Source organism: Rhipicephalus sanguineus, chromosome 2, assembly GCF_013339695.2.
Source record: "Rhipicephalus sanguineus isolate Rsan-2018 chromosome 2, BIME_Rsan_1.4, whole genome shotgun sequence".
Lineage (NCBI taxonomy): Eukaryota > Metazoa > Arthropoda > Arachnida > Ixodida > Ixodidae > Rhipicephalus > Rhipicephalus sanguineus.
Window position 1 is genome coordinate 8550294 of NC_051177.1, and position 72089 is coordinate 8622382.

Consider the following 72089-nt stretch of genomic DNA (forward strand, 5'->3'; position numbering starts at 1 on the left):
TTCAAGAGATGTTGCTTACTTCTTGCATTGATGCTTTACCTCCAACTTCGACTACAGATTCAGAAATCGGTCTAGTTGTGGTTTCCTCTATGTCTTTTGTTTCTTCTTGTTCTAAAGTGTCGTATTTGTTTTCTAGGGAAATTCTAAAGTATTCTGTTTTTTCCTTAGCTATACCTGGGTTGGCCTCTGCATTAGTGGTTATTTTTTTGTGTGTGTTCTTCAAACTGGGGGCAAGGATTGCACTCACTAGCCTATGATCGCTGCATTTTACATATCTATACCCTGTAGCTATCAGATGGTGAGATCACTAAGACATTTAAACACTTTTTTTTCAACGATCAAGTGACTGGGACAAACTACCACCAGTCCACAAAGAGAATGAGAACTACGAATCTTGAACTGTAATACACCTGTATGGTTCCATGTCGTACATTTGTTTATGATGTTGGTGCATGTGAATGATATGTTTTTATTGATAATTGTTTATTCTTATTGTGTATTCGTTAGCCTTGTGCTTCATGTGGTTATTAAACCAACTATTTTTTTTCTATGTTCATTACTTATTTACACACACACACAACACACATCCACATATACCTAACAGAATGGTTGATTGGGTGAGTTGGTAATTCATGATAATTGAAATATGAGGGCGTTACTAAGTATCATATATAACTACTTCTGTTCATTTGCCCTGCTGTTCTGGGCTCAAGGCCGGCAGTATCCTGCTAACAGATAAAACAACTCCATTTTGTGATGTATTTATATCTGCTTACCTATTGTGAAGCAAGTTTTTACGAACTCACTGGAAAGGTAAAGAGCATGCTTGATACTGGCTGTTGGGTGTGTGCCCAATTCTTGCAGATTTATATGTTGCGTTCCCCAAAGCAACTCTGCCTACGCAAAGCCCCAAACCTTGCTTGTGCTTGTCTGTAATGTCGTTTAGGTTTTTCAGTACTCCCTGCAAGTCTGCATGGGCAACTTTTACGTTATACTAATATAAAAAATATAAAAGTCCTAGTTAGAGCATGTGGTGACAGCATCATGGTGTCAAATAATTTGCAATACAGATGTCACTTGTCCATTAAAATTTGTGCATGCTAATAAATGCATTAAAATGTATGGGATCATGCAGGGTGGTCATATCAACACCTGCGGTAGGGCAAGTGATTTATAACTTTTACGAACCTTTACGAGTCGTGTGTGGCATGCCGCATGACATTCAGAGTTTTTTCGCACTTTTCCTTATTTCATATTTATTCTTATTTTTTTTGCATTGCGCATAAAAAAAAGGGACGAGACAGTAACTTTTCATCCTTCCTGAATCTTTGACCGTAAGCTGCATTAAAATCGAATAATTTGCAGGAAAACTACAGCCCAATGAAACAGATCAGTTCTAAAAGAATGACCATGCACATTTGAATACATGTCTAGCTGGCATGATTTCACTGCCACGGCAATAGCAGCTTTGCTGGATGCATTAGGCAGCCTTTTGAGAATATGACACCGATTTCCTCACTCAGCCTTTTCAGACAAGGGGTGAAAAACATAATACCGGTGTCACACAACCCCTTTCGATCGCAATCGGGCCTGATCCACATCGAATTTCTTGATCATGATTGGGTCTTTTACTCAAGCTGAAGAAGGCGGCCATCGCTGTTCATAAATTTAATACCCATAGGGCTCAAACGCGATGTAAAGGCGGTGTCTAGCGTTACGCCCAGACGTAACGATTAACAGTTGCTAAAGTAACGTCCAGGGTGTCGCTCACGGAGCGCACTTGACTCTCACTTCGCCAGCATACGTGGATTGTCACTCGGGGAGACAGTATCGCCGAGCCCGCACCGCATTCACTGTTAACACGCGTCCCGGACGCAACACGTGCGCTCCGCCTCTTTCAGCTACGCTACTATAAGTACAAATGCGTACCCACATGCAAAAAGTTCGTCGTCTACAAGATCGACATCTTCAGAAATTGCGAGGCCCTTTAACTAATGGTACATTCGACTGGTCGTTTGAGAGCGCTCTGACTGTGTTTGAAACTGTTGAATTCAACAGCTTTAAACCTTTTCAACGAGAACAAGCAGGCATGCAAGTCGTCTTTCTCCTTCCTGATCATGTTTTGACCCGATAATGTTAGTAGCAGTGGTTAGTTGCTATTTTACACACTTTTTTCAGCGCCTGCGGAGCGCTCGAAAACGACCAGCCGAATGTACCATAAAGTAAGGGGCAATCTCGAAGCGTTCGATGGGTGTAAAAACTGGAACGGACGGAAAGTAAACACACCTCGGCCGCAGATCACCATCCGCGCGCGCACAAACTTCGTATTCGTAGACAAGCGCCATCAACAAGCAGCTGAGTGGCTGGGTCTCTTAGGGATAAACAGTTGCCTAGGTAGTACCCAGACGTAGAGGGATTTTCAAGGAGCAAGCGGACGAAAAGTCTCCATCTCTAGTTACCCGGATGGAGTCTGTGAGAAAAGAGACGCTCGTTGAACGGACCGGCGAACGAGCGTCTCTTTTCTCACAGACTTCATCCGGGTAACTTGAGATCTGGAGACTTTTCGTCCGCTTGCTCCTTGAAAATCCCTCTACGTCTGGGTACTACCTAGGCAACTGTTTATCCCTAAGAGACCCAGCCACTCAGCTGCTTGTTGATGGCGCGTGTTAAACTTGTCTACGAATACGAAGTTTGTGCGCGCGCGGATGGTGATCTGCGGCCGAGGTGTGTTTACTTTCCGTCCGTTCCAGTTTTTACACCCATCGAACGCTTCGAGATAGTCCGGGACGCGTGTTCACAGTGAATGCGCAGCGGGCTCAGCGATACTGTCTCCCCGAGTGACAATCCACGTATGCTGGCGAAGTGAGAGTCAAGTGCGCTCCGTGAGCGACACCCTGGACGTTACTTTAGCTACTGTTAATCGTTACGTCTGGGCGTAACGCTAGACACCGCCTTTACATCGCGTTTGAGCCCTATGGGTATTAAATTTATGAACAGCGATGGCCGCCTTCTTCAGCTTGAGTAAAAGACCCAATCATGATCAAGAAATCCGATGTGGATCAGGCCCGATTGTGATTGAAAGGGGTTGTGTGACACCGGTATTATGTTTTTCCCCGCTTGTCTGAAAAGGCTGAGTGAGGAAATCGGTGTCATATTCTCAAAACGCTGCCTAATGCATCCAGCAAAGCTGCTATTGCCGTGGCAGTGAAATCATGCCAGCTAAACATGTATTCAAATGTGCATGGTCATTTTTTTAGAACTGACCTGTTTCATTGCGCTGTAGTTTTCCTGCAAATTATTCGATTTTAATGCAGCTTACGGTCAAAGATTCAGGAAGGATGAAAATTTACTGGCTCGTCCCATTTTTTTATGCGCAATGCAAAAAAAGAATAAATAAGACATAAGGAAAAGTGCGAAAAAACTCTGAATGTCATGCGGCATGCCACACACGACTCGTAAAGGTTTGTAAAAGTTATAAATCACTTGCCCTACCGCAGGTGTTGAAATCACCACCCTGCATGATCACACTTTTTAATGCATTTATTAGCATGCACAAATTTTAATGGACAAGTGGCATCGGTATTGCAAATTATTTGACACCATGATGCTGTCACCACATGCTCTAACTAGGACTTTTATATTTTTCATATTAGTGTAACGTAAAAGTTGCCCATGCAGACTTGCAGGGAGTACTGAAAAACCCAAACAACATTACAGACAAGCACAAGCAAGGTTCGGGGCTTTGCGTAGGCAGAGTTGCTTTGGGGAACGCAACATATAAATCTGCAAGAATTGGGCACACACCCAACAGCCAGTATCAAGCATGCTCTTTACCTTTCCAGTGAGTTCGTAAAAACTTGCTTCACAATAGGTAAGCAGATATAAACACATCACAAAATGGAGTTGTTTTATCTGTTAGCAGGATACTGCCGGCCTTGAGCCCAGAACAGCAGGGCAAATGAACAGAAGTAGTTATATATGATACTTCGTAACGCCCTCATATTTCAAGTATCATGAATTACCAACTCACCCAATCAGCCATTCTGTTAGGTATATGTGGATGTGTGTAAATAAGTAATGAACATAGAACAAAAATAGTTGGTTTAATAAACACATGAAGCACAAGGCTAACGAATACACAATAAGGATAAACAATGATCAATAAAAACGTATCATTCACATGCACCAACATCATAAACAAATGTACGACATGGAACCATACAGGTGTCTTACAGTTCAAGATTCGTAGTTTTCATTCTCTTTGTTGACTGGTGGTAGTTTGTCCCAGTCACTTGATCGTTGAAAAAGAAGTGTTTAAATGTTTTAGTGGTCTCATTCATCTGATAGCTACAGGGCATAGATATGTAAAATGCAGCGATCATAGGCTAGTGAGTGCAATCCTTGCCCCCAGTTTGAAAAACACACACAAAAAAATAACCACTAATGCACAGGCCAACCCAGGTATAGCCAGGAAAAAAAAACAGAATACTTTAGAATTCCCCTACAAAAACAAATACGACACCTTAGAACAAGAAGAAACAAAAGACATAGAGGAAACCACAACTAGACCGATTTCTGAATCTGTAGTCGAAGTGGGAGGTAAAGCATCAATGCAAGAAGTAAGCAACATCTCTTGAACCAAAAGACTGGATAAAGAAACAACAACAGATAAGTGGGCGGGCATAGATAAATAGAATTTGCTTAGCTATTAAAGCTATCAATAAGTATAAGCCCAGTGACATATGGAATTATGATATCAAAGAGCAGTGAAAAAGGTGATGGCATCGAAACAGCTACCAGGCAACTCTATAGGAAAGACCGAAATGCATGCAGTGAAAGATAAGCATGGCAACATTAATGGTAAACTGAATGATGTGGTAAACTGAATGAGTGCATCACTTGTTACACCACTAAAACAAGATAATTTATGAGCTCGTGGCAATTTCTATTCAGGCCACATGGTTTTGAGAACACTGAAGAACTGGTAGTTTTTGGTGCAAAGTTAAAAAGAGCAATTTGTACCATTCTTTTCCCTCTTAATAACATACTGCCATGAAACCAAGGCGAGTAAAAGTCCTTGATTACTTTATCAATAAAAACTGATTCAGTGTTTCAGATTAGCAAGCCTTTAATTTTGATGTAAGGCCCATATTCTGAAATGCTCCTTGCCTCAGCGAGGAGGCCATAACTGCTTCAGGACGCCTTGCCATGTATTCTATAACGCTTCTTACCAAGGTTCCCTCACTGAGGCCTTCCTTTGTGCTCTCTCGAGTTAAGGTAGCACTAGGGCAACCTTCGTGCCTCCTTACCTCGCTCCTCGCACTAAAAGGGTGCTTCTCTGCAGTACTTTGTCAGTGACACTGCGTCCGATCTTTTTTTTTTCTTGTTTTTCGATCGATTCCTTGTACTTCTGCACGAGCTCTGTAATTATATCCTTCCCATTGCCGATCAAAAATTGCTTGTCGGGCATGTTTTTTAATGTGCGGCTGAACAGCGGCCAAAATTTTTCATTAAGGTGGTGCAGCACGAAGAGTACAGGGTACACAGAGACGACGAAGATCAAATGTTTACTGCCAACTCATGCTTTGCACCTCAAAGTGTTAAACATTCTTTAGCGAGACCCGTATTACACCTTTGAATGCGTACCACCCTGTGTTTGTGACATCATATACTACGTCCTACCTTTCCGTGCAGGCAGTCAAAAACAAATGGTGATCCTCCTGCACACAAATCGTTATTGAAGTCACCGCTGTCGGGTTCCCAAAACCTGTCGAAGCTCACTGCAGTGTCAAATGAAAAAGAACCACATGTCCTGCATGGTTTCCTACTTGTCATTCGGGCTGGCTATCACAGGAAAATATTAGTAACTGTCTTAAAACGGGCGAAATTCAGTGAAAAGAGCTCTCGATGGCACAAAATAAACTTCATACCAGTAAGCACACATAAAGTGAGAACAGCTAAGATGCAAGCATTTATGACAAGAGAAATCAACAAGAAAGGAGACATGGTGAGAAAAAAATTTCCACACTCCATTAACATTGGTCCTTGCCTTATTAACTGAAACGTCATGCTTCCTTGTTTAGGGGGTACAGGTATATGTGGCTTTGTTGGTAGGTGGGCAGCTGCAATTTGAAAACAACTACATTTTTCCATTTGTGTGAATGTAAAAAAAATGCTGAAAGTACACGGTAAACCATTCAGGTGTGTCACTTTGTGAACCATTAAAGCAGCATATGCGGAGTCGGCAACAGACAGGCAGGTACACTCTTGCGACAGAGCATTGCAAAAGCAAAGGTCAAGGGATGAAGCAACACAATAGTCAAAGGTCACAGGTTCTCAGTCAGGAAACAAACCAAACAACACAAGTGACATTCCCATTTCTGTTGTTTTGATGTCAAGTACAAGAGCAACACATGAAAAAAAAACTAGTTTCAGTATAACAAAGGAGCAAGCATTTGCAGCTACAAATGTTGGTTGTGTGCATCTGCTCTAGTCTGCAAATGGCAGTTGTAGGTAGAAGAAAGTGCAGTAGCAATTGAAGGGGTGCATTCGTGGAATGGTGAAAGTTACATTGCTGGGCTGAACTTAACCAAATGAAGTATCCCATGCCTATAGAAGTGTGTCACCCATCTAGAAGTTAAATGTACCATCTAATCTAATGATGGTGCATTTAACTTCACATTTTGCATTATGCCAGTTATAAAGACTCATGACCAAAGGAAAACTTGTCCTAAAAAGGTGCACCTTTACCAACCACCAACTGTAGAAACAAAGTTGCAGGTGCATTCACACCACTGATACACCCGTGCGACAACATGAATGAAAGCAGTCATGCTGCTTCTCAAAACATTTCGCTTCTCTTTATCTACTCACCATGTAGACGTATCCTTGTCGTTGTATGTCCAAATATTGAACACTAGCAATGTGATGTAACCAGCAGTTGCAATTATTTCTTATTACCACCTGGCGTCTAAGGATACTGCTCGGCTCCTTTTTTATAGAAGCATGGACACTTTCATTACTTTGAGTGCACGTGCCCTAGATTTTTAGCATCAACTATATTAAAACTCAATCACATGCGCGGGCAGAATAGCTATTGCAAGTAATACCGGTTACACGCAGGCACTTTTGATCGCAGTCAAGGTTGACCCGGACCGGATTTCTTGATCGCGATCATCAATCATTGCTGCTGCTCGGTCCAGACTAATCCGGATCGAGTTTGACGCAGACATCAGTCAAATCGCGATCTGGGAGCCAGATATCGATGCGCAGATCGCTGATCGCAATTAAAAGTGACCGTGTAGGTACACCTGATCCGGATCGAGCCCAATCCCGATCGGTCGTGATCGCGACTAATTGCCCGTGTGACACCGGTATAACGATAATAATAATAATAATAATATCTGGGGTTTAACGTCCCAAAACCACGATATGATTATGACAGACGCCGTAGTGGAGGGCTCCGGAAATTTCGACCACCTGGGGTTCTTTAACGCGCACCTAAATCTAAGTACACGGGCCTCAAACATTTTCGCCTGGATCGACCGGTACAACGATCAGCGAATTGCTTTCGTTCATGTCATTTTCCAAAAACGCACAATATTCTCAGCTACACCGATAATGGCAAAGAAAACACAAGGACGGACGGTAAGTGACAGCGCGACTATGGTGGCTACAATAGCGCGACAGGGCTACATGGGATCATACACACCCGGCGAGCACGGACGCGCCATCCGCCACCAACGTCAACAACACAAACCTCGCGCGCCAACCCGCAAACGACGAGCAGCAAAGCTCTCCTAGGGATAAAAAGAGCATTGCACGTGTTCCTAGGTAGTACCCAGACATAGGGAGATCTTCAAGAAGCAAACGGGGAAAATATCCCCAGATCCAAGTTACCCGGATGGAGTCTGTGAGAAAAGAAACGCTCGTGACCGACGAGCGCCTTTACCGGTTATCGGGGGCTGGTGACCCGAATTGCACACATTGCTCGCAGCCTGAAACGCTGGAACACCTCCTCCTGCAATGCGTGCAATACTCCGACGAGCGTCGCATTCTCGTCGGCAGCTACCGCGGGCAGGGACTCGCCTCCAACAGTGTCGACGAGTTTCTATCCCCGAAGGCACACGGAACTATCGTCAAACGTGCCCTCAGTGCGCTGCTGGAGTTCCTCGAGTCCTGCGCGCTCTCTGAGCGCCTCTAGACAAGAGGAGCTGATGAATACCGACAAGGTCCTGCGGCTTCACCCTGAATTCAACGGACCTTGATTTTTCCTGAGCCGCGGCCACGTGCTGTGGCGAGTGCTTCGCACTCGCGTTGTGTGTGGTGCTTTTTTTTTTTTCTCTCATGGCCCGACAACGGCTGTCCTTGGTGCGGCGCTCCTTCTCCTCCTGGCCTACATGGCGGCATTGACTGTGGGCAGCGGGCACGTTCCGATTACCGCTCCGACAACCTCACACCCACTAAAAAATTTTTTCTTCTCTCTACCTTTCATTCCCATCTCCCCATCCCCCGCACCGATCTGTTGAGGTGTCACCGACTGGGCAGACAGTTACGGACGGTGCTTTTATCTTCACCCCTTTTATTTACTTTAACAACCACTTAGTAGTAGGGCGGCACAAACTTGAAGACGTCAGTAAGCAGGTTCTGACTTGGTCTTTCTTGTAGGATCTTCGAATGCGTACAGTTTCGTCCTGGAGATGCATTTTCGAAACGTAGTCATCACGGTTCATAACAACCGTCGCAATCGCCTTATCTGCAGACAAAATAACAATGGCTTTGTTATTCTCCAGTCTTTTCGTGGCTTGAGGTCCTAGCATTGCGAAGCTTTGAAAGTGCCCCAATAGCGCGGGAACGCGCTTCACTTTGTAGAGCAGACTCGACTTGGCGTACGGCTTCTTCAACTGAACACACCACCTTCCGCATACTCGGCGTGGTATCAGTGTTGAAGCTTAGGCCGCGACTTAGTAGATGAAGCTCGGCAGCATCAAGGTGGTGTGACGACAAGTCGCAAACACCAGCTTGGTTGTCAGGAGGCTGACATTTGTCCAGCAAAGACACAAACTTCTCTTCCTGGCACTTTTCTCGTTCTTGTCGAGTCGCAGTGGAGTACAATCTCGTGGAATTCTGTGGCAACGACGCGCTGAAGCGTGCGTTGGCTAAAGAAAACCTCGTTTTCCAAGCGTTTTATGGTTGCCTTTGTTTCAAGGATGCGTGCTTGTAGAAGAAGCTTCTCGCAACGTGACACAACCTGCTTTCCAAACGGCGTACGGAGCAAGACTGGTAGGCCAAGTGACTTCGGGATGACGCTGTGGGCTTTACAACGCAGATTGAACTTTAGGTGGCATTGAAACGATGCCCGCTTCGAGCTGAGGGAAACAAATTGCCGGACCTTGGTTACGGTGGACTGTCCATGCTTTTCGCGAAGCGTAATGAAGTGTAGGGTTTGACGAAAACTCGTCTGGCGAGAAAAAATCACGGTTGAAGAAAACGTACACTCGCCCACTAAAATAAAACAACAACAGAATTGACGTTTCGGCGCTGTCACTAATCCCGTTAATGGGTATGGCAATCGCCGGGCGGATTCCAAGGGCGGACATATCGGCCCCCCGAAACGCACCACGAAAGCGCGGACAATTTATTCCTTTTAGTGCGCCAGCAAACGCCGGTTGTGGTCTAAAGACCGAGTCAGAGCCGAGAGTCGATAACACAAACGAAATATATTCTCAGTTAAGGCAGTACAACATCACAAACACATGCACACCCGGCTGTACCAGTTACAACTTCACAATCTAACACAGATGGTGTTAACACAACGGGAACTAAACGAACAGATCACGCGCTACAAATGCAATCTCATGCAGTACAACTATTCAAGAACAGTTAAAGAATTCCTTAATATTCAACGGCGTATCCAGTCCACAATTCTTGGACGGTACTTGAATGCTTCTCTTCTAGGAAACACTCACGCCAACTCCAGCGCTGTCTGTCGTTGCTCCTTCCGTCGTCGTAACGTGTCACGGCTCACACGGCGTCGTCGTCCGATTCTTCCAGATCGACGATCGACTGAGCGCACAACATCATAAAAACGTCTTCTTTGGCTGACGGAGCCACACTCAGCATAACTTCACCATCTCCGGACCGACTGACTCCTCCGTCGTCAGTCTGCGCTTTTATCTCCTCTCCCCCGGGTTCCAGAAGCGCCGGGAGGGTTCTTCAGGGTGCAGCACAGCCAAGACTAGGGAAAGTTCGAGATTTCTCTCGCTGGTTCTACTCGCGGCGGCGTCGCTCGGCGTCGCGTCCCGTTTTCCCTCTAGATTATTCCAGGCTTTACCGGGCGTTTGATCTGGTTGTCTGCGGCTCTGCGGCGGCTTCGAGTGGATGAGGAGAAGTGTCGGCGCGCCGGCGTCATTTAATACTTGTTATTTTGTCGGTCGCGCTTCTTGAGCGAGAAGCTGGGGCCGTGCTATCCCGCTGCCGTATGAAAGTGGCCGCGCGCGCGCTTTGTTGACGCGCTCGTTCGTGATACTGCCCCCACTTCAAGAATATTATCACATAATATTCAAACAACACAAATGAGCCCACACATGAACCAAAAATTATTGCACATGCAAAGTCCATAACTCAGCCCCTACTAAATGCGCGTCACATTTACAATAGAAGTATCATAACAATTAACAGGGCATTTCAATGTCACGACACACGAAAGATAACACATGTGCATAAGTACAACACACCTTCACACATTTCATACAAACAATGCGAACGCATAATGCTCTGCATCTACAGCGCTTATACAGTTACATCAATAGCATTGTACACATAATGTTACGCAAGCTACACTTGGGCTTACTAGTCATACACACATGACACAGGATATAATAATAATACACATTCAAACTCAAAATACTTCGAACTTAACTGCAATACCCTATCATGTGTACATAGTGTCGCGCGTGCGCCCCTTCTTACGGTGCTCGCTTGCTCTCTTTTTGTTTCTTTTCTTTTGCTTCCTGCGAGTCGTTTCAAGCGACGCTGTCGCAGGAGGCGTCTCTGCCGCCATCGACACATTCGACACTAGCAAGGCGTTGTCGCATTCGTTCGAACGTTCTCGGTGCTTCGTCAACTTTTGCGCGTCGTGGTATTTTGCCTGTACGACCACCCTTGTCATCTTTTCAGCCACAGATGGTGGGGGCCGCTCAGTTGCAATATCACCTGCTTGGCGCGTTTTCACAGGCGGTACAGCGACCATTGGTGCCTCATTGTTGTCATTCTCTGACACCTCGGCTTCAATTTGAGCTCGGGCGACATCTTTCACGGGATTCTCTTCCGCGGATCCTTCTCTTCGCGGTTCCCGAGCTGACGAGGGCTCCATCTTCGGATCTTCTCCCAAACGTTCAGGATCGTATGGCCCTCGACCTCCGCAATGTTTCCCACGATTAGGTCGAACAAGGGGGTTTTTCATGCACAGGGCAGTAACTCTCCCGCTGAAGTAAGAGGTCTCAACCTCAATCTTGGCTTCAGGAAGCATTCGAATCGAACTATCAAGCAGGCAAGTCGGGTTGGTATTGCCTGTGAACTCACTGTCTCGGACGAATTCTTTTTGCACGATAACAGTGGTGCATCCACTATCTCTTAGTACCGTAACTTCCTTTCCACCAACTTTCCCCTGAAGTGTCGGGATTCCTTTCGTTGTGCCTGTGGGCCATGTTGTCATCACAGCACCAATGAAATGAATCTTCTTCCCACTCTTCTTCAGCTCGGTCAATTCATCATCGATCGCTTCTGCTTCCTCTTTCGGCGGGGCATACAGCAGGCTGCTTGGTGGGCTTTACTCGCATCGTCTGCTTTGTGCCCAGTTTGTCCACATTTAAAACACTTCATCACACTGGGGCATGAGAAGTTGGTCCGACAACTGTTAGTGCGATGACCCACTCGGTTACGCAAAAAACATCGCGGAACACTCTCCGGTGCGTGCTTCTTTTCTTCTGCTGCCGATTTCTTCGACTCTTCGCGATCCCCCCTTTTTTTTTTACTTTGGCCAAACTCGTGCCACCTTGCGCTTCCAAGAATTGATCAGCCCATTGATTCAAGCATATTCTCGAGCGATTTAGCTCTCCTTTCTTTCAGATATAGCGACAGGCTCGGGTGGCAACTGGTGAGAAATTGTTCTCTGATTAGAAGCTTTCGAAGCTCACCGCACTCCTGTGCCGTCTCTGAAAGTTCGATCCACCTGTCAAAATAATGGCTGAGTCGCGAGGAATACTGCGTAGCCGTCTCGCCATCAGCTGGCTTTCCAGTACGGAACCAATCTCGGAAGCCTTCCACGGTGAATCTAAATCGCTTCTGCAAAGCAGTTTTCACTTTTGTGTAATTAGCTGCATCGATAGGCCTCAGCCTACCGTACACACTGAGCACTCATGCAAGTGCTCGAAGCAGCTGTCCATTGCGGCCAATTGTGGCTTCTAGCAATCGTCTCAAACTTGTGCAGGTACGCATCAAGGTCATCCTTCCTCCCATCAAATACCACAGGCAGTTTGCTTCGGTTCAAACGGAAGCTATGATCTTCCCTTCCACTACTCTCGACTCTAGCCTGGACGGGAGTTTCTGTGCGCTGCTGCAAACGGAGCCGTTCGAGTTCTATCTCGTGCTGCCGTTGCCTTTCTCTCTTTCTTCCCTTACCTGTCTCTCTTGCGCCTCTCGCTCTTCTTTCTCCCTCTCAGCTGCCAGCCTCTCTCTCTCTAGCTCTGCTTCTCTCTCCTTGTTGGCCCTCTTAACTACAAACCTCTCTTTTTCCCGGCGTCATGTTTTCCCTCTAGATTATTCCGGGCGTTTGATCTGGTTGTCTACGGCTCTGCGGCGGCTTCGAGTGGGTGAGGAGAAGCGTCGGCGCGCCGGCGCCATTTATGACTTGTTTTTTTTTTTTTTTTTTTTTTTTGTCGTTCGCGCTCCTTGGGCGAGCGGCTGGGGCCGTGCTATCCCGCTGCCGTTTGAAAGTGGCAGTGCGCGCGCGTTGTTGACGCGCTCGTTTGTGACAGGCGCCCAGTACGGGTGCCTTGTTCACAATAAACGAATGCATGGTATCGAAAGCCTACACACACAGGGAAATATCTCCACTTCAATTCGGCCCATCCCATTGGACAAAAACGATCTGTTGCTTCGACACTGTTTAATCGGGCATACCGATTGTGTTGTACTTCTGACGCACGCAGAGCTGAGTTGAAGAGAGTGACGCAGGACTTGATCGGTAATGGCTACCCCAGTAGCTGGTGCCATCTGGAGGGATTGGAGACGTGCTTACACATACCGTTATACGAAGCGCAGGCGCTTATATAATTACTGAGTTACGGACGACCCTGGCGGGTCAAGCGATGAGTCAATTTTTTTCAACCCTTTACACTTCATGGCTGCATCACAAGGTAGGCAAACATTACCATATTGTAGCTATCGCTTGGCCAAGCATATTTTTTATCTAAAGTTGCATAATAATTAACGTTATATTTACAGAGTTGATTAAGCTCATGTGAAAACGACCACTTCCAGAAACGTTCATACCATCCAAACGACATTTTGAAAGTAGCGCCATCTCTCGACAGCGCCCCATAACAATACTGAGTAACTTTCTAGAACTCTTCAATACAGTCCTCAACCGCAGGCTACCGAACCACTGTGAAAAAACCTTAATCTTGTCAGAATCACAAAATGGATTTCGCCCAAACCGACGGACAAGTGACCATATTTTTACCCTAACCCAGGCAGTATAAATGAAAAACAAGGACAAATCTAAACTATATGTGGCATACCTAGATTTACAATAAGCATATGATTCAGTGCCGCATTCACGACTGTGGGAGAAGCTAGAAAAAATTGATATGGAGGAAGACTTCATCAAATTACTAAAAGCACTATATGCAGACTGTACGGCAGTATATGAACTTGGCAAATATAAATCTAGACAGGTGAAACAAGATATTGGGCTATCCCCAGCACTATCCAACATTTACATTAACAGCCTGCTAGAACAGATAAATACAGAAGGACCAGGGCTACGCCTTTCGACCACGTGCCAAGAAGTGTACAAAAAATCTCATGCTTGTAGTATTACTCGCTGAATCCCCAGCGGACCTGCAGCACCTCCTAGACATCTGTTCTCGCGTAGCACAAGAAGATAGCCTCAAATTCAATACTGACAAAACACAATGGATGGGCATGAATATTGATAATAACAGACATAACATTCCCCATTTAAGGTGACACCATCAGGAAAACAGCAACATAAGATACTTAGGAATAACAATATCTAGCCAAAAGAATTACCTAGACAAACACGAAGAAATGTTAGTAAAACAGTCCAACCGCCTAAAAGGCAGCTTGTGGCACTTGTCACGGCGTTCCTACAACTCCTACAGGGTAGTGCGCACACTCCGGAAGACCCTTTCTGCGCCTGCAATAACGCACGCAGGCGACACACTTGCGTACTCCACCCAAACAGTGAGATGTATGGACCGCCACCAAAATGACCTAGGGCACTGGCTACTGGGAGGCAGCTTTTCAATAGCAGCCGTAACAGGGGAGTTGAGCTGGTCAACTTTCGAAGCACGCGAAGCAAGGTCGAAAATTCAGTATGCTGGCAGGCTAAATAAAGTTCCTGCCAGAAACAAACTACAGTCATCGCATATACTTGCGCCTTCGCTGCAGGGGCATAAAAACACAGTGGATGAAACGATTGGCTTCCCTGGAAAATAAATTCAGCCATAACAAGAAACTAGAAGAAGCAATATCTGAACGAGAATGGCGTCAAATAACAAAAAACATGGCTGATCCCTCCGTCATAGGAATCGGTATAACACGTAAGTGAAACGTGTCTTCACAGAAGTAGTGCTTATCGCGTAGTGATATATGAGAGCTTCTACAATGTCTATTGGTCTTTGGCAGCTATAGCACCGTTTGGCGTCCTGATGCACCCATGTTGACGCCTAGTGGCATGTCTTCATCGCGACGACTAACGCCCATGATCATGATTAAACCATTGTGGTAGCTGAAGTTGTGAACATTAATTTGGAATCAGCGAATTGTGAATCGCGCGTAAAGATGACACCAACAAGATCATAATCAACACTGGTAGCCGATATACACTTCTTCAAAACGTCGTCAATTAGAGAGAGAAGCGGCACGGTGTGCGCTTACTAGCAATGGGTTACCCACGCCTGTGTTCATGCGTACACTACCACACTGCGCTTCAGCAACACGGGAGGCAGAGGTTCGTAGCTTGAGCCGCAAACGCGTGCGCCCCGCTGGCCTCTGTCTCGGTCCGTCAAGGCACGACATTCGCCCTTCGAAATCGCGTCCTTTTTGCAACGCGTATTGCAGCAGTTTTGTTAGTCGGTGCTCTCGAAGCAGTCGGCGGCGGAGAAACCCCGTTGGTGCATGTGGAACTTGCACTAATCCGATGAGCCAACGCACGCTAACACGAAGCGAAATTCAAAGAACGTAACTGCGTCTAGGTTACCTCGGCGACGCCAGCGCGGCAAGTGTCCCTCGCGGGTATCGAGACGCTTTAACCATGACTACCATGACCTCCGATATCACGCGCAATCTCGGAGTAAGCGCTAGTAAATGTCGACCATGACGCATTACTTCTTTTTACCTCTCACAGACGGCGGCACCGCCCCGCTCCGCCCCGCCTATACCTACACCGCCAACAGAGAGCACCGTGCGAGAGAGAATGTGTGAAAGATATAAGGCGCGTTCGTGGAGTGCGCGTCATCTGCAAAGTTGGCTTAGTTGGTTGAGCGTCAGGCGCTTACCGTCGCGGCCGCAAAGTCGTGGGTTCGATTCCCAGTGGCGTATCTTTTTAGTCTTTTCTTTCTCACCCGTTGGCGTCCATTTTATCAACGTCATAACCGTGACGGAAGTACTTGGTGGACCACGGCATAAAACACTTTCGTGTTAAAAAAATCACAGCATATCCACGGGGTGAATGATGATGAGTGGGGCGAAGCTACGGAGGGAATCATCTGTAAACCGTGAAACTCTTCCGTGAAATGCGCCCAGTACATAATATAAAGAGTGTGAAACATCGTGTATATATTAAACATCAAACTTTTATTGTACTGTTGGTTTACGTGGTCCCTTCATTATCACTTGTGATCGGTGAAATGCAAGGAAGAAGTCCGCTCCCGAGCGAAAGAGCGCCAAGAGCGACCGCATTCCCCGCTCGCCCTGTGCGAATTAAAGGCAAGGCTAGAGGGAAGACAGGACGCGCGTTCCACGACGCGAGGTCGGTAGCATGCCCAACGAAAGCCAACGGAACGCGATCGTGCAAGTGCTCCGGCTTCGCATCGCCTCATGGTTCCATTTAGCGTCCCAAAACCAAACATATTGCTCAAGGTGTGCCTTGCGTTTTTCGTAGAAATAATTTCTTTATCATGTACATTAAGACGAAAAGTTGAAAGCTCACTAGAGTGTATCGCCCGCAAAGTATGTCTTTTAGTGTGATTTAACTCTCGTACGGCAGGGTCCTCGCGCCGTTGCCGGTCCACCTCGCCCGTTGACGATCGGGGGAGGTGGCTAAATACAACTACTACACTTTAAGAAAAACATCTGGCGTTCTTTCGTTCTGCTTTTACAAAACATCTGGCGTCTTTCGTTGGTTTATTTCATCAATCAACGGCGTTTTGAACAAAATTTTTATTGTTTAATCACGCACAGGAGAAATCTCACCAGGCACTACCTTGGAGGTAAACAATGGCTGCTAATGGCAATGAGAGACAGAAGAAGTCGGCTTTTAGCTAACACTTACACTTCTACTTCTACTAACGTTTCCTACTGGAACATGCCAATGGCTGCTAATGGGGAATGAGAGACAGAAGAATTCGGCTTTTAGTTAACGCGCACGCTGCGAACTTTTTATTGTTCAACAACGCACAGGAGAAATCTCCCACCGGCACCACCTTGGAGGTCAAAGCGTAAGACTTGTTACTCACTACTACGACCACGACGAGGGACGAACGGGTGCCGCCTTAAGGAGCTTCGCCCCTAAAAACACTATCACCGAAGCCAGCACAGAGAGTTGGCGCACGTCGGCGGCAAAGAAACGGAGCCTCTATAGAGGCTCCGTTTCTATAGTTATACGTCCAATATAAGATGGCTCAAGGCTGTGAGCCATATTACAGGGGCGACCGGGAAAGCGCCCTTCTGTACCAAGCCAGGACGGGGTCACTGACCACGCAGCAACGGCGTTGGCAACTGTTCGACGCAGACCCGTCGTGCCGCCTATGCGGGTCCCCGGAGGAAACCGTCCAACACATCATGATGGACTGGCCACGACTCGGAGCAGAGGCGCATCCCACGCTAAGCCTGGCGGAATATTTGGGACACCGGAGTCGAGCACACCGAGAGCGCGAAGCGATGCCTAAAACTCTGGGACAGACTGTGCGGGCTGGTCGACAACACATCGACACAGTCCAGGGACCGTATTCTCAAACTATAGCAAAAGGCGATAGTATCGCCTTTGGTGACGTAGAATCTTATGCATTCAATAACTGAAGAAACACTTGCCTGTGACGTCATTGTTGCACTGGCCGTTGGTGTTACGAATGTCTCACAACACAGGAGTGAGTGTACCGTACGAGCGCAAAGCGACCTGAGTGCGGTGTTTTCGAGCGTATGCTGGCTTCTACGCAGTGGCCAGGCTTGGCTGTGGCTACTTGAAATATAGGACGTGTTGAAAGGGCTTTCGGCGTTTTTTTTTTTTATGCGCGATTGTTTAATGCACAGTATAATATTTAAAGAATGCAACATCGCGTGAAATGTATTTTCGTTGAGAGTTTAACATGGCGTACTCGGAGAGTTCAGCTGTGGTGTGCCGCCGCAGCGATATCGTCTCAACATCTCAGCATGTTGCCGGCTCGCGATAAGCCACGCGAGCAACGCACGGTTCATGTTCCTGGGACGTTCAAACCACGAAAAAACAGGCGCTGGCAAAGAACGAGTACTGATAACACCCCAAGGTAATGCTCGCTGAAACCTTCAGCGCAAAAAATGCTGCGTACATCCACTGAGAATTGAATACTAGAAGCTACCGCCTACGTCACTGAAATGCTAGTCTTCACTAGAGGTGTGCACGGGCTCCGGGTAGCCCGAAAGCCCGACCCGGCCCGCGGGCCGGGCTTGGGCGGGTCGGCGTACTTTTACCTCGTGCCCGGGCCGGGCTCGGGCTACTTGGAGCTTTATCGGGCTGGGCTCGGGCCCGGCGCAAAGCCGACTCAAGCCCGAAATATAGAGCACGAGCGAGAATTCTTTTCCAGCACGCATACAGCGCCTTTTCCGCGACCGCCCTTTACCGCTTTTCCTTTCCATTCGCTACTTTAAACAAAAGGGGAGCAGGTAAAGCACTGCCTCTGTTGCAATCCGACAAACAGAGAAGTTACACCACCTGAGCTAGTGACGGCGCCACGCGACTGTTCGAGTTAGATTAAAGGCCAAATCCCATATGAGTGAAAATGTACGCGACAACGACGAGCGACCCGACGTAGATCGCCTTCGTACAAGCTGACGCTTGCATGGGCATACCTCATACACGTGACGGCTTTGGCGAGCGAACTCCATTGTTGCTGGCATGAGGCCGTCTACTTTCTCGCTGTTTTTGCACGACAATTTGTAATCTGTGTAATAGAGACTGTTCGTCGTGTGTCGTTTGATCATATTTGATATGATCGATAAAATACCAAATTACCGGAAAACGATGTTTTGTTTTGGCAGCGAACCTTCAAAAAGACGGGTCGGGGCGGGCCCGAGATTGTGTTTTCGTACGCCGGGCCGGGACGGGCGGGCTCGCAGCCCTTTGCCGTCGGTCTCGGGCGGGCCTTCAACAAAGTCAGCGGGCCCGGGCCGGGCTCGGGCTCGGAAATACAGCCCGTGCACAGCTCTAGTCTTCACCACCAACCGGTAGTGATAAGGTGTGTTCGTTTATTCCAGGCAATGCAGGAGCGCCGTAGAGCACCGTGACGTCGACGGAAGTACTAGATGGCGCCCTCACCTTTCCTGTTTTGGTCAATAGCCAATCAGCGCGCACCAAAGGCGATACTTTTGCGATTTTCGCCTTTTGAGAATACGGCCCCAGCGCAACGACGGGCCGACAGCACGACGGTAGCCACCCTAGTAGCGGTGACGCCACCGGATAGACTTGGCTTGACTTGGCCTGCGGTACGTTCCCCTGGGGGGTTCGAAACAGCGCGTAAAGTACGAGGTCACAGAAAGAAACAGACAGGACTCAGCGCCTGGTCCTGTCTGTTTCTTTCTGTGTCCTCGTACTTTACGCGCTGTTTCGAACCCATGAAGCCTTACCAACAAGCTCAAGCCCATTCCCCTGGGGGACGCGCCCGGCTACCGCGAGAGGGCGCATTCACTGTGGAATCGGGCGGCGGCGGAGACAGGAGGATGAAACTTCGTGGTTTTTCTGTCCCATGACCGCAGCGATCCTAATGTTTGGGGGCTGTACTACCTACGAGCATAAATGAACGTTGTTGTTCCATATTACATTTATTACCAGGTTACTAATTAACTCCGAAGTTTTTAATACGCAAGTGAACCTAAAGGTTGCAGTTCGAGATTGCGAAAATACGAGCGCCACCCGGAGTGGAAAACGGGAACTGTGCCGTCCTATCTCTCACGGCGACAAAGGGGCGTTTCTTGTGGCGCGCCCATGTATGCTACGGCCTACGGTGTCCCGAAGGCCGTTTTTACCACCGTAAAGTTTGTTTCAGCGAAACCCTTGCAAGCTTCAGCGAAACAGACGCATGAATGGATTCGCGCCGTCATCACAAATCGTGCTGTGCTGAGCGGTGTCGAAATTTTTCCCGCCACACCGGCATAAAATTCCTTCGGATCCCGGCGGACGAAAGGTACGATCTGCATGCTGCTCGTTTTGCTTTTCTACGCTTGCACGGCATATCAGGATGCGACTTTTGTATGCAACTAAAAACGCAAAATATTCAAGTTGTGTTTTTACTGCATGAATGGTACGTTTAGGCAATAAAACATTCAAACAAACTCTGCTCTTTATTCGTGTCTAATTTATGTGTGCACGTAAACAAAAACAAAGTCTTACTTAGAATTACTTAGAAGTGGTCTTACTTAGAAGTGGTGCAAAAATAGGTGGATGGGCAAACCTTCATCAATCAGGACGCAACGATTCTCGTTTTGATCATGTGGCGGGTTGCGCAACAGGAAGAATGCGTTTTAACAAGGTGTGGGTTCGAGGTAGTTGGTACTCCATGATCACCACGTCTTGCGCAAAATTTTCTAAGACGACGGACGAAACTTCTTGCACCCGTCCGTGTCTATTTCGTCCGTCGTCTTAGAAAATTTTGCGCAAGAAGTGGTGATCAAGGAAGAATGTCGCGCGTTCACCATATGAATACCTTCCACTCGCTCAATTTGGCTTGCTGGTGCATCCTGTAGTGTCGGCAACACGGCGCGACTGAGGACAACGAACACACTCAACCCATGCCACACAAGAACTCCTTTATTCCGGTGACAGTCGTATTTATCTATGTCAGAGGTGGCGCCATCTCTTGATGACAGTTGAACATAACTAAAGTCACCTAGTGTCGACCTTCGACGCTACACATCCCAATTGAATTTGGCGCTAAATCGCCCCCCCCCCCCTCGCCACTCGGATCCTCAGTCCTCATCAAGTTGGCGTCCACCAGTGCGTGTCTGCAATGCGCCGCCATGTTTTAGTACCGCCCCCAAACACCAGGCATTCGTCCGGCGCTGCAAGCGAATATCGCGTTCCATGGATGGTGTAGGAAGTTTCACTCCCCTGGCGGAGACCGCGGCAGAAAGCAGAGCGCGCGGGATTCCAGCGTGCGCATGTTTTTTTCTTTTGTTGTTTTTGTTTTTTTCCGCGTACGAGCAAGAATCACCGCCAGAACCTTCTGGCTGCACTGAAGGCAAGTATTTTTTTTCTGTTACTGCATTTATTTTGGTCCAATTTACTAAGAAAAGCATGGCTACTGCTGAATTTTCCTGATATAAATCATTGTAAGGAGGTATCAATTCGTCTGTGGCAGTATTACTTTTTTTTCATTACGGTCCGCGTTGAGCCGTGCACCTCAGGACTTACAATAAAGTTTCGCATCCATCCATCCATCCATTACGGTCCGTTTTGTCTCGGTGCTAAATACCTCGATTTGAGAAATATGAGGCATTCTAGCATTCCTCCTTTCTGGAGACGTGTGTGGGTGAAAACTGGGCTAATTATCGTCGTTGAATCATATTGCCCTCCTATCGTGACACATCGTTTTACAATTTTATCGCGTACGGATATTTATGAGGTGCTCAACCGAAGCACAGTTACGCTCTAGATAACCGAGTGCACTGGTCATGTTACTGAAGTAAGGTGATAAGCAATTTTGCCAGAACATTGTAGAAGGCTTCGATTAGCGGACCTACATTTACTCCCCACGTCTTTCACAGTGAAAGTGCCTGAGTCGTCTCCTTCATCTGCATTTTGATTATGTTTTGGTAGCAATATCAGTATCGTCTTCATTTACTGTACTCTCGACTGCATCCAAATCAAAGGGTCGCACATGCAGCACAACAGCGTCTTTCTGAAGAAAACTAAGTATTCGTCGAGGTCGACTACTGGAGAAAGAAAAAATAAAAAATTGTCACTGCTATGTAACGCGCAATGTTTCATACCAGGTACACCAAACTCTGAACGCTGTTGCGTTCTTCTTGAACAAGCAAGAGATTTGGATGTTCGTTCTTACACTGTCCAACGTATCCACTGAACACCGTAAAACTCAGTGCGAATGGGCGACCATAAGTGACCAAAACGCGCGTGTAACCAGCCCGTGGTCCTCGCAGGACCGGCAACGTTCAGTCTAGACGTAGTCTAGACGTAAGGCGACCGCCTGCATCCTCCTCCCTGTCTCCTGCTTCTTCGGCGAGACAGGAGGTAGGAAACTGGGGAAGCCTCGCGGACGAGTGCGAAGCGTAGTGCCGAGCAGCGTTTTGCTCCTCGTTGAGCAATCCCACTGAACGCGGGACAGCTGTGATTACATCAGCGCGTCTTCAAGAATTCTTGAAACGGCGTTACAATGAAAAGCAGCGCTAGTTCCATGAAAGTAAAGAAACAGGAACCCATTTAATCGAGTATAACCCGCGGGCGTAGAACGCGGCACTCTTCTGACTTCGCTTGCGGATCGGGCTATCATTTTTTTTCTTCCTTCGCCAGTGCCCCTATACTACACAGCCCTCAAACTTCAAAGTATAGTAAGTTTCCAGCACATGCGCATCTCTTATAGAGGCGTCGCAATTATACGTGCTCTAATATGGGCGGCGCAAATATACATCAAAAAAAGTCCATTTGAGAATATACACGCCCCAGCATTGACTTTGCCTCTTGTACACTTTGACCCGACATTTCCAAATGAGCGCGAGGTTATATAAACGCTCAAAACCAGTTTTTTTCTCGCAACATGCAAGCTGAGCCAACAGCGCTGCAGCCTTTTCGGTGGACGGATGCTATGAGCGTCCCCTTTTAACGGGGCGGTTACAAGTGTGCCACCAGGCTCGATTTCAAAAAAATGTTTTCCTTTTCTATTCTTTTTCTTAATGTTGGTCTAATGTCTCAACTTCAATCAAATCTATCATACTACAGGAAATAGAACATGGCTGATCCCTATGTCATAGGAATCGGTATAGCACGAGAGTAAAACGTGTCTTCAGAGACTTGTTAAGCGTATGTTGTGCATTGTTTCGCCCAGAGGGCGAACGAATGAATGCTATTGCAACAAGTTGTAATGTCACGCGAAGAACCGCAAGCACCTCGAAACTTGCAACGTGCTGCTCAAGCAGAAAGGACGCACGGAACGAGCATACACAGGACGAACGCGAACTAACAACTGACACACGAAACGAACGCACAAGTATACACAGGATGAGCGCGAACTGTCACAGTTGTAACTTATTTGTTTGTGGGTAGCGCGCTCCTTTCGCAAAAGCGGCCGCTGCAATAAGCGAAGTGACCTTCCGGCTCTCTGTAACTTCAACGCAATCTTGCGGTGAGAGCGCAATACGTACAAGATAAGCGCGCGCGCACGAGTGACCACGCCCTGGAGAGGCGCACGCTCATCTTAACGCGCGAGGCGACGACCTTTAATGCGCGCCCTTCTTTACGCCCTTCTAAAATCACTATAACGGGAAAAGTACCGCATTCGTTTTCTCTTCGCCGCCGCGCCCTTTCCGCGGCCTCGCCGCATAAATGGTCCAGCTCGCTCGCCTCGCTAGTGTCTCCCGGCCGCGGACGCTTTGGAGGGCGATTGTTTTTAAAGACGATAGTCTTTCTTGGGGAACTTAAACGCAGAAATTTTGGTATCAAAGAGAAGTTTATTCATCGAGTGACACATCATGAGTTACATGGCGTTTCACTAACAATGCAAGACGCTGTACCTTAAAACAAACACGTTTCTCAGACTGGCCTAGTATCGGTGGTGCAGCGGGTGCAGGATTGTCAAACGCTTCGCGTCGGCGGGTACAGAGCGCTGCAAACATAAAGGCCTGTAGCATTATACAATGTTTACATCTCACTTGCAGGTAACTGCGGGTAAGCAGGAGAAAAAACACTTAAAGCAAAAGACATAGCGCAACAAAGGGCCGTGGTCTTTATACAATGTTTACACACAAATACAATTCACAAAGAGCACATGATTTCGCACAATCACTGAATAAAAACAAAAGGATCGCAGGGAGTTACATCCTAGTTCTGTGTATCCCTGGGGGTGGGGGAGAGGGGGTTAATAGGGAGTGATGGGGAGGGATAGCTTCCCGTCCTTAACGAAAAAAAACTTAGTATGCCAGCGGCGGAGAAACTTTTCCTCCCCGCCTGCCTCGAGTTCCTCACTTAGGTGGCTCCAGAGCAGCCGTCTGATACGCGAAACAGCCGGGTAGGCTGCTCTCACTGGTGTTTTCTTTGCCACTGCTAGGCACCGCCATTTCCAGGTGACGAATAGCGTGCAAGCAATCACCAGCCTGGCGAAGGCGCCTCTATTTCGCCCGTGAGCCGGGGGGAGCTGTATGCCAAAGTCCTTGGCTACTAGGCGCCAGACCGGTTTCGCCGCGGTGCACTCGAAGAGCGCGTGCTCGGCCGATTCTTCTGCGCGGCAATTCGGGCAGCGGGGACGATGCCGAATTTGTGCAACCTTTGCTTGGACGGTAGAACTTTCCAGTTATTTTTCCACATAAGGTCGTGTACCTCCCGTCGGAGGCCGCGACTCTGGTTCCCCTTCTTCCGTCTCCAGGTTTTCGTTTTCCTTGATTCATCGGCGGACAGCTGGTTCCTTGTTATTGTTTCTGCGATGCGCACTGGTGGGTCCTTGTCGATGTCGCAGCAGGCAGCTTCCTTGTCCAGCATGCGTTTGTTGTTTGCTGCTGTCTTATAAAAGGGGGAAGGGAATTCCGCCAGCGGCCCAGGCTGCCTGTCAGCATCGAGGTACTTGGTGTTGGTGCTGCTCCTGTACAACAGTAAGCCTTTTCCGTAGAAGTCGCTTGCCTGGTGGAAGAACCTGACTGTTTTCAGCGCTAGCACTCTACTAATGGTCGTGACGTGGGGGAGGCCGAGGCCTCCCTCGCCCTCTGGCAGCTGAAGCAAGTTCCGCTTCACTGGCGCTGGTTTGTCATCCCATAGGAGTGAGCTGATCATCTTGTTCAGCTGGCTTGCTGTTTTTGCTGGTATGACGGCAACCCGGCTAGCGTAGTTAGCGAACGCGCATATGCTTGTCTTCACCGCCAAGGCCTTTTCACGTAGCGTGAGGTCAAGGCGTCGGGTGCGGGCAGTCGCCAAGTGGGCCCTCTCCACCGCCTTCTGCCACGTGGTCCCACTCCCTCGCACGAGAAAAAGATGCCCAGCACCTTTACTGTGGACACCGTCTGGACGTTTCCTATCGCCTCTTTGGGGAATGCGCCGAAGAGTAAAGCCCTGCTCTTTCCCTCGTTTAATTCTGCTCCCGACACTTCGGCGTAGCGGTTGAAAGCGCTCAAGAATTCGCGGAAGCTACGTGCGTCCCTTACAAAGAGGGAGACGTCGTCGGCGTAAGCCAAGGCCTTGATCTCGTCTGCCCCCGTCAGTGGGAAGCCCCTGATGCGCTCGTCGCTGGCCAGACTCGTCAGCAGCGGCTCAATACACATGATAAAGAAGGTTGGTCCAAGCGGGCAACCATGTCTTATGCCCCTCGTGTAGCTGAATCCGGCCGTTGCGGAGCCGTTCACGGCCACGTTGCAGCTCAGGTCCCCGTACAGGAGTTCCACCAGCCTGACGAAGTCTCCTGGGAATCCGAACTCGCGCAGGACTTCTAGCATGTAGCGGTGTTTCACACGGTCAAACGCTTTCGCTTGATCGAGGGAAAAGAAAGCGCCGGAAAGCTTCTTCTGTGCAGCGTACTCGAATACATCTCTGGTGGCTGTTAAATTCGCGAACATTGACCGCCCGGGCACCGCGCACGATTGGTACGGGGAGATGATGCTTGGCAGAAGGAGCTTCAATATGTTATTTAGTATGGTCGCCACGATCTTGTAGTCGACGTTGAGCAACGTGATCGGGCGCCACGACGACGGCTGGTTTGGGGGGGCTCCATCCTTGAGGAGCAGCACGATCCGACCCGCTCCAAAGGAGATGGGCTTCATGTGGTGCTCAAGGATCGCATTCACTAGCGTCAGCAACGCTTCTCCCAGGGTGTCGAGAAAGACGGCGTAGAAGCCGGCCGTGAGACCGTCTGTTCCTGGGGCGGAGTTTGGTGGCATGCTGCGTATGGCGCAATGAAGTTCCTCCATCGTTACTTCTGAGCAAAGGGCTGAAAGCTCCTCCTCGCCGGGGCGCCGGAGGTTCTGGCAAAGTTCGTTTATCTGCCGGGTGGTGGAGTCCACTCCGGTCGGATCGGTTTCTTGAAATTGTTTCAGGAAGTGGTTGCGGAAAATGGCTGCGATTTCCTTTGGGTCTGTAGCGATGGTCCCGTCCGGTCGCTTCGCTTCCGTCATTTGGACAGTGCCATTCCCGCACACTTCGCGTGGGTCAATGTTCGTGGAGTCGTCTGGTGGGTCCTGCGCCTTTGTGGGTCTCCGTGTTTGGAGCCGCAGCAGTCGGGTGTAGGTTATCTCGAGAGAGTCGAGGTAATCTCTTGTGCAGGAGGTGAGCGTCTCGGCCCCCCCCGATGATTCGCATCCTGCGAAGAATCTCGTCCATTTGTGCCGAGAGTCGCCTCTTCCTAGCTCTGCCCTCCTCCTGAAGGAGTCTCTTCCAGCTTTCCTTTAGGGAGTCCCATGCATGCGGGGTTATTTGGGGGGCGTTCCCCAGCGACTCCAGGATGCGGTCTCTGACTCGCTGGACGCACTCTTCGTCCTGCAATAAGGTAGGGTCAAGTCGCCAGCTGATATTGCAGTTGCGTGGGCCGGGGGACCCTCTCACCGTTGTTGCCAACGGGAGGTGGTCCGATTTCCCCACCAAGTCGTTTGGGAGGGCTAGGACTTCGCACGACACCACGGCAGGGAGCAGGTAGTCCGGCAGGTAAGTGCGGTCGATCCTGCTCGCCGTAGTCTTCGAGGTTCTGGTAGGTGCGAAGTGGTCGCCGTGTAAGTGCACCCAAGTATCTGTGAGGTTCAGGTGCCGGAGGGTCTTCACCAACTCCTTGGCTTGATAGGTCGACCCGCCTCGGCCAGGGCCCCTCACATCTCGCTGCGAGTCAACTACGCAGTTGAAGTCTCCGGGCAATACGTGGGGAAGAGGCTCCAACAGAAGTTCGTGCAGTTCTTTGTAGAAGGCGTTTGTGTTCGACCGTGTGACAGGAGCGTATAGGTTCACGAAGCGGACTTTCTTGCCGTCGATGTAAACGTCGAGCATTAACATGCTCCCGCCTGCTGCGAAGGTGCAGAAAGATTTCTGACGAAAGCGACCCGAGACGAAAATCACCCCCACTCCGCAGGCTCTGGAGTTGGTCAGTGAAAAGAAGGCATCCACATGGAAGTCGCGCCGGAACGTGACCACGTCCAGTGGGGACCTAAAGTTTGCCTCCTGGACAAAGAGGATGTCAATATCTTCTGTTTGGGCAAACGATAGAATTTCCCTTTGCTTCGCCTTGTCACGGAAGCAGCGGACATTCCAGGTGGCGAACTTAAAAAAAGGCATCGCCCGCTGCTCCGGGTTGAAAAGAAAGAAGAAGGGGGGGGGGGGTTCAGGGGCCGGCGGGGGATCGCTAGAGCTTGTTCAGCGAAAGATCTTCGGGGGCGCGTGGGTAAAAGGCCCATGTGCCGGCTTTCGCGGGAGAAGGGCTCTCCAAAGCGAAGGACGGGGAATGGCAATAGCCGCTCTTCCGTTCTGTTTGCGGGCGTTGCGTGAGCCGGCGCCATACGGCGCTGTGTAAGTGTGCGCTCCGAGATCGGGTAACGGGCGAGCGTAAACAATAGTCGGTCGCTGGGCGGGTAAGCTCGGCTAGCTGGCATGGGCTTATCTGTGCGGGCGCTGATTGAGGGAGGGGGAGGGGGAAAGTTCCGTACTACGAGCGATTGACGCGATAGGCGGGCAAGGAACCTTGCTAGGTTCGGTAAAAAATGAAATGGGCATCGTTAAACAATACGGAAGAGGGGGGCGGGGTATCACGGCTGTGTAAATGCCCTGGAAGGCGACTTCGGAGCTTTACTGGGTCTTTCGGTCGCCGCTCGGAGGGGGGGTGCTGTCCCCTAAGGAGCCTCTTCGCGGCTTCTTGGTCTTGGCGCGTCGTGCCGCATCGCTGTCACTGCTAAGCTCGCCTGTCTTTTGGCGGCGCAGGTTATTTTCCGCGCTCCCGGCTCGCTCCACCGTCGCGGTTTTAGGGGCGAAGCTCCTTATAGCGGCACCCGTTCGTCCCTCGTAGCGTAGTATGTAACCAGTCTTACGCTTTGACCTGCAAGGTGGTGCCGGTGGGAGATTTCTCCTGTGCGTTGCTGAACAATAAAAATTTCGCAGCGTTAGCTAAAAGCCGACTTCTTCTGTCTCTCATTCCCATTAGCAGCCATTCTTTACCTCCAAGGTAGTGCCTGGTGAGATTTCTCCTGTGCGTGATTAAACAATAAAAATTTTGTTCAGAACGCCGTTGATTGATGAAATAAACCAACGAAAGACGCCAGATGTTTTGTAAAAGCAAAACGGAAGAACGCCAGATGTTTCTAAAGCAAAACGAAAAGACGCCAGCTGCTTAACGAAGCAGCTGGCGTCTTTCTAAGCAATGGTTTTCTAAACAATGAAAATTCACAGCGTACATGTAAAATTAAAGTGCGCTGCAAGTCGTCATAACTCATCGAACCTTTAGTATAAACGCGCCCGATCTCACGTCGGTGATGATGTACTGGGCAGAATTCACGGAAGATTCACGGTTTACCGATGAACCTCCGCAGCTTCGCCCACTCATCATCATTCACTCCGTGGATATGCTATGATTTTTTCTCGGTCGCCCTGTCGTCTGCGTGAACGATGTCGTCGCTCAAGTCCTGGCTGCGATGTGCCCGCGGTCGAAGCCGTGCTCTCCGTCCTGTTGGTCGCAGGCGCCTGAAGGCTTGGGCCGGGGCCTGCCGCTGGGAGGACGTAAGAGTGGTCGGGGGGGAGGGCGTATCGACCGCTGCTGACGATGGGCGTCTCATCCAGGTTGGATGCGCGGACACACCCGTGAGACGCCGATGCATTCGACTCGTCGTTCGCGAGTGGTGACGTGGACTCGACTCCGTCGAGGTTCGCTCCGGTCGTGGGAACTTCCTGTTCGTCGCTGCTTGAGTGAGGCGCGAGTGACGAGTTGGGGGACGGTTTAGCTGAGCTGGCATCCGATGGGCTAATAGCCGTGATGTCGCTATCGGATGTCGCGCTGGCCGAATTCTTTGCGCATGCGCGCTGGTCGGCGCGGGGCACGGACGACGACGTCGCGGCGCTCATGGCATCGTTCTCCGTTGTCTTATCGCCGTCCCAATAGTCGGGGGCCTTTCTTGGCGTCGAGGGCGGGGGCCTGGGTTTTAAGACATGGAGGCCCGACATACCCATCGAACCCGTGGGCGATGCCTGTCCGCTACTCTGGTCACGGGCGGGCGCTGTTTCACTCGCGGGCGGGAAGCCGCGTGCTGCCGCGACGTATGATCTCCGGCGGAAACACTCCCGTGTGCCGTGCCGGCCGCCGCACCTCTTGCACTCCTCGGAGCATCCCTCCGTGTCGTGTCCGAAGACGCCGCATCGCTTACAGTACGGGTTCGTGCACGCGGTGGCCATGTGGCCATCGTCCCCGCACCGTGCGCACACCCGACCCATGCCGCGATATTCGCACATAACCCTGTGGCCTTGAATGGTGGTGAAATTGGGCACCGGCTTACACATCTCCATCTTTAAGACTCTTACGCCGTTGAGCTTATTTTGTCTGGAAGGGACCGTGGCGAAGGAGACGCCCCTAACCTTCCCGTACTGCTGTAGGACATTTGTCAGGACGTCGTCCGGAAGGTACGCGGGCAGGCGGTACACGTTCACGTACGTGATGGGTGGGCTGACAGCTTCCACCGCCACCTTCTCATGGTTAAGCCTGAATCCCTCCGCCACGATAAGTTTGGTCGCCTGATTCGCGTTCCTTGTACAGACAAGGAATTTTGAACCCCCCATGTGTTGTAGCACTAGTACACTATCGTCACCTGCCGTGAGCTCAATCGCGTCAATAAGATCGTCAACCGACACATCGCCATCAGGAGCGTTAAACAAAAAAATTGGCCGTGTATCTGCGTGCTTCGCTGCAAATGTCGTCTAAAGACGATAGAAGAGGCGCTGCGTGAGATATGGACGCCATCTGGCAATACGTCGGGAAACATGAGTGCTGTGTTGCGGGCTGGTAGTCCCGGCGCAGCGGCAGGCGAAGACCGGCGGTGACCAACGCGACCGGTGGGGACGCCGGCCAGCCCGAACACGCTGTTTGGCGCGATGCGCCGAAGGAGAAGAAACGTCCGCACTCAACGAGTACTCTCCACAAACTCTCTTACTTACACGTCGCCTGGGTAAAACAGTAATGCCAGAGCGGCGCCCCCTGTCATTCGTACAATGCAATACTGAACCGAAACCGAAACACAACATGAGCTTGTGCAGAGGGCACGGGGGAAGACAAGTTTCAGCGCAGTCGCATTTTCAGCGCACCTTAAGAAACTAGGGTTGTAACATTGTAGGGCGAGTAGAGCCAGAAGGACCGTCACGACGAAAACCTGCCTCCTCAGTCGTATTCGCCTGGAACGTTGGTGCGGCTTCGCGTTCCCTCCTCCGCTCCTGGCCTTTCCACAAAGCTACTGCCTAAGTACGAAGGCCCCTACCGCGTCCTACGTCAAGCATCCCCAATTAACTATATGATTGAGCCTGTTCAATCATCTACGGACCGCCGTCGTCGCGGCCGCGAGACTGTTCACGTCGATCGACTGAAGCCGCATTATGACCCACCAGTTGTACCTGTTCCTTAGGTCGCCAGGATGGCTCCTTTTCCGCGGGGGAGTGATTTGTAACCAAGGATTTGTAACATGGTAGGGCGCAGACAAGAACGCCTGCGAAAGAAGAAGACGAAGACGGTTGTTGTTGGCGCTCGCGCTTGCTCGGCTTGGACCGCTGATCGCTTCAGCTGAGGCAATCTTTTGATAAACGCGTTACTGTCTCAACGTTAAACGCATACCATCAAGGTCTTTAAAATTGCGTATCTATGTATTTTCTAATTAACGAACACACCACCTAATACTTACCTAATGATGTTACGCCTCAGATATGCGTAATATTTACTTTTTGATCGACAACGTTCACTAGTATGAACAGCCATACCAGTTCAAGATGGGTGGGCGGTAAGCAAGTGGCTCAACTTTGGCCGGTTGGCTGAATCGGGTGACGTGCCGACAAACAGAAAGACAGACAGACAGAAAGACAGACCAAAATTTCTGCGTTTAAGTTCCCCAAGAAAGACTATCGTCTTTGAAATCACAGCATATCCACGGAGTGAATGATGATGAGTGGGCGAAGCTGCGGAGGTTCATCGGTAAACCGTGAATCTTCCGTGAATTCTGCCCAGTACATCATCACCGACGTGAGATCGGGCGCGTTTATACTAAAGGTTCGATGAGTTATGACGACTTGCAGCTCACTTTAATTTTACATGTACGCTGTGAATTTTCATTGTTTATAAAAGCATTGCTTTAGAAAAATCTGGCGTCTTTCGTTAAGCAGCTGGCGTCTTTTCGTTTTGCTTTAGAAACATCTGGCGTTCTTTCGTTCTGCTTTTACAAAACATCTGGCGTCTTTCGTTGGTTTATTTCATCAATCAACGGCGTTTTGAACAAAATTTTTATTGTTTAATCACGCACAGGAGAAATCTCACCAGGCACTACCTTGGAGGTAAACAATGGCTGCTAATGGGAATGAGAGACAGAAGAAGTCGGCTTTTAGCTAACACTTACGCTTCTACTTCTACTAACGTTTCCTACTGGAACATGCCAATGGCTGCTAATGGGGAATGAGAGACAGAAGAATTCGGCTTTTAGTTAACGCGCACGCTGCGAATTTTTTATTGTTCAACAACGCACAGGAAAAATCTCCCACCGGCACCACCTTGGAGGTCAAAGCGTAAGACTTGTTACGGACTACGACTACTACTACTACGACGACGACGACGACGACTACGAGGGACGAACGGGTGCCGCCTTAAGGAGCTTCGCCCCTAAAAACAGTTCTCCCTCACCGGGACGGTAAAATGGGAGGCCATGGCTGGTGGGCGTTGCCGCACGTCGCGCTGGCAGAGCAGCCTCCGGGACGCGGGGCGGGTCTAGTGGGTCTGGTCACGTGCAGCTGACGCTGCACACTCGTAGGCTGGTGGTTCAGCAGGCGCTGGTCCTGCTTGGTTGCGGCTCTCTCCAGGTAGCACGACGGGCGCCTCCGGAACAGCAGGCGGCTCCGTGGTGCATCGGTCCTCCTGGCCTCCTGGAGGGGGGGGGGGGTGCCAGACGACTGGCCCGGTCCCGCGATCAGTGGTGCCACGCGCGGAGCAGCGGCACCGACAGGATCAGATCTTGAAACTGGAACTAAAACGCGGCTCGCTCGGCACACTTTGATCTTAGCCTGTCTTTCTGTTTGTCGGCACGTCACCCGATTCAGCCACCCGGCCAAAGTTGAACCACTTACTTACCGCCCACCCATCTTGAACTGGTACGGCTGTTCATACTTGTGAACGTTGTCGATCAAAAAGTAAATATTACGCATATCTGAGGCGCAACATCTTTAGGTAAGTATTAGGTGGTGTGTTCCTTTAATAAAGAATACATCCATACGCAATTTTAAAGACCCTAGTTTCTTAAGCTGCGCTGAAAATGCGACTGCGCTGAAACTTGTCTTCCTCCGTGCCCTCTGCACAAGCTCATGTTGTGTTTCGGTTTCGGTTCAGTATTGCATTGTACGAATGACAGGGGGCGCCGCTCTGGCATTCCTGTTTTACCCAGGCGACGTGTAAATAAGAGTTTGTGGAGAGTACTCGTTGAGTGCGGACGTTTCTTCTCCTTCGGCGCATCGCGCCAAACAGCGTGTTCGGGCTGGCCGGCGTCCCCACCGGTCGCGTTGGTCACCGCCGGTCTTCGCCTGCCGCTGCGCCGGGACTACCAGCCCGCAACACAGCACTCATGTCTCCCGCCGTATTGCCGGATGGCGTCCATACCTCACGCAGCGCCTCTTCTATCGTCTTTAGACGACATTTGCAGCGAAGCACGCAGTACGCGGCCAATTTTTATAGCCCCAGAAAAGCGTGCAGGAACGTTACGACATCCCGTATCGTTGTGACACTTCATCGCAAGCCTGTCAAAGCATCGAAGAATGCCTGGGTGCTGGGTTTTCGGGTGCACCAACAGGCGGGAATCAGGCAAAGCCCTCTTTGCTATTCCCAGAGGGAAAAAGGACGCCAAGCGACGGGCTGTGTGGCTGCACAGAATACGGCGGGAAAAATTTGTTTTTAAGACTTAAACCCGCATTTTTGAGGTAAGCGTTCCACTGAGCATTCGCGAATGTTTTGGGGAACGCTTGCGTCTCCCTTCCACTAGTGCAGGTTGTTTCGCGTGGTTGCCGCAGAAGGTTCATGCACAATAAGGTGCCGGTCAGCTCTTGATTATATTTCGCGTAAAATTTACGACTTTGGGCTCACATAAAACGATCAGCGCACCATGAAAACTAACTGCTACAGATTGGTACTGCGTGACGTGACTGTATGACGAACATAAATAACAGGTGGTGACATGGAAGAATGGCACGCATGTCATGAAGGCATGATTTACATGACATGCTCATGGTGCACTCGCGGCCGGTTCGCTGCTTTGATATGCCCCAAAATCGGTATTGCGTAACGTGACTGTATGACCAACATAAATAACAGGGGGTAACATGAAAATAATGGCACGCATGTCATGAAGGCATGATTTACATGCCATGCTCATGGTGCACTCGCGGCCGGTTCGCTGTCTTGATATGCACCAAAATCGTTATTGCGTAACGTGACTGTATGACGAACATAAATTACAGGTGGTGACATGGAAATAACGGCACGAATGTCATGTAATGCATGATTTACATGCCATGCTCATGATGCTGTCGCGGCCGGTTCGCTGGCTTGATATATGCACCAAAATCGGTATTTTATGACGTGACTGTATGACGAACATAAATAACAGGTGGTAACATGAAAATAATGGCACGCATGTCATGAAGGCATGATTTACATGTTACCACCTGTCACTAACGTTCGTCATACAGAAATATCTCGTCATATGAATTTTGGTATATATTCATTTGGTGAAACGACCGCGAGCGCCCCGAGGCCATGTTCTGTAAACCATGTTTCACATGGCATGCCTGTCATGATTTCCATGTTATAACCAGTAACTTATGTTCTTCATATACCGTTGTCACGCCATACCAATTTTGGTGTGTATCAAGCTAGCGAAGCGGCCGCGAGCGCACCATGAGCGCGGCATGTAAATCATGCCGTACGTGGCAAGCATATTATTATTTTCATGTTACCACCTGTAATTTATATTCGTGATACAGTCATGTTGTGCCATACCAAATTTGGTGTACATCCCATTAACGAAATGGCCAGGAGAGCACGAAGTTGTGGGCGGATAGATAGATAGATAGATAGATAGATAGATAGATAGATAGATAGATAGATAGATAGATAGATAGATAGATAGATAGATAGATAGATAGATAGATAGATAGATAGATAGATAGATAGATAGATAGATAGACAGACAGACAGACAGACAGGCAGGCAGGCAGGCAGGCAGGCAGGCAGGCAGGCAGGCAGATAGATAGATAGATAGATAGATAGATAGATAGATAGATAGATAGATAGATAGATAGATAGATAGATAGATAGATAGATAGATAGATAGATAGATAGATAGATAGATAGATAGATAGATAGATAGATAGATAGATAGATAGATAGATAGATAGATAGATAGATAGATAGATAGATAGATAGATAGATAGATAGATACGTTCAAAGTCGCAGAAGTTCGCTAAGAAATGATTTGCATTTAATAAATGCCGACAGCCGAGCTCGTAAATACCGCACAGTTCGCATTTCTTTATCGCGTTATACGCGTGCGTGCGCGTGCAGACAAGTGCAAACTGCCGCTATTTCTTTTCTAATCTGTTAGAGAACGAAGGTACGCTTCATTCAGGGCTGCAAAAGCGCACGCAATGGGCCAAACATGCGTTACTCCCAGTGAAATCAACACCGCGCCGCCGCAGCTTCGGCCGCGCTGGACCAAATATGGCGGCGGGCAGGACGTTCGCGGTACTTTTCCCGTTCAAGTGACTTTACGCCCTTCGAGCCCTTCGCGCCATCTCGCCATTGATAGCGAAAACACGCTGATGCACCACGGATCTCTGATTACCGCCACAGGGCAAATGATGTATATAAATAGCACGCCGTTAGTATGGTGAAGAGCGTGCCGTCTGTGGCGGAGTCGTTTCGCGCTGCGCGCTGGCGATCGAGGGGTCGTAAGCTCGACTCCCGGTGACGGAACTTTTTCTTTAGTTTTTTCTTTGCCATATGTTAGCCTTATGTTTTACAACGTCATATCCGTGACAGAAATGCGTCAGTGGAGCCGTGGTGGACCCCGGCATAAAACACTTTCGTGTTAAAAAAATCGTAAATTCTCAGCCCAGTTCTCGATCCTCTTTCGATCCTCTGTGGGAGCGCCACGGTGCGGAGAAAAGAGCGGACCACGCCCTCCTCTGGAAACATGCTCTCTCCGTGCGATTGGGACACGCGGCCGGCGAGAAACACGCCGCGCGCCCGCTATCTCGGAGGCCATGGTTTGACGTTAATATCTGTTAACATTCTATTTACGCGTTGACAACAGGTATAGGCACCGGGCGGCCGTCGTAAGGCGCCAGCAGCGCCCCTTCCGAACAGCGCCGCAAGCGGCGGCAGAGGCAGCACTGGCATGTGAAGCAGACGACGCGGGACCGCATTCGAAGAGAAGCGGCGGCGTTTCTTGTTGGACCATCCGAGGCTGTACGCTATTGCGTTTGCCCTTTGGCGCCCAAGGCAAAGAGAAGCGGTGGAAACAGTGATCTTTTGAACAATGCACGTAGAATTCGACTGCCGTACATGTGTTCAGATAACAGGGCCCAGCCGGCCTTCTGGGAGACTCCCGCGCAGTCGTTTGCGGTCGTGGGCGCGTTTAATGGTCGCCAAGTCACCTACAAAGGATGACACCTTTCCTTTTCATGTCTTCCCACCGAGGAGCGCCGTCGGAAAATCAAACGAGTCATGTTCTAGGGGGGTGCTGTGCTTTTAGGCGTTTGTTTTGGTTCGGAGGCGGCCAAGAAGGGGCACGATGCCTCATCCCTATCGGGACTGCAAATGTGACAGGCTCGATTGGGAACACGTTGTAAAATAAGCATATTTAGATTTTAACTGCCGAACTCACTGTTCTGTCTGGAGGGCCCCTGGCGGGAAAGCGAGTCCTGACAGCGCAAGTGCACCCATGGCGCTGACAGTTATTTTGCGCTGCGGTTTTAAAGGCTTGATCGGCTGACGTGCGCGATTTCGTGCGTCTGCTCTAGATTAGGGTCGCCGATTGCACGAAGCAGGTCACGTGCACCTCATCACGGAATATATAAAGGCGACAACGAGTGCAAATCGCGTTGCAATTGCTCCCCGCAGACGAAACTTAACGCGATAAGCTAGGATGTGGAGCTTGATATAAGTAGCACCTTTTCTATTTTTCCAATGTTTTGCTATTCTGTCTACACGTAAACGTAATCTCCTCACGTTTAAAAAAGGAGAGCGTACGTCTCCCATTCGCTTTTCGTCTTCTTTCACGCGATGCTTCGCCGATTGCACACGTTCCTTAGTTGTACTTGCCAACTCCTCTTAGCGTTTTGTTTTCTTTTCGATGCTTCGCCGTTCCTAATATTTTAACAGCTATGGTAACCTTCAGTCTGTGTATTTCACGTATCCGGACGCAATGAAGGCCGTCGACGGCGATTACACGCCGAAACCGATGAAACTGGATGTACTCCCCAGCTTTATCCATGTTTCCATAGCTGTTTGTGCAGCCTTCAGCGCAACATGTCTGCTCGGACTTGGTTCCCCGAGGCATTTCGGCAGAGGTGTGCGAATAGCGTTCTATTCGATTCGGTACTCGAATCGAATAGTGCATATTCAAAATACCGAATATTTTTCGAATAATCAGCAATGACGAAAAGTGCCCGAAGGAACGAGACGTTGGAAGAGCGAGGGGTAACTTTTATCGTTTTGACCATCGAGTTACCCGGATGCATGCAGCCCGTGTACTTAACGGCACTATTGACCCTATATTGAGCACAGGATAAAGGCGCTTTTGCTTAAAACTCCAGTGTTACCGATGCGACAGTGTCATCAATCCACTACATGACATGACATCAATGTACTAGCATGACATTCATAATAATGTTAAATGTGAAGCTGTTGACAAAGTACCACGTTGAAAACGGTAGTCACTGCTCTATTTCAGCCAGCAGTTACAAAATACTTCGAAGGCTCATAGTTGCTGCTGTATACGCGCTTGCCTCAGTTTAATTAATTGCGGTATTTTTTCTCTTTTAAAAGTAATCGTAATGTTCCTTTTTTAAAGCTTGTGAATATATGTTTCAAATAAAATGTTGTCGAATTCTTGGGCTGTTTTAAATATTGTTAGCTTACCAGCCTAGAGCTGCTTTGAAAATGGTTGTCTTACTATTCGAACAGTATTCGATCGATTTGTATTCGTATCCGATTCAGGGTGATCACTATTTGATTCGTATTCGATTCGGTTCTAAAATTCGCTATTCGCACACCCCTACATTTCGGCAGCGCAGGACACAAGAGACGAGAGCGCAGTGAAGCTCAGCCAACATCTAGCCCCGCGTCCCCGCAGCAAGCGCCTGCCCCTTTCCAGCACCCACATGCCATTAGTTCGGCGCTTACACCGGTAGGGGCACCACTAGTCCAAACTCGCCTCGCGCCCGGTGCCTATGACGATGAGCCATGGATTCGTTCAACTGCTAGCCCTTCAATGACAATGCGGTGACAGCCGTCTCAGTTCGGTATACGTACGTTACTCCGTGGGTCGTGGGAAGAGACAAGGCAAGATGGCCTCGCACCGGACCGTGTTCTTTCGTGAGCGATCGCAGTGGCTCTTGGCGTCGCGGCAGCTCGATCACATGAGTAAAAGAACTAGCGCTACACCGCGCGAATTATGGAAAAGAACGCTATATGCCCACACTACTTGTTCTATATTTTAGTGCGCTGTACCTCCACACTACTCTTCTGCAGTTACGTCACGGTATTCGCCTGGCGTGTCCACTTGCGGTCATTGTGCGACAATCGTGTCGTTATCGTTGTGGCGATGGTTGCTATTGCTTTGGAATACTCTTTTCACACAGGTTAGTGAGAGTGTTAGTAATTACTTACTGTGCAAAGCTGTCACTAGAAGTGCATTTTCTTTTGCGTTTTGCACACCAAAGCAGAATCCTGTGGACAAAAGATACATACTGCACGCGTGCATAATTTCGTCCTAATGCTCAGTGATGGCATGCGCAATTGAAAACGCATGTGATTGAGAATGTTGGCGTAACTGACAGATGTCACTGGCTTATTTTTCAGAAATGCGCAATTATGGTGCAGTTTAATGTTTCTGATCGTAATCCAGTCCGGTAATAAACACTCGGTGAAACTTTTCCGCCCATTTCCCTTTGTGCTTTCCCCCGCGGTGCTAGCTTAGCCGTTGGGTGTCGCGTTGCTAAGCTCGAGGGCGCGGGTTCGACTCCCGACCACGGCGGCCGCATTTCGATCGAGGCGAAATGCAAAGAACACCCGTGTGCTTATGTTTGGGTGCACGTTAAGGAACCCCAGATAGTCTAAAGCAATCCGTAATCCCACACTACGGCGTGCCTCATAATCACGTGGTGGTTTTGACATGTAAAACTCCAGCAATTATATATATTATCGTACTTTCACGCATGCGCTGTGCAGTGGTATCACGTTTGCTAAAATATTGAAAAAATTAACTTTGGTGCTTCTTTATATTGCTTGTTGTATTGATAAGTGCTGTAAGTTCCGTGCAAAACTAAAAACCGTGCGCTTGCCAAGTATGTTAAAGCCGAAAAAATCCATTACTGGTGTACAGTCCAAGATGTTCAATAAAACAAGGCTGTTTTATCAAGCAGGACTTATTGTATTTATGGCAAACAGATAGTGCGCAAACGTATACAAAAAAGTGGCTGCGTATCTGCGTGCTCCGCTGCAAATGCCGTGTAAAGACGATAGAGGAGGCGCTTGGTCTACGTTGCGTTACGTTGCGTGAGATATGGACGCCATCTGGCAATACATCGGGAAACATGAGCTTGTGCAGAGGGTTTCCTTCCTCAGTGGCAGAGGGCGTTCGTCGGCGCGAATAGCATGGTATTTCCAGCGCAGCCGCAGCCGCAGCTTAAGAAACTAGCGTCTTTAGAATTATGTATCTATGTATTTTCTGTTAAAGGAACACACCACCTAATACTTACCAACTGATGCTGCGCCTCAGATATGCGTAATATTTACTTTTTGATCGACAACGTTAACAAGTATGAACAGCCGTACCAGTTCAAGATGGGTGGGCGGTAAGCATGTGGTTCAACCTTGGCCGGGTGGCTGAATCGGGTGACAGACAGACCAACAGACAGACAGACAGACAGACAGACAGACCAAAATTTCTGCGTTTGAGTTCCCCAAAAAAGACTATCGTCTTTAAAGAACACGAGACACACGAAAGTATGCGGCGCATCTTGCGCACGCCGAGAGAGAGAGAGAGAGAACAACTTTATTTTAAAAAAAGTCCGGCGAGCGAGCGATAAAAAAAAGAAAGACGGCCCAGACGTTACTGTAAAAAAAGATGGCTGATCCCTCTGTCATAGGAATCGGTATAACACGAAAGCGAAACGTGTCTTCAAAGACGTAGTTGAGCGTTTGTCGTGCATTCTTTCGCCCCAAGCGCGAAGGAATGGGTGCTACAGCAACAAATTGTAATGTCACGCGAAGAACGGCAAGCAGCTCGAAACTTGTTCAAGCAGAAAGGATGCAAGGAACGAACATACACAGGATGAGCGTGAACTGACTGTCGCAGTTGTAAATTATTTCTGTTTGAGCAGCGCTCTGCTTTCGCAAAAGCGGCCGCTGCAGTGAGCGAGGTGGCATTCGGGCTCTCAACGCAAACTTGTGGTAGGAGCACAAGATGTACAAACCACCGCCATCACCAGATAAGCGCGTGTGCGAGCGACCACGCCCTGTAGAGGAGCGCGCTCATCCGCGTGAGGCGACGACCTTGAAAGCGCGTTCTTCCAGCCCTTCGCGTCATCTCACTAATGATAACGGAAATACGCTGATGTACCACCGATCTCTGTGTACCGCCACCGGCAAATAGTGTATATAAATAGCTCGCCGTTAGCATGGCAAAGAACGTGCCGTCTGTGGCCGAATCGTTTTGCGCTGCGCGCTGCGGATCGATGGGTCGTAAGTTCGACTCCCGGTGGTAGAACTTTTTCTTCTAGTTTTTTTCTTTGCCATCTGTTAAGTCTCTATAATTTACTACGTCATATCCGTGGCGGAAATACGTCAGTGGAGCCGTGGTGGACCTCGGCATAAAACACTTTCGTGTTAAAAAAGACAATAAACGTCACACGTGCATTGCTCGCACCAATCTTAGGTACAAGTAATCGCACGCGACTGCCCGAGGTAGGGTAGTGCTGGACAGTCTGAGACTGCCGGCTGAGCGCGAAAGGATGCGAAATATGGCACCCGTAGTTGAGAGGGCGGCGAATATACGCCGCTCTCCGCAGTACGGAATCGCGACGTAACTCGGCATGCGCGCGCGCGAGAACACGTGGTTGAGGAGGAACGTTCCTCCGCTGGCGCTTGCCGCAAGAGGGCACGACGGGTGACACGTCCGCAAAGGAGAAAGTCGCTGCTCGGAAGGAAGCCCGTTGCTCCATTCTTGCTCCTCTTTCTTTCTTTCTTTTTTTAGAGTGTAGGAGCCAGGACAACTGATGTGGCCAAAACGAGTTTCTCGGGTCAAGAGTCATCCCTCGACTTTTCCGCAGGGGAAGGAAGCATGCACCGTGGCGGCCCCCCTGCGGACCCCCATGGGCTCGTCAATGTTCTCCGAAGGCCGTCCGGCTCATGACGTCGTCGGCATGGAGTGCGCGCCCAGTGGTGTACGCTTCGGTGCTTCCGCCTTTGAGGAGAACATTTCGCCTACTTCTAAAGTGGTGCACATCGCCGCGTGCCCGGTCACAAACGCCGTGCGTGCCAGGGGCGTAGCATAGCATTTTTGATCGGAAAGTAGCGAGCGTACTGTTTTCTGGAAAGCACGCCAAATAGCTGACTGCTATTTATTTTCATCCGTATTGCTTTTTTTTTCGAAGACCAATCTTGTTCGGTGGTTGTCTCGCTTTCAACAACCCTTGTCACCTTGTGTGTGACAAGGGTTCACACTGCTTGTAATCCCGTATAGCGCTAAATATGTACACATTGGAAGCGCTGATCTTGTCCTCCCCCCGTGACATGAGGAGAACGAATCGGGAGTGTGTATTGTAGAAGCGTGAGCTGTTGGGCTAATTGGTGAGACATGTTTTGGAATAGAAGAGCGAACACTTGTCCATGTAGCACGAAACTGAGCTTAGACAGGAAAGAGCGCCTGTCCTATCTGACCTCGGTTTCGTCGACAAGTGTTCGCTCTTCTATTCTAAAAAAAAGAGAGAGAGATCTATTGCTATCACGAGACATAAGTGGAGAGCAACGGAGTCGATACCACGGGAAGGGCCGATGACGACGCTAGCAGAGATAAAATGGGGAGGGGCCTTCGTCAGTGTTGCCTTTCTTTGGGTAGAGGGTAGAGCCCCATTTGCTGCTGGGCTGGCTAACGTGCACTCTTAGAAAAAAAGGTGGCTTCTTTGCTGCACAAGTATAACTCTCTTTAGGATAGTCGAGGGACGCACAACTCTTTCAAAAGAGAGTCAGCATAACTCTCTATAGAGAGTTATACATGTGAGGGTCACATGCGTAGCAAAGAACAGTTATTTCTTATAGTGCAGACTGTGCCGGTCCTCCGGGGCTATGCTGAAAAGAGCGGCTTCGCGTAGGGGCGGGGCTATTCTCTATAGGCCGGCCGGTTTAGGGCGTAGTACAAACACGTGGGTTTTACACAGGTCACGATATGGGTGCGAGGTTCCTGCAGTGGATCTAAAAAATGGGCTGAAAATGACTTTCTCGCCATACGGTCGCAGCTACACCCCACAGCCTCGCTTCCGCCCAACGCCAGTCGACCCACTCGGAGAGAACCTCCATCACATCCGAGAAGGGCACATTGGAATGAACGGTAAGGACCCTATACAAAATTCAATGCTTTCGTTTCTAGATATACGCAGCATGCATGATGCAAGCAGATAATCTCCAGCCTCTGCATGATTCACTTATGCCGTCTCTTGAAATCCTTTCGTTTGAAAAGCTAATCCCTCGAGCAACACGGCCTTCCCGGCCAGGAACGCGACTCGCGTCGTTGGGTCTCCACGAACTAGTAACGTTATACTGACAACGTGCGAGACACGCTCGTCCAATGGCGCACAGCTAGCCTCGGTGAATACGTTCTTAAACTGCGCGAAAAGACCAGGACACAAGCAAGAAAACACAGAGAGCAGCGCAGATATTTCGCGCAGTTTAGGAACGTCTAACAGCAATGAACCAACTAGCCCGCCATTACTGAAATAATAATACGCTCTTTGGCAGCGCACTTGCCATCGCAGCTGCACAAGTGGAAAAGTATTTAGCGGAGCTGTTTCCTTATGTCGCCGACATCACGAACCGGCACGCGCTGTCTTCGTCCTCTTCGCTCCCAAAACACGATTTGTCGGCATGCAGTGTAACTGTGATGGGCGAGGGAACGAGTACAGAGAGAGATAAAAAGATTCGAGACACATTCAGCCCTTGCAGACAAAGAGAGACGACACCAGAATGCGCTAACTTCAACGACATTATTTCCAGGAAACATCAACGATTTATCTATGCACAGTGGCTCCACATCAGTCTAATTCTTGCCAACCAGAAAGGAACAGGTCAGTTGATCGGGCACTAACGCATGTGTCACGGTTGCGACAGATAGCCTGAGCTTCAATAATCTCGCGCACGTTCTTATCTTTATGTTACGCCATAATAATGCATGAGTCATACATTGGTGCGCAACCGCATTCCTTAAATTGGGCAGACAGATGACCGTAATTACTGTTATCTGTAAAGTTTAACCTGTGTTCTTGTAGGCGATCAATAAGACATCCTGTCTGACCTATATATTCCTTCCCACAGGATAGCGGTAGCTCCTGAACCACTCCTTGTACACAATCCACAGGAGACTTACGATGGTTCTTGGAGTGGTGGAGGTCTCTTAAACGACATATCCTTTCCTAGCGCCGAAAAGACCACTCTTACGTCCACACGACTCGCCATTTTCTTGAGATTATGTGTCGTTCCATTTGATAGGGCACTACTGCTACCCTGCCCCCTTTTCTTTTTTCCAACCGGCACCTTTTTAGCAAACCCTCGACGACAGAAACCTGTACCGACTCCGGATACCCTGCAGCTGATAACCTTTCCGACTGATCAATAAAACTCTCATGGATCTTATGGTAGCGGGATTTCTTCAAAGCTTTCCCGGCACATAGATTCGCATTGCTCTTTTTAACGAGCTTCGAGTGAGCGGACTTCAACAGAACAGGGGCTTATTAGCCCTGTGTTTACATTCCCAGCATGCGTGCGGTTCCATGAACTCGAGCTCAATGTCTAGAACATTTCCAAAAGACTTAATTAGAGCGCAACCACACGACACACTCACACACACACCCAGGCCTCAACCACGTACAGCGCTCGTGATTGGCGCCTGGGTGTGTGGGTGTGTGTGAGTGTGTCGTGTGGTTGCGCTCTAATTAAGTTTTTTGGAATTGATCTACCAACTAGCCCAACAACAACTTCTTTTAGAATGCAATGTCTAGAAACCGCAGCACATTATTCGAAGGATCTTCAAGCGTAAGTGTAAAGGGGCTAAGGCTAGCAAAAAAAAAAAAAAAAATAACGCCATATCCACGAAGTGAATGATGATTGAGGAGCTCGCTCGAAGATAATCGGGTAAACCGTTAATGTTCCGTACAATTCCTCTACTGTCATGTAAAGACGTCACACGTTGTTAAAATAGCGATTGTGGTCATGGTTGTTGTCTAACCACAAGTGGTCGCAGACCTTGCAGCTGTGGCCGAACGGTTGGTCTCGGAAATCGCGCTTGAAGCACGCGTCGGCGCCACCAACTTCAGGTAGCGACCACAAACGGCGCTTGGCCGCTGCATCCTGCGCCCGTACCTCTTCGAGGTTCTCTTGCCACAGCTTCCGCGCTGCTTCGGCTTCGCGGGCTTGTATCTCGGGGTCCGCGCGACGCTGACGTCTCTCTGCGGCCTCGCGAGCTCTCACCGCAGGATCTTGGCGGTGAGCCCGCATTGCTGCTGCCTTGCGAGCCCTCCGCTCCGCGCCCATGTCTTCTTCGTTCATGTTATTATTTTCGAAGCGCACTGCCGGGGTGGAGCGAGCGCCGCATGCTACATTTGGCTATTCTATATGCGGTTTTGCCTGCGTTATTATCATCATGAAGGCTCTCGAAGAACAAGAGGAAGAAGACTTCTCCTTCGCGCCAGCGCGCGCATGCTACAGTTGGCTATGCTATTTGTGATTTTGCCCGCGTTAATATCATCATAAAGGCGCTCGAAAAACAAGATGAAGAAGACTTCTCTATCGCGCGAGCTGCGCCTGTAGCGGTCGCCTCTGGAACTAAGGTTACGCTTACGGCGCAGATCTTTGCCCCAGCTTAAGAAACTGGCGAGCCAGCTCCTAAAAAACTGACGAGTTGTTACGTGTGTACCCGGTTCGAACGGGACGATATGGCCATCCACGTGCCTGACAACTTACGCAGCCCCTTGCTCCGACAGAGTACGCGATATATACGTGTCATGGTGGGCTAAAAACTGTCACTTAGTATAGGCGCCAAACAGGAACCGATACTGACGCCCTGCTTCTGAATGAAAAATTTTCCATTCCATGTGGCAAAGGTCGAGTAGAGACAATATCGAAGCATATCCAAAAAGAACTGCACCGATAATTCGGCTGTGTTTTGAATAGCAACCGCGTCATGCTCATCAGTGAACTCTCGTAGGCACGCAATTAATTTGTTTTGAGGCAAGGAATAATGCAAGTCCTTGATGTCAAAGAAGCAAGCTACACAGGAAACCGTCCGGTGTAGCGGTTACGGTGCTCGGCTGCTGACCCGAAGGTCGCAGGTTCGATCCTGGCCGCGGCATTCGCATTTCAATTCAGGCGAAATGCGGAGGCCCGTGTACTGTGCGATGTTTTCCGGAGCTCTCCACTACGGCGTCCATCATAATCACATCGTGGTTTTAGAATGTAAAATCCGAGATATTTTTACATAGTAAACCAGTTTACACGCTTAGGGGGGTCTTTAAGTAACACCCTATCGCCTAAGGAAAGAGGCGTTTTCAAGAATCTAATGTTGAATTCCAATGAAGTTTTTCTGCTCTGTATGGAGCAATCGCATTCCAGTGGCAGCGACGGATCGCTCCATGGAGCAAGAATCCACGGTGCAAGCCCACGTGACCGCCTTTCCCCGTCAAGGCCAGAGTAGCGGGCCGCCACGGAAAAACGCTTTGCGCCGTGCGCTTGTGTTGTTACTGTTGGAGTTGAGACGCAACACATTCCGAATCCAGTGAGGATTCTTCAGACGGCGAGTGTGTACCAACGGACGCATTCGACTAGACCTGCCTGCCTACCAAGAAGTCCTTCGGCGACGGTAGCTCCTTTTTTGTCTTTTCCAACTGCTGTCTTCCTCTAACGACGTGTAGCGGGGCAACTCATTGCGAGAGTCACCTATGTGCCCGTCAAGCAGCCACCAAGTCTGCAGAAGCAAAACACTCGGAATATCATGCGGATCTTCTGTAGCCCTCGCTAGGCTGCTCCCGACGAAGCATTCCAATGGCAGATTTGGCGAGGTCTGCCATTGGAATTCGCATCCATATCATGAGGGTTTGCCAACAACACTTTTCACTGAAAAACCTTAGCCTGCATCACCTAGCTAAGGTCTCGAAACAACCTAGTAGCAACCAGATTTGCCTTTCGAATCGATCAATTTCAAGCCTTGCGCGGCTTCGTGCAAGATTCGCCAATTTCTTTCTTTGAGTGCAGCTCTTCGGCGCCTGTTCCTGCGTTGAGCGGCGTCGCCGTCGGTGGTGTTACCGATAGACAAGAAAAATAAAATGAGAAAAAATGCCCAGGTTCGAATGGGATTTGAACCCGGGCCTCCTGCGTGGAAGCCGTGTATTCTACCACACAGCCACGATGGTGCTTAAAACTAATTTACAAAAAGACCCTATACAGGCGTCATGTCGGGCAAGGAATCGCGTTTGGCAGAATAGTAAAATAGTAACCAGTCATCACACAATGCTAATTGCGCAACGAGTGTATGGTTTGATGTTTTCCACCCGCTGCATAGTGCTCAGCCATAATTCTTCATCGTCATCGCGAGGACTTGCCAACCGTGCAGCCACAATTCAAGAAGATTCTGAGGTTTCAGAGTGCACCTCCTCTTTTACAACGAGCTAACCAAGCACTTCTACGCAGGGTCTTCCCCCCTCCGCACAGTAGACTCAATAGAGCTCAGGCCATTACGCTAAGAAAAGAGCGAGCCTCATCTGTCATGACCCTATTTCTGAAACCCTTCATGAGACCTCGGGCTTGTGCATTTTCGCACTAAACATGATTTGAACGCTATGTGACTTGTCATTGTCATTTTCTTCGTTCAGCGAACTGGGAGCGCGGAAAAAAAACACAAAGGACGAAGCGAGGAACCACATAAGACGAGCGCTAGTTTTTTTTCCGCGCTCCCAGTTCGCTGAACGAAGAAAATGAATTACCAACTGGCCCACCTTTCGATCCTCCTGTATTGTCATTGTCAATTTCACAGAAGAACCTACTAAGGTCTGGCTTTTTGAAAAGATGCTTTGTTTCTAGTTTAATCTTCCTAAGCGACACATCATGACACTGACTGAACTCATACCGGCAGTTGCAGAGCAGGGCTGGGCAGAGATACTCAGAAAAGTATTCCGGAATACAGATATCGAAATACATGAATTGGAAGCCTAAAATACAGATACTGAGATACATTTGCATTTAACGTAACGGGATATTTCGGAGATACTTTTGCAATAAGACGAAAAAAGTATTCCGGAATACAGTTACAGCGATACAGATACTGGAATACTTTTTTTTACTTCAAGGATGCTCATACTACGCAAAGACACTTATTAGTGCAGCATGATGTTGTAATTAAAGTTACAGCACATCGAAACGTTCAGTTCATTTATTTATTTATTACAGTACCCTCAGCGCCATTAAGACATTGCAGGGGAGGGGGCGGGCAAAGTACATAATTAGTAATAATGACGTTATTACAAGTATCAATTTCAATAAAATACACTATTTCACAGCAACAGTAACAACGATTGGACAGCGAAGTCGACATACTTGGCGAACAAACTAAGATATACTAGAAATAGCACACTTTAAGCAAATCACTCGAATCACTAATGAATCTCTTCGAGTGCACTAATGAACCTCAGAATTGAGAAAAAGCACACATTTATTTTGAAGATCTGCTTTGCTAAGAAGGTTGCTGTGTAGGCTTCTCAAATAGGCCGTCTTCTAACAGCGTCGGTTCAGCCTTAGCACAAGACTGACGTAAGAAAAAAAGTGTGTCAACCGCTGAAGGCGAGCACACATTCGTGTTATAGTGAATAAATACCGCCTTCATAGCCGGATTGCCTTGCAGCGTGGCGATATCTCTTCTCGGGTCATCTAGATACCGAAACACTTCCGCCCTCACTTGGGTTGTTCTGACTGTTCAGAATCCGAAGTCGGTCCCCATCTTCGGAGTCCTCAGCCGTCTGACCCTGTCGGCATCAATGAAGCTGTCACAAACCGACGCTACCAGCACCCATTTTAGAAAGCCGCAGCAGGTGAAGTCGGCTCCGGCGGTGGGAGAGCCTGCTACCACAAAAGACCGTTTCACACATGTCATCAATTAGGAACGCACCCTGACATTGGAGAGGTGGCTGAAAGCGCGTCAAAGATAGCCATCTTCTAGTCACTTCCGCCGCGACTACGGGAACTGCTTTTGGAAGTGTCGCCGCTTTGAGAAGTGAACGCCCGCGAAGCATTGCAAAGCCTGTTCCAAGGCGGTATCCGCGCGGGAGGTCGCGAAGTAATGGCTTGCCACCCGAAAAAAATTAGGCGTGCTTACAGTGCACTAGAAGAGGGCAGTGGGCTTACTCCGCCGCTCCTCTGACGCAGTTGGTGTCGCATAGGAGAGGTGGCGCCACAGGCATCTTCGATGGAAGCTTCGCCTGCAGAAGCTGCTCGCCGCTGGCCGCTCGTTAGTTGCGACGCGCGTTTCTTCGATATTTATAACAACCTTGCTTGTATTGACTTCCCTCTGACTGCACTGAGAATGTAGGTTGCTCTCGGTTCGCCATTATTCCCTTTTCTTTTGCGATAGAGTTTGCCGAAAGTCAGTCCGATGGCATCTTATGTAGCCTATGCTTTCTCCTTTCTAGTGCGAGGCAGTTAACGCTTTCTTTTCTTTCTTTTTTTTGAGGTGGGGGTGGGGGGGGGGCGAGCTTGAGTTCTTTGCACATTTTGACAAGCTCTACATTTGTTCAGGCCACATCGTATTTTCCCCAATATAACACCTCGCCGAGCCCAAAAGGACGGCGTACCCCTCAAAATATACGGTTTCATACAGTGACCACACACACACACACACACACACACACACACACACACACACACACACACACACACACACATATATATATATATATATATATATATATATATATATATATATATATATATATATATATATATACGGTTACATGCCACGGAGACCTAACCTAACACGATTTTGTAGCAAGATTATGCCCTGCCTTCCACCAGATAATTAGAAAACAATGCACGCTCCTTCCTAGCCGAGCTTCAACATGAAGGCATGCTGGCTGGGTTTGTGCCTTTGCTATGCTGAACCTGAAATGAAATTGTGGCTGAAGTATTTTTTGTTCTACTTCGGTTGTTGCACACGGCACAGTAGTTTTCTCGGGGTTATTAATAATTATAATTATGCAGTCACACGTCTGTTAGGCATATGTACAAGGTTCTGTTCCCGACATGAAGCTCATTATTTTCAAGAACTGAAGTACAACATCCAAACATTGATTTACACACTTTATTCACTTCATGTGCAACGGCTCAGCTTCAACTGCTTGGCCCTCTGCCGCTTTCCTCCTTTGTCACTCTTCAGTCCTTTCACATAAAAATGAAGACGTGTGACAACGTAAAAGCTAATTACTTTCACTGTGAGAGTAGCTGCGTGCACACTCACTCGGACTCACTCACTGAAATTTTTCTCAACCGGACTACTCGATCGGACTCAGAATCCCGAAAATATTGCTCAGCCTAACTCAGTCAGACTCAGACTCACAGCTCGATCTGAGTCTGAGTGAGCCTGAGTGAGTCAGCTCATGAGTGAGTTTGCCGACCTATGCACGGCCGTGCAGTATACGACACCGGCGTGGGCAGGAAAACTGTGCTTGCTCCAGTACGGTGAAGGCACTTGTACATAAAACTGATTCACATCATCAGATGGTGGAGATGTACATGCTTGTGGCCATTCTTCACAGCCTGCATCAACAGCGTCGTCAGTGTGTGCAAACGGGCCAGACACCGCATTGTCGGTAGGACAGAATGCGGGCTTTGTCCGTCTGAAGATTCCGATCGTTTCCTGATACGAGCGGTCCTTTCTTGCGTCGGCATAGCATCCGCGCAGAGAATGGGTCTCCCGCGAAGTGTTCGCACTTCTTTTCCCTCGATAATGTGCACATAGTCTCTGAGCACATAACGCGGCTCGAAGTGGAGCTCGCACGCTGCGCTGGTGTCTTCCAGGGGCTTGTCCGCTCTGCGCAGGTTCTTCTCCCATTCTTTCCACCTGTTCTCATCCTTCGGGGCGCCAAACAACGACAGCTTCGGACCACCCTTCACGAACACGTAGCCTGTTTGGCACCCAGGCGCGTATCAGTGGTTTTGCCGATAGTGCGGCATGGCTAAGGCACTAAAGAACATACCGATTTCTTGCGTGGTGCGTACGGCTCACAGCTGACGGCGAAAACTCGGCGCTACAACGTCCACAGCAATAACACGTCGCTCGACAACTGCTGTTGTGCGAGAGCTGGCCAGCACTTTCAGCCGCCACGCTCCCACGAAGTTCTATTGATGGCGATCCCAGCGCCGCCGCCCGGGCGAAGAGAGAAGCACACACTGGCGACGTTTGTGGAGCCACCCCACCGCATACCCTCCGCCGGGGAGTAAGCCCACTGCCCTCTTCTAGTACACTGTAGCGTGCTGCACTGACCTTGAGAGACAGCGACGTTCGTCGGCAGAGGCCGACAACACTGCCACCGCGATTCTGCCGTCTGCGGCGTCGCGCGCTTTACCACATGTACCATTCTGTGCTTGAGGGGAAACCATCGCCGCCCTATCTGTCGGCGACCGACGGCGCGCCTTTGCTTGTCTTGGCACAGAAAAGAAAAAAAAACGACATTCCCCCATTGCAAACACGCCTAAACTCATTTCCGACACAAAAAAACAATGTAACGAGATACCCGTGTCCTGCATAGTATCGCGATACAGGCGATACATCGTAAATGTATTTCACTACAGAGATACAAATACAATTTTCAAATGTATCTCGATACAGAAATAGATACTCAAAAGTATCTCTGAAATACTATCGCGATACTCTTGTATCGCGATACTGCCCAGCCCTGTTGCAGAGCAGGAGTTCTAGTTTACCTTCCTCGAGGACTGCAAAGCCGGCTTCCTTATCTGCCAGCAGAACACATAGTCGTGAAGAGCGAAGCTTCACAGGCACACGTAAAACAATGGCCTCTTTCGAAGCCTGGCAGCATGCGAGGTAGCGATCGTCTACACCAACCACACACGAGGTCAGCGAAATAAAGTGCGACGATAGGCGATCCCCATCGACGAGTTGCCGGAACATCCTGGCCGCTCATGATAGACTTGCAAGTAGTTGAGCACTGTAACGCTGTATCATTTGGCATGTTGATACCAACCACTTTTCAGAAGGTTGGAAAGGCCGGCGTAGCTGTGTTGTGCTACAATTCGAAGCTGAAAATCATTAATCGAAAGGATCGCGCTTGCTGGGCTAGTTAGCAACTTGGAGGACGCCTCAGCACCACGCTATTTTATTCTCCTTCGGAGGTGCTGCTTGGGCGTCTAGGTCATTCGCGAAGCTAGTGGTGCATCTACTACAACAAGCTTTGTAACACGCACAAAAGTGGGTGTTCAAGTGTTTGTGCTTGTGTGTATGTGTTTGGGCGTTGTTCAAAACCTTCCATACATCTGAAATACGCTTCGTGCGTTCTGATGTTTTCGTGTTCAGATATCATTTCATTTTGGAGTATTCCGAACAATGCAAAATTAAACCCCGAATTTCGAAGAATTAGGGATTTACGAGAATTAAACTCCTTAAATGCCAATATTCCGCCGAAAAATAAAGTCCGAAAAATACCCCCAGAGTTTCAAGAAAAATAAACTCCGAAAACACGGAGCCCTAAGTATAAGGTAGATTTGCACGTGTCCGATTAAGTGTATTAGGCGTCGATTGGGTTAAAATTACACCATCTCCCGCTAAAGGGAACCATGTGTGGATGCGAAGCAGCGGGAAGATGGTTCGCTTGAGCGGGAGATGGTGTAATTTTTTTAGGAGCTGGCTCGCCAGGTTCTTAAGCTGGTGCCAAGTCCCACGCCGTAAGCTGCATCCATCCAGTCAAAGCGTGGTGGAACGCGAAGAGGAAGAGGAAGGCTACGCGCGTCGTGTCTTCCCTTTAGCCTGGCCGTTATTTCTCACAGGGCGAGCGGGGAACGTGGTCGACAGGCGCGCGACAGGGGGGCAGCGTAGGAGAGGAGAGAGAGGGGGAGGGGACGCGCATGCGCTCATCGCGGCGTTGCGCAGGAGAGAATGAGGCGCGCGAGAGGGGGAGAGGCGAGAGGGGGGAGGGCGCGTAGAGAGGGTTCGCGCATGCGCAGTAAGGGTGGTCACGGCGCACACAACCACCGGAATGAACTCCGCATAAGCTGCTTCGCATCTAATAATGATTCCCAGAGAAGGTGGAATTCCGATCAATGTAGTTACCGGCGTTAAGGTGATGTTCGGCTAGTGCATCGGCGGTGGCATGTCCCTTGGCTGCGTCAATTTGGTGCTGCTTGATACGCCGTTTGAAGTTTCCTGTTTCTCCGATGTATGGTGCGCGCCAGTCATGTCAAGGTATCTTATATACTACTCCAGGGTAGCTTTCTCGTTCCAACGGGTCTTTAACGCGGACCAGCTGGCTTCGTAATTTGTGCGACGGCACGTTGCACGTCGTAGCTCTTGAAGATTCTTACAAGGGTTTTGCTTACGCCGGGAGCATATATGGAATGGTTTCCTGCGGGCGGTCGGTTTGCCTCCAGGAGGTTCTCTGGAGCGGCGTTCCTGCTGACGAGGGCAGCCGTTGCCTGCGAGGCCATGCTTCACTTTAGCGTACACCCGCCTTCGCGTTGATTCGTCTGAGCAAAGACGGAGCGCACGCTTGTAGAGGAAAGCCGCCACCGAGCGTTTATGGCCGATGAGATGCATCGGGACAAAGCTCAGGCACCTGCACGAATGTGTGGGCTTTCTATACACCGTTGCGAAACAACCACCGGAAGGGCGTTGAACAAGGACGTCGAGGAAGGCAATTCTTCCGTTGCTTTCTTCTTCTATCGTAAACTGAATAGACTGTCCTGTGCTTCTTATCCTTCGTCCTCGTTTCGCGTGCGCTGCATCAACCATCTCGCCGCCCTAGTCACTACTCAAGCTTTTCCTTGAGCCGGGTGGAGCAAACCGGAATCATCGCTTCGTCCTCTTCGCTCCCACAACGCTTGCGCCCATTTGTCCTGCGCAGTGACTACGACGGGCGAATCTGTTACGCAACTAAAAATCACGTAACATCCAGTAAGGTCTAGTTACGTGACTCGCGCAACATCACGGAGCTAGTCGCGTGACTAAAGATCACGTAACACTACGTAATATCTAGTCATGTGACTAAGAACACGTAACATCACGTAAAAACTAGTCACGGGACTAAAATCACCTAACTAATCACGGGACTAAAAATCACGTAACATCGCGTAGCATCTAGTCACGCGACCAGATTAACTTGATATCACGCAATTAGACACGTGACTAAAACTCACGTACAACTATATTCACGGGACTAAACATCACGCAACTAGTGACGTGACTAGAACCATGTAACATCACGTAACTACTCGCGTGACTAAAAATCGCTTAACATCACGCAACATCTAGTCGCCTGACTAAAAACGCTAGGCCTGCGCAGAAAGCGCAGCACAGTCACAGCGAAAGCTGGAAGAGCGGCATTTCTAGAGTCCGTTGTAAAATCTATCGGCGCTACTAATACAAGTGCACTTGCAAGGTACCCACTACGCCATAAATCATAATTTTTGTGAACTTGGGAAGCAACTACGCCATTATTCGGTATTCTGTCGAGAAGCCAGGTACCCGCTACACATCTGTAAGGAATTGCGCGCACTATGTTGATGCGGCGGCTGATGACGATGAAGAATTATGGCTGAGCCCTTTGTAATGAGTTGAAAGGTTTAAACGTCCTACTAGTAACGCAATTCTCATTCTGTGACGCCCGGTCGTTATTTAACTCTCCTACGACACTATATAACAAATGTTTACGTGAGAAAGAGCGAGCAAGTGGGAAACAATCAAATTTCAATCAAATGAAGTTTATTTCAACATACAACCTGCAAGTGATGTCGTGGACGACGAACTAAAAGCCAGCAAGGCTTGACAGGGTTCATGGCCCATTTTAGTGAGGACTTTAGTGAGATCCTGAGGAAATGAATCGTAGGAGCCTTATGGGCTTCCTCAGCAACCAATACAAGTGCGTTTGCGAGGTACTATAAATCACTAGAATTTCTGTGAAGTAGGAAAGCAGCCAATATGCCATTTTTCGTCATTCTGCGGAGGACCGTGATACCCGCTAAACACTTGTAAGGCATTATGTGCTCTTTGTTGATACTGTGCCTGATGACGATAAAGAAATATGGTAGAGCCCTTTGTAATGGGTTGGAAGCATTGCACAATCCACTCGTTGCGCAATTCGCATTGTGTGACGCCTGGTTGTTATATTACTCTTTTACGACGCTCTATTACTTATGCTAATGTGGCTTTTACAGCGAAAGCTGTTATGAGATCATTTCAACGGCCGTTTTTGGCGCCGTAGTTGTCCGCCGCCGCCAGTGTCCGTAACCGCTATCGCACGAAATAAGAAAGACAAGGAATAAGAAAAAAAATCCAGGATTGAACGAGGTTCGAACCTGGACCCTCTGCGTGGGAGACCAGTGTTCTGCCTCAGGGCCATGCCGGTGCTTGAAACTGCGTTGCATTTAAGGACCCTCTACAGGCTTCATGTCAGGAAGGAACCACATTAACATATGTAATGTAGTGAGGTAGAAGAGTAAAATAACAACCAGGCGTCACACAAACGCAAATTCTGTAACCGGGCCTCACAATGCGAATTGCGCAACGAGTGGGTTGTTGACTGCTTCCAACCTATTACAAAGGCCTCTGCGATAATTCTTCATCGTCATCAGCCACAGCATCAACAAAGTGCACATACTGCCTTACAGGTGCTTCGCGGGTACCACGGTTCTCCGCAGAATGACGAAAAAATGCATAGTGGCTGCTTTCCTACTTCACAAACGTTATGTTGATTTATGGCGTAGTGGGTTCCTCGCAAGTGAACTTCTATTGGTTGCCAAGGACGCCCATAAGGCTCTCGTGATCCATTTCCTCAGGCTCTCAATAAAGTTAATTCCCTCTCTCTCTCTCTCTCTCTCGCTCTCCATTTCACCGGTTAACGTATGTTATAAAGCGTGGTGGGACAGTTAAATAACGCCCGGGCGTCACGAAGTATGAATTACGTAACTAGTGGGTCATTTAAAGCTTCCAACCCATTACAAAGGGATCAGCCATAATTCTTCATCGTCATCAACCGTTGCATCAACAAAATGCGCATAATGCCTTACAGATGGTACCTCGCTTCTCCGCAGAATAACGAATAATGTCGTGATGGGTGCTTCCCAACTTCCCAAAAATTATGATTTGTGGCGTAGTGGGTACGTTGCTAATGTACTTGTATTAGTAGCCACAAGAGAGTTTATAATGGGCTCTGGAAATGCCGCTCTTCCAGCTTTCGCTGTGACAGTGCTGCGCTTTCCGCTCAGGCCTAGCGTTTTTTTCTCGACATGGAGCTTGTAGAGGGCCTTTTTGCAAATGTAATTTTTTTGAAATTGCGCTTTTTGCATTTTTTTTTTATTTCGTGTGATAGCGGTTACGGACACCGGCGGCGGCGGACAACAACGGCGCCATAAATGGCAGTTGTTGTGATCTCATAGCAGCTTTCGCTGTATAGTCACAGTTTCGCCGCAAGGCGGATGATATGAATGCGATCAAATTGGAATGTCAGGCGAAGAACGCCAAGCAGCTCGAAATTTGCAGCGCGCTGCGTAAACACAAAAGACGCACGAAAAGAACCCACACAGGACAAGCGCGAACTAACAACTGTCACAACTCGAGATTTAAAGCGCGCTGCTCAAACACAAAGAAGGACGCACGAAACGATCGCTCAGGTATACATAGGACGAGCGCGAACTATCAACTGTCCCAGTTGCTACTTGTTCGTGTTTGAACAGCGCGCTGCTTTCGCAAACGCGGCCGCTGCAGCGAAAGGAGTGACATTCGTGCCCTCTGCAACTTCATCGGAAGCTTTCCGGTGAAAGCACAAGACGAACAAATCATCCCCATCACGAAATAAGCGCGAGCGACTGCGCCCACTATAGGGCAAAGTACAGCGGAGCGCGCGCCTCGCAACGAGCGGAGCGACGACCTTTAAAGCGCGCGCGCCCTTCGCGCCGTCTCGCTGGTGATGCAGAAAACATGCTGAAATGCACCCCAGGTCTGCGTACCGCCAGCGGTAAGTGGTGTATATAAATAGCTCGCCGTCAGTATGCTGAGGAACGAACGTTCCGTGGCCTGAGCCAGGTAACAAAAAAAAAAAACGTTCCGTGGCCTAGCCGTTTAACGCCGCGCAGTGCGGAGCGAGTGGTCGCCCGTTCGAATCCGCGCGTCTGAACGTATTTTTCTGAACAATTTTTCTTTGTGGCTTTTGTGTATATATATATATATATATATATATATATATATATATATATATATATATATATATATATATATATATATATATATATATGTAAGGAATGACGAAACTACGACTTTCGTTGGTTCGGCACTGTATATTTTCACTAACGTTTCGTCTGGTGGACCAGACTTTGCCAAAGTAGCAAGTACATCGCGGTGGGTTTCCTTATAAACACGCTTAAAGTAGATAGTTTCAAAGAACTTATAGATAGCGAGAATGACAACATAAGATAGCGGTCACACGCAGTCGACATAGATTCATGCGCGCACATTTGGGACTCGTGGCAGCGAAGTCAGGTTACACAGAGTAAGATAGATTGCACACGCAGTTGATATGGCATTACACACTAGTGATATGACAGAATTATTGGATTGCACGTAACATGGAGGAAAAGGCGGGGGGAGGGACGACATCAGATCTGCGCTTTATCTATTTTTTTCGCGGGAGCGTAATCACATGCTAGCATTAAACTGCAAACAGTCTGAGATCGCAAACAGAAAATCTACGCAGCACTAAGATCAATTTTTACTTTTTAACTTCTCCTGAAGTACGCTTCAAACACATCAAGGTTAATACGAAAAGAAACTAAAGAAAACTAAAAAAACTAAAAAAAAGCACAGACACCGTACATGATGCACACAACTCAGTACGTATGCACGTAGTCTGGTATGAAAGCTGAAAAATAGTGGGTGATTACCAACGTAACCGTAGAAGAAACACGAGCGATATTAGAAACAGAGCTGCCTATCCCGTTGAAGACCCGGTTATGATTAATAGTGCTTAGTGGGAACGCTTGTAAGTGTGCCTGTGCTTTCGTTGATACCGGATGAGACGGTGTTAAACTTATAGATTAGGTAAGACTCGCGGGCTTCACGATCATGATGAGAGCGAAAGCCTGACTCAAGTATAGTGGCCCGAATATTTTCAAAAGAATGTCCAGGTAAACGAATGTGTTTTGATAATGGTAGGCTAGGAAGCTTATTGGAATGGGATCTATGGTTGTTAAAGCGTATTCTAAATGAAGTTTCCGTTTGGCCAATGTACTGTTTTTTGCAGACGGTACACTCAAGCGTGTATATAACATTAGAACTATCGCAATTAAATGAACCTCGAATGTTAAGGGAGAAGTCTGAAAACGTGCTATTGGCTTTCTGTGTCGTTTGCATATGTACGCACACCTTGCAACGTGATTTGTTGCAGGGTGCACAGCCAGTTATTTCGGTCTTATTTACTTTCGATGACGTTAATAAATCTCGGAGATTTTTAGACCGTCGGTACACAACGCGATGTGGTTCAGGAAAAATACTCTTGAGATGTTCGCTTTGGGCAAGGATATTGTAGTGGCGTTTTAATATAGAGTGTACCTTTGGTGCTGATGCTGATAATTCAATCCTGTAAATCTCGACGTCACCTCGCTTTACACTAATATACCGCAAGCCGATGGGATTTCAGCAGTCCTTAAAGCGTATGAAGACTGCCGTGTCGAAAAGCCTGTAGATAAAGAAACCCTGGGATCGCTGCTAAAGCTTATTCTTGAACTTAATAACTTCGAATTCACTGATAGCCATTACGTTCAGGTAAGCGATACTTCGATGGGAAACCGAATAGGTCCGAATTATGCTAATATCTTTATGGGTATTTTGGAGCATGATTTCTTATCGAGCACTGACATGCAGCCTTTCTTTTATAAGCGATTCATTGATGATATCTTCTTGATTTGCACATATGGGGAGCAAAACCTTTTGAAATTTATAGATGCGTTTAATCATTTCCACCCGTCAATCAAACTGCCGCATAGTTACTCGCCACTTTCGGTAAACTTTCTAGACGTCACTGTGTCGCTATGCGAAGGAAAACTGCTGACTAAACTATATCGTAAACCTGCTGATAAAAACCCGCTTCTGCATTTCAAGAGCCGCCATGTACGACATTGCAAGACCGCCATTCCCTATAGTCAGGCCCATCGCTTTAAACGACTGTGCTCCAACCGCGAGGATTTCATAGCTAATTGCGAACAACTTAAAACTTCTCTCACTAAACGGCAATATCCATCGGCCTTAATCGATGACGCAATAGGTCGAGCAGATAAATTAAATAGAGCGGAAATTTTGAGGGGGAACCGTTTGCCCGAAAAACAGAATAGCACCAACCTTGTACTAACACACTCAGCATCAGCACCAAAGGTACACTCTATATTAAAACGCCACTACAATATCCTTGCCCAAAGCGAACATCTCAAGAGTATTTTTCCTGAACCACCTCGCGTTGTGTACCGACGGTCTAAAAATCTCCGAGATTTATTAACGTCATCGAAAGTAAATAAGACCGAAATAACTGGCTGTGCACCCTGCAACAAATCACGTTGCAAGGTGTGCGTACATATGCAAACGACACAGAAAGCCAATAGCACGTTTTCAGACTTCTCCCTTAACATTCGAGGTTCATTTAATTGCGATAGTTCTAACGTTATATACATGCTTGAGTGTACCGTCTGCAAAAAACAGTACATTGGCCAAACGGAAACTTCATTTAGAATACGCTTTAACAACCATAGATCCCATTCCAATAGCTTCCTAGCCTACCATTATCAAAACACATTCGTTTACCTGGACATTCTTTTGAAAATATTCGGGCCACTATACTTGAGTCAGGCTTTCGCTCTCATCATGATCGTGAAGCCCGCGAGTCTTACCTAATCTATAAGTTTAACACCGTCTCATCCGGTATCAACGAAAGCACAGGCACACTTACAAGCGTTCCCACTAAGCACTATTAATCATAACCGGGTCTTCAACGGGATAGGCAGCTCCGTTTCTAATATCGCTCGTGTTTCTTCTACGGTTACGTTGGTAATCACCCACTATTTTTCAGCTTTCATACCAGACTACGTGCATACGTACTGAGTTGTGTGCATCATGTACGGTGTCTGTGCTTTTTTTAGGTTTTTTTTTAGTTTTTTTAGTTTCTTCTCGTATTAACCTTGATGTGTTTGAAGCGTACTTCAGGAGAAGTTAAAAAGTAAAAACTGATCTTATTGCTGCGTAGATTTTCTGTTTTCGATCTCAGACTGTTTGCAGTTTAATGCTAGCATGTGATTACGCTCCCGCGAAAAAAATAGATAAAGCGCAGATCTGATGTCGTCCCTCCCCCCGCCTTTTCCTGCATGTTACGTGCAATCCAATAATTCTGTTATATCACTAGTGTGTAATGCCATATCAACTGCGTGTGCCATCTAACTCTGTGTGACCTGACTTCGCTGCCACGAGTCCCAAATGTGCGCGCATGAATCTATGTCGACTGCGTGTGACCGCTATCTTATGTTGTCATTCTCGCTATCTCTAAGTTCTTTGAAACTATCTACTTTAAGCGTGTTTATAAGGAAACCCACCGCGATGTACTTGCTACTTTGACAAAGTCTGGTCCACCAAACGAAACGTTAGTGAAAATATGCAGTGCCGAACCAACGAAAGTCGTAGTTTCTTTCTTCATTCCTTATATATGTATATATATATATATATATATATACATATATATATATATATATATATATATATATATATATATATATATATATATAGAAGGTCTTCCTGGATTTATAGATGCTCAAGTGAAGTGGACGAACGAACGAAACACGCTGCTTCATTGCCAACGTTGCGGCCGGGGACCGGCCTTCGTCAGGGCACACATGCATAACATGTGTGCCCTGACGAAGGCCGGTCCCCGGCCGCAACGTTGGCAATAAAGCATCGTTTTTCGTTCGTTCGTCCACTTCACTTGAGCATCTATATATACGCAGCAAGCCCAGGCCCCACGTTGGGCGCCAACTGTGGGTACTGGGCTTGCTGCGTCCCGTCCGTAGTTAAAGCAAGGAAGGCTGAGGCTTCAACTCGCAAGAAACAACAACAATTTATTTAACTCTACGCTGCATACGGCGGGGTCGGTCCAGGCACACGAGACGACGAAGCGACGACCATGATCGGCGGCAGCAGCAATCGGCTAGCGCAGGCGGCAGCATCCGTCATTCCTGGCATCCCAGGCACGTCTCCCCTGGGCGGCGCGCAGGCTGCCCCTTTTAAGCCGCGCAGCTGGGCCACGCGCACCGCCTCTGCGCAGCACGTGGCGCTATCTCGCGATAGCCGGTGGGTGTGGTTCCCACAATATATATATATATATATATATATATATATATATATATATATATATATATATATATACGGGACATGACGGCGACGCCGACGGCAAAAACCAGCCAAGAGTATCCATATAATTGCTATCGCAACAAAAGCACGTAAACTCAGTCAACTGACTAAAATCACGCCGCATCGTGTAATAGCTAGTCACGAGGCATGTTCCCGCCATAAACCACGTAACAGCTTGTCACGTGACACGTTCCCGACAAGAACCACGCAGCAGCTAGCCACGTGACTAAAACGCGACATCACGTATAAGCTAGCCACGTGGCATATCTAGCCATGTCTAGCCATACTTAGTACTACTACCAAAAAGGTCACAGTTTCGCTGCACCGGCGAAGCAATGAATGCGATAGCAACAAATTAGAATGTGACACGAAGAACGGCAAGCAGTTCGATACTTGCAACACGCCGCTCGAGCGCAAAGGTCTGGCGAAAAGAAAACACACAGGACGACCGCGAACTAACAACGGTCACAGCTCGACACTTGCGGCGCACTGCTCAAACACAAGGAAGGACACTCGAAAAGAACGCACAGGTACACACAGGACGAGCGCGACCTAACTGTTACGGTTGTTACTTCGTCGTGCTTGAGCAGCGCGCTACAACCCAACACTCTTAGACTTTTTAGGGGCGAAGCTCCTTAAGGCGGCACCCGTTCGTCCCTCGTAGTCGTCGTCATCGTAGTAGTCCGTAACAAGTCTTACGCTTTGACCTCCAAGGTGGTGCCCGTGGGAGATTTCTCCTGTGCGTTGTTGAACAATAAAAAATTCGCAGCGTGCGCGTTAACTAAAAGCCGAATTCTTCTGTCTCTCATTCCCCATTAGCAGCCATTGGCATGTTCCAGTAGGAAACGTTAGTAGAAGTAGAAGTGTAAGTGTTAGCTAAAAGCCGACTTCTTCTGTCTCTCATTCCCATTAGCAGCCATTGTTTACCTCCAAGGTAGTGCCTGGTGAGATTTCTCCTGTGCGTGATTAAACAATAAAAATTTTGTTCAAAACGCCGTTGATTGATGAAATAAACCAACGAAAGACGCCAGATGTTTTGTAAAAGCAGAACGAAAGAACGCCAGATGTTTTTCTTAAAGTGTAGTAGTAGTAGTTGTATGTAGCCACCTCGCCCGATCGTCAACGGGCGAGGTGGACCGGCAACGGCGCGAGGAATCTGCCGTACGAGAGTTAAATCACACTAAAAGACATACTTTGCGGGCGATACACTCTAGTGAGCTTTCAACTTTTCGTCTTAATGTACATGATAAAGAAATTATTTCTACGAAAAACGCAAGGCACACCTTGAGCAATATATTTGGTTTTGGGACGCTAAATGGAACCATGAGGCGATGCGAAGCCGGAGCACTTGCACGATCGCGTTCCGTTGGCTTTCGTTGGGCATGCTACCGACCTCGCGTCGTGGAACGCGCGTCCTGTCTTCCCTCTAGCCTTGCCTTTAATTCGCACAGGGCGAGCGGGGAATGCGGTCGCTCTTGGCGCTCTTTCGCTCGGGAGCGGACTTCTTCCTTGCATTTCACCGATCACAAGTGATAATGAAGGGACCACGTAAACCAACAGTACAATAAAAGTTTGATGTTTAATATATACACGATGTTTCACACTCTTTATATTATGTACTGGGCGCATTTCACGGAAGAGTTTCACGGTTTACAGATGATTCCCTCCGTAGCTTCGCCCCACTCATCATCATTCACCCCGTGGATATGCTGTGTTTTTTTCTTTGAAACTGCGGCTCGTGGAGTGACCCCTCCGCGTCTCCTGCCGCGCGGTGGCGTTCGACGCATTGTTTACACAGCGTTCCACATCGCCAGTGGGTATAGTGAACTAGAACCGTTCTATTTCACTGTAGCAGTGGGTACAGAAATGGGTCACTTTTTAGTGCGCGTCTGAAGGAAAATGTGGGAGCGTTGCTTTAAAGCGCACCCTTCGGGCAATCTCGCGGGTGATACTACACCTACTGCAGCACCTCCGAGCTCTGCGTGCCGTTAGGGTTAAATGGTGTATATTGTAGTGTACTATAGTGTATATAAATCGCTCGCCGTTATGTTTACCAACCGGTGGCGCGTGGGTGAGTTGCTTAAAGCAGCGCCATGCGGAGCGAGGGGTCGGAGGGTGGCGCGCTTCAGAAATATTTTCTTCTGATTTATTTTTATTGTGGCTTTTATTTATACATACTGTTAAGGTGTTTATTGGACGGCACTCAGCGGCAATACGCAGTGGCGACAGTCAAGGCAATAGCACGGACTCCGAGCGCGCACGGCGTTCAGAAGAGAACGACGCACTAGAAGCCTCTGGAGAGCGCAACCCATTAAATAGCACCAAGGCTTCGCCACAATTACCCCGGCTACGAAAAGGGAGCCGTCCGGCGACTTAACAGCTCGTCACTATGAGTGGGTCATAGTAGGCCTTGAGGCGCTCCACGTTGACTATGTCTCGCCCTCGACGGCGCATGTCCGAAGAAGGCTCAATGGGTTCGATCAGGTACTTGACCGGGGATGTTCGTTCGACGAAACGGTAGGGGCCTTGGTATTTCGGCAGTAGCTTTGTAGAGATGCCAGTTGCAGTGGTAGGGACCGAGAGCCATACGAGCGCTCCCGGGAGAAACGTGGACTCAGAAACGGTGGTGTAACCTCGAATGCTCCTCTGTCGCTCTTGTTCATGCGTCGTAAAGGTCTGGGCAAGCTCGCGACACTCTTCAGCAAGCCTGGCTGTGTCAGAAATAGGCGCACAATAAGATGGATCCGGCTTGTAGGATAGTATCGTGTCAATAGGGTGCGACGGGTGCCTTCCGTACAACAGGAAGAAGGGTGAAAAACCAGTAGTGCTCTGAGGGGCAGTATTATAGGCGTAGGTGACGAAGGGCAGAATGGCATCCCAATTTGTGTGATCGGCGGCGACGTACATTGAGAGCATGTCGCCGAGCGTGCGGTTAAAGCGCTCGGTTAAGCCATTCGTCTGTAAAGCCCCTATACCTTCGGAAAAGTACAGCTTTCTCTTGATCTACGCCGCTTCCTCCTCTCCACGCCTCTGATAGGGCGGCTGCGGTCACGTGGTAGCGCGCGCCCTCTTTCTCGGTATTTTGTTTCCTTTGCCTCTCGGCGCCATGTTGAACGCTCCAACGTGCCATAATAATAATAATATCTGGGGTTTAACGTCCCAAAACCACGATATGATTATGAGAGACGCCGTAGTGGAGGGCTCCGGAAATTTCGACCACCTGGGGTTCATTAACGTGCGCCTAAGCTCCAACGTGCCATGTGCTGTGTGTTGGCCCCATGTGAAGTGCACGAAGTGTGAAGTGCACGTGTGCGTCTCGCTCGTTTTGTCGCGATGCCGGGTTGCTGTGCGTTTGGCTGCCATAACCGTGAAACCCAAGGGAAAAAAGTTTTCTGCCATTCCTCGCGGAAAAGAGAATGCAGGTCGTCGCTAAGTCTGGCTCCACAGAATAGGTCGAGCAAACTTCGAGCCGAGATCGGCGCGGCTTTGTGAGGTGTGGGCACGTGCGTTTTAACTCTTGACAGGCGTCTTGCTTTGCCGTGTGACATATGTGGTGTATTACTTACTTAATGTCACGCGAAATTTTGTGTAATTTGTCATGCACCAAAACAGTCACTTGCTCGACCAAGTTACTGGTTTTGGCACGTAAAACCTCACATATTACTCTGAAAGAACGAATGCCGTGCACTGCAACACTAGGTTGCGTTCCACACATTCCACTAACCTTTCACTGTGATGTGCGGAAGGGAGGGCGAAGACAGAGCGAGCGTCGGAATGAAAGCGCGATAGCAAAAAAAAAAACTAGCTCGCAGAATTGATCGAAACCGGGCATTTACGTGCAGCTCCTCCATCATATTGTCCAATTTGGCGAACCACTTCTGGGCGACAGTCAGAACTTTCTGCAAATTCGGAACATGAGCGGGGCTTTAGTTCAGCGGACCGCGGCTCATCAGCCGGCGTGTCATCATGAATCATCGCGTCACACATTTAGCGCATAAGTTTCAAAACGCTACAAATGGCGTATATCACCTGTGCTGTACTTTTGCAAAATATCTCGCATTGCATAAACGTACGGCAATAAAAACATGTTTCAGAAAGGTATGCTCGTTGAGTGGGATCTTTAATCGAGCTGCAGTGGCTGAAGATGTTCGTTTCAAATTCGACACTTCAATAGAATGAGTGGGTTAATGTCGTTGGTTTTAGCATACTGGTTTTAAATCTTCATTTATTGGTTTAATAACTTCATTTATTGCCAGTTAACATACAAGAGTCATGCATACGACAATGGGTGCAAGCTGCTTCGCACAGGCCAAACGTCCCAGAACGGCGTACTGCGAGCACACGCCATTGGGCAGGCAAAGGAGATAAATAATGATACATGTGGTTTTACGAGCCAAAACCACGATATGATTACGAGGCACACCGTAGTGTAGGGCTCCGGAAATTTTGACCATCTGGTGTTCTTTAACGTGCACTGACATCGCACAGTACGCGGGGCCTCTAGCATTTCACCTCTATCGAATTCCGACCGCCGCGGCTGGGACAGAACACGCGACCTTCGGATCAGCAGGCGAGCGCCGAAACCGCTACATCACCGCGGCGCGCAGGCCGAGGAGAAGTAACATATGTGAAATGTCATGAAGTTTTGATCGGGCACCTTCATGGGAATTGCAGGCATTGCTGCAGTTATATATGATAGAGATAGTTTATCGCACGAGAATCATTCCTTCCCAAACGGCGTGGCTTGACATCACAGCTGCCATGTAAATATTTACCGATGCAAGAAATAGCGCGTCGTGTTTACAGAATTTTATGTCAACCTTTTTTTAAGTACACCCAGTTACCGATATCCGCGCCAGATACACAGGGAAACGCTACGCTCCGAAAATAACCGTAAACGACGTGCAATATGCTACTAATTGTACATGGCTTGCAACAGCTCTTCTGGCGCACTATAAGGGAATTAGATGGTGCGCACACCCACACCAACTGGGAAAATGAACGCAGAAATAAAGATAATCATTACACACAGCCGTATGCGAGACATTGCACGCGGCCACGGCTGGACTAGAAAGGCTGTGGCTAAAGTGGCAGCGCCAGCGCGTAACCGGCCTGAAAGCTTCACGCGTGCACGTGGCGCGTTCTAGGGGGCGCCGCCGTCGCACGCGAAAGAAGCGCAGGAGAGGAGGCGGCGCAGGGAAGAGCAGATGGCGGTACTTTTACGAAGTATAGGGGCTTTATTCGTCTGCGGGTGGTAAGCAGTAGTTTGCGGTGAACAGCATGACACTCTTTGAGAATGGCTTCGACGACTTCCGACAAGAAGACACGGCCTCGATCGCTGAGAAGCTCCTGGGGTAGACCGTGACGCAGATGAAGCGGTGTAGCAGGAAGGAGGCAACATCGCGCGCTGTAGCCGCTGGGAGGGTGGCAGTTTCGGCGTATCGCGTGAGATCGTCAACAGCGACGATGGCCCACCGCTTACCAGCCGACGTCAGAGGAAGTAGCCCGTACAAATGACCCAGCACCTCCACCAATTTGTTAAGGTGTTTATTGGACGGCACTCAGCGGCAATACGCAGTGGCGACAGTGGGCCTCTTCGATTTTCCCTGTTCGGGCAGCCAGACGGCAGCCCGAGGACTCCTTTCTGACAGGAAATGACGTCATTATGCGTCACTGTGACGATGGTCAAAATTTTCGGGCAAGCGTCGGGCAGCCCGAGGGCTGCCGCCACAGCATCATCATCATCGTCACGCTAGCGCAGCGAGCTCTGTGTCGTCTGCTACATCTTCGCCCTGTAGACACAGCGGCTTCGGCAGACGAGTTCGTTGTGCTGCTAAAAGCAATCGCAGAACTGCTACACGCTTACGATGCGATTGAAGAGGAAAGCGGTGACGTGGAGCATCGCACCATCAGCCTGTTGTTGGCCCGGCGAATGAGGTAGGATCGGCACCGTGTTCCGTTATACATCGAGATGGTTGTGCCAGCGTATGTGGACCTGGAGTTCAGAAAAATGTTTCGACTGTCCAGAAGCACAGCTGCGGCTCTTGTAAAAGAATTTGAGAGGTCCCCATTTTATCCGCAGGACTAGAGTCGGAAGAACGAAGCTGTCAGCTGAGAAGACCGTGCTGATCAGGCTAAGCTATCTCGATCGGCACGTAAACTACAATGTATGTAGTTGCGGACAAATTCGACGTGAGTGGGTCGAGCGTGCACGGCAAAATTCGGCGTGTTCTTGACTTCCTAAATGCTATCAGTGCGAGAGAGATCAAGTGGCCGGACAGCAACGACATCGCACGAAGCAAGCGTGCATTTTGTGCGCTGTATCAACGCCAAGGGGTAGAAGCCGGACTTCCAGACGGCATCGGGGCCCTTGACGGCTATCACATTCGCATATCGCGACCATCAGAATCGGAGGGGAGCTACTAAAACCGAAAGAAACTTCGGCGCTGCCCGAGGACACGAATTAAACGTAAACAACACGAAGATTACTCGCATGACACTGAAACGTCTTACCTTTGATCACATACACGAGATTACCACCGTGCAGCCCAACGCATCCGTTCTTCTAGAGAGGGCGCACTTCTGTCTGCACCTCGCTTAAACTAATATTTCGTGGCGTTAGGACAGATGCAGGCTACAAATTAAATGCACGTTCAACCACCGTGAAAGCAGCGAACCGAAAAAGACTCGTCAAACGGAGCGGCGAACTTCTGCTCAAAGAATTCGCGAGCAGACGACGCGACGAAAAAAAAAAAAAACACGCAGAAGAGCGCGTCGTCTGCTCGCTGCCAGCGTGCTGCCAGCGCAAAATCGTTCCGGCAGGAGAGCGAGTCCGCGGGCAGCCCGCTGGCTGCCGGAGAGGGAAAAACGAACGCGTTTACGGCAGCCGTCGGGCAGGTGGGCGGAGCTTCGGCGCTGCCCGAGAGCTGTCCGAGAAAAACGAACGTCTGGCAGGCTGTCGGGCAGCCCGCTGGCTGCCGTCTGGCAGCCCGAGCGAATAATCGAAGAGGCTCAGTGAAGGCAAAAGCATGGACTCCGAGCCCGAGCGGCGTTCAGAAGAGAACGACCCACTAGAAGCCTCTGGAGAGCGCAACCCATTAAGCAGTACCAAGGCTTCGCCACAATACATACATATACATATCCGGGACATGGCGGCGACGGCAACGGCAAAAGCCAGCCGAGATTGTCCAATAATTGCTATCACAATAAAAAAAAACCGGCAGATCCAACGCACTGTGGGGATCGATGTAATGCGAAGCAGCCAGCAAAGGACTGCATACGTCGCCTTGTTGACTTTGAGCCAAATGAAATCATTCATGCCATGACGTCTATTTCACCATATATCGCATGTTTACCATGCACGCATGCATCCACAATCTGGTATATGCCATGCTAATGAGACGTATATTCTGGTATGTACAATGCATGACCTGTCGTTTGTGTTCACGCACTCGTGTCATGCCATACCAGTTTTGGTATATATCCAGTTAACAAAACGGCCAGAAGTGCACCATGACAGTTTCATGTAAATCATACCGTTCATAACATGCATAACATGATTCGCATGTTAGGATCTGTCATTTATGCTCGTCATACAGTCACATCGCGCAATACCAATTTTGGTGTATGTCAAACGAACAAAATGGCCGCGAGTGCACCACGAGCGTGGCATGTAAATCATGAAATACATGACATGCATGTCATGGTTTTCATGTTACCACCTGTTCATGTTTTTCATACAGTCACATCGCGCAATACCAATTTTGGTGCATATCAATCTAGCGAAACGGCCAGGAGTGCGCAATGAGCTTGGCATGTAAGTCATGTCGTACATGTCATGCATGTCACAATTTTCATGTTACCAGCTCTCATTTACGTTTGTCATACAGTCGCGTGGCGCAACACCAATTTTGGTTTAAATCAAGCTAGCGAAACGGCCACGAATGCATCATGAGCAAATCATGTCGTACATGACTAGCATGTCATTATTTTCATGTTACCACCTCTCGTTTACGTTCGTCATGCAGTCGCGTCGCGCAATACGAGTTTTGGTGTATATCAATCTAGCGAAACGGCCGCGAATGCACCATGAGCGTGGCATGTAAATCATGACATACACGGCATGCATGTCATGGTTTTCATGTTACCAACGTATAGGGACTGAGGTTAGGTCCACTATAACACTGCGTGTGGCGGCGAGCGTAAAAACCAGGGAACCGTTCAGACCGATGGCAGGAGCAGAAGAAGACTATTCTTTATTCTTCGTTTTCTTTTCCTCGCAGCCCGCAGCACGAGGAACGAGGAGCGTGCGCATGCACATGCGCCTGTGCGCGCCATAATTAATAGTCAGCCGATGCAGACGACGATGGCCGCTAGAGGGCTCCCCCTCCCTTTAAGAGAAAGGGGGGTGAAGCGCTGGCGTCAAAGAAAATGTCTTTGATGTCAGAGGGCCGGGCGAATCCTTGGTTGCAGGGGCGGCTTAGTGGTCGAAAGCGCATAATGGCGGGGCGGTTGCCAAGTAGGCGGGTTTGACTCTGTCCAGAGCGACGACTTCTTCCCGCCCGTTGAGCTCGATGGTAACAGTTTTTTCTGTCCGGCTGAGCACCTTGAACGGGCCGTCGTAGGGAGGCGTAAGGGATGGTCGAATTCCTTCACGCCGGACGAAAACGTGGCTGGCTGTAGCCATGTCCTTGCTGACAAAAACGTCAGTCGATGATGCATCCCGACTAGGGCAAGGACGCAGGCGAGAAAATAGGAAGCGAAGCTGTTGAGCGTAACTGTCTGGATCGGGCGTAGCGACACTAGCTGACGCGAAAAATTCACCAGGCATACGCAACGTTGTACCGTAGACCAACTCCGCCGTTGTGCAGCCGAGGTCTTCCTTGAAAGACGAGCGGATGCCAAGCAGGACGAGAGGAAGATCTTCAGCCCAAGACGAACGAGCCTGGCGAGCCATCAAGGCGGCTTTAAGTTGACGATGAAGGCGTTCAACCATTCCATTTGCTGATGGGTGGTAGGCGGTCGTATGGATATGACGAACGCCAAGCAGGTCTGTGAGTTTGCGGAAGAGATCGCATTCGAACTGTCGGCCGCGATCGGTGGTCACAACGCTGGGACATCCGAAACGAGAGATCCAGCCACTGACAAACGCTGAAGCCACGGTAAGTGCTGTTATGTCGGTGAGAGGAAACGCTTCAGGCCAACGGGTGTAACGGTCCACACAGGTGAGAATGTAGCGAGCACCTCTGGATGGCGGAAGTGGTCCAACGATGTCGATGTGGACATGATTAAACCGAGCATCGGGTGGGCGAAATGAGTGAATTGGTGATTTCGAATGTCGTGTCGTTTTGGAGCGTTGACAGTGCACGCATTCACGCGCCCAACGGCGCACGTCGGAGTTCACACTCGGCCACACAAAGCGGGTCGTAATGAGACGTTGCGTAGCACGAACTCCTGGATGGCTTGTGCCGTGAAGCTTGTTGAATATGTGACGGCGGAGTCGGAGTGGGACAAACGGACGTGTTCGACCCCGTGACACGTCGCAAGTGATGGTGCCGGAAGAAAATGGGAGGGGAACGTCGGACAGTACCAGTGATGTGGTGGATGAGCGGATGTCTCGAAGTTCGACGTCTGTAAGTTGCGCCGTGGCGATTTCTTCGAAGTCAAGTGTGGGTGCCGATATCGCGTCGATACGGGAGAGGGCATCTGCAGCCGCATTGACTGGGCCTTCAATGTACCGGACGTCCACAGTGAATTCGGAAATAAAGTTGAGGTGCCGTATTTCTCGTGCGGTATAAGTATCGGGGTTACCGCGAAAAGCGAATGTCAAAGGCTTGTGGTCCGTAAGGACGTGAAAGCTTGAGCCTTCCAACAGATGTCGGAAATGTCGAATGCCCAGATATACGGCCAGTAGCTCACGACCAAACGTGCTGTAACGCGTTTCTGCCGGTTTCAGTTTCTGAGAGAAAAAACCGAGTGGATACCAAGAGATGCGCTGCCACTGCTGTAAAACTGCGCCGACAGCCGCACTAGAAGCATCGGTGATAAGGCGCATTGGTGCAACGTGCAGAGGATGTACCAGCAGTGTAGCGTCCGCCAATGCGTTCTTGGCAGCATAGAAGGAAGCTTCAGCGTCAGACGTCCAAGTCAGTGGGGAGGACGGAGCTTTGGTGGTCTTGAGGAGATCCGTGAGCGGTATGATAATGCGGGCAATGTTGGGAAGAAAACGGCGGTGGAAGTTGAGCAACCCAAGGAACTCGCGGAGCTTTCGGAGTGATGTTGGGCGAGGGAAGTCGCGCAAGGCTTGAACTTTCTTGTCCAACGGCCTGATTCCCTCTTTTGTCACACGGTGTCCGAGGAACTCAATGTCGTCGACACCAAAGACACACTTTGCGGGGTTGATGAGGAGGCCATGTTCCTGGAGTCGAGAAAATAGCAGACGCAGATGGGTGCAATGCTGTTCGGGGGAAACACTAGCCACCAGGAGGTCGTCGAGATATGCAAATACGAAGGGAAGTCCACGAGTTACTTCGTTTATAAACCTCTGGAACGTCTGAGCAGCGTTTCGCAATCCGAACGGCATGCGAACATACTCGAAAAGTCCGAATGGTGTCACAATTGCAGTCTTCGGGATGTCCGCTGGCTCGACCGGAATCTGGTGGTAGGCCTTTACCAAGTCTATTTTGCTGAATATCACCGCTCCCGCGAGGTTGGCAGAGAAGTCGTGAATGTGAGGGAGGGGATAGCGATCAGGTATGGTGCGCGCGTTGAGGGCTCGATAGTCACCACAGGGGCGCCAATCCCCTGGATCACGCTTTGGGACCATGTGGAGAGCTGACGACCAACTGCTCGACGAAGGGCGGATGATGCCCAGTTGCAGCATGTGGTCGAATTCTCTTTTCGCGATGGCAAGGCGGTCCCCAGCGAGGCGCCTGGGTCGGCAAAATACTGGAGGGCCAGTAGTGACAACATGATGCGTGACGTTATGACGTACAGGCAGCTCAAGGTTGGAAGGCTTCGTGATGGCTGGAAAGTCTGCTAGAATTGAGGCGAACATAGATGCCGGTATCTGTGGCGCCGTTCCAGTGGTATATGTTGGAGGTGCGAGGATGCCTTGTATGGACATCCTGGTCGTTGTGTCGACGAGTCGACGTGCCCGGAGGTCAACGCTGAGGGCGAAGTGGGTCAGAAAATCAGCACCCAATATGGCCATGCGTACATCTGCAACAACGAATACCCATCGGAAGGTGCGTCGGAGACCCACATCGATGGTGAGAGAGCGCTGACCATATGTATTGATGGCAGAGTTGTTGGCTGCTTGAAGGGGAGCAGTCTGCGGAGAGCGCTGCCGGTCGAGTCGTGTGGCAGGAACGACACTGACCTCTGCACCTGTGTCCACGAGAAATCGATGTCCGGCAATCCTGTCAGTGACGTAGAACAAGGCGGCTTGTCGTATGGCAAGAGTCACTGGCCGCCATCAGTGGCTCTGCGGTACGTCTCCCTGCCAGCTGCAAGGAGGACGACACTGACGCGCGCTGGCACCGAAGTTGCTGTGATACCAGCAGTAGACGCGTCGACGAGGACCGGAACGGGAGCTAGACCTTGGAGACAATCTGGGACGGTAATCGCGGTCTCGTCGACGGGGGTGAGACGGTGGCCGTAGGGCATTAACAGTCTCGGCGAGGTCGTCGATAAGTTGCTCCAGGCGAGACTGCCGGTCCTCGAGTTGCGACAGCGGAACGCTAGATGCAGTAGCCACAGTACCTCCTACTGCATAGTCAGCGACGCGATCGGCCTGCTCCGCCAGCTTGTCGAGGGGC